General features: G+C 45.2%; 1 long non-coding RNA gene across 4 annotated transcripts; it reads left to right on the top strand.

Annotated features, from left to right (window-relative positions):
- The first annotated feature begins 14057 nt into the window (after positions 1-14057).
- On the top strand, positions 14058-36171 carry LOC146172191 (uncharacterized). Of its 4 annotated transcripts, none has more exons than XR_014702588.1 (4): positions 14058-14631; positions 16998-17138; positions 21259-21356; positions 36012-36171. It is a non-coding gene; the product is annotated as an uncharacterized LOC146172191 (long non-coding RNA). The 4 variants fall into 4 exon arrangements; XR_014702587.1 differs by having other exon boundaries at positions 14061-14631; positions 17018-17138; XR_014702589.1 differs by having other exon boundaries at positions 14061-14631; positions 17051-17138.
- The last annotated feature ends 35918 nt before the right edge of the window (positions 36172-72089 follow it).

Here is a 72089-nt window from a genome sequence, read left to right on the forward strand (position 1 = left end):
TTTGTCCAGTCTTGCCTTCCCCTGAGATTCAGTAGGTCGCTCCTCCTTGGAAGTTCCTTGAAATCAAGAACAAAACCCTTGAAATCTTGGCTCTGAGCTGCGTTTAGCAATTGATTGAGAGTCATTAGAGTGGGTTTATCGAAAGCAGCATTTTCTTTAGCACGAAATCGCTAGAATATATTAAGCCATTGTTACGAGGGAAGCTCATTTTCGCAACTAAGAACTCACATGGTCCTTGCTAAGAGCCAATTACAAATGTATAGCTAAAAAAACATGCCTAAAATGATAGTGAAATGTTATATACCAGTAATTTTCTGCTCAGGTAACTATTTGGCATTATTGCCTTTTTATACCTGCCAACCTGCAATTGCTGCAGGACCCGCCCTCAGATGCCTCAAAAATGCTATTTTTGAAAATAAGAGACAAGTTCAATGAAACACCAGCTCTTCGGTCGGAATTTGTAGCAGAACACTCTGAATTGTCCACGGTGGTACTGTCAGTTTAAGGTAAAATTTTTTTAAACTTTAGGCGCGAACATAAATTCGGCGAATAATACGATTTGTGCAGAGGCAGTGCAGTAGCATTTTTCGCCGCTCCCAATCTACTCCTCTTATGAGTCTATTCCAAATCCGGCTCCAACTTTTATTCCTGTTTAATTTAATTAAAATTCTAACTTTGATAACTTTCTCTTTCACTCACCAATTTATTGCAATGATGCTTCTCATTCGATTGAAATTCTATTCGAATCCAGTTTGAGATTCTAATCCAATCCAGGGCACGGGTTGCAAATCCCGCATGCAGCCCGAATGGCTGCCCGCATAGGCCCAGCACGGGCCAGCACTTCATAGCCCAATATGTGTTACTTGGTAGTGTACACTGCCATTGCACAGCACATGTGCGCCTTGCTTTTGTCTTCATTGAAAAGCCTCAGGGATTCGATCCCTCGCGCATGACAGTGGAGCGAAACTGCATCACAGCGGCGCGAAGTTTTTGGCAAAAGGCCTTGTACTTCCGGATGAACATCCCAGAATGACGGCCGCCTACACTTAATGATATCAAATTCACGTTTTCCTATTGTTCTCGTAAGTTGTAAACTGATTTAAATGAGAGGAAAAAATAGATATCTGTCAGACTTATTGAGGACACCTGACCTGCACCGTGACTGAAGGAAGGAAGATAAGACTGAAAGCAGACAAAATGAAAGAGGTCCTCTAATGAATGGCTACGGAGCATTTTTTGCCACCAGGGGGACTTTAAAGTGATGACATATCACATCATAGGTCTGCCACTACGTTTAATTTGTAGGTTCTGAGGAAAGGAACACGTAGTATACTTTTGGGTGGACATAGCGGAATGGTAGACACTTACACTTATTCAGGTCATGGTAAAGTTTTCATATTTTTCTTTAGATTACGTTTTTGAAAAGGAAGGCGCAATATAATTTTATGTGCAGAGCACGGAATCCTGGACACCTAAAGTTAACTAGCTCAAAGTAATTTGAAGGTCAAATTCCCGGCCACGGCGGACCCTGGCTCCACCGAGCTTAGTGAAGCTTTCGTTTCTGAAGAAGTGGTATCGATCGGTCAGACATCGAGCTAGGTCCAATCAAGAACATTGCGAAAATGAACCAAATACGCTAACATAAGAACGCCCCATTCAATCTGAAAGCAGGTGGGGTGAGATAACAGTGGGGAAGGGGCAACAGCCGCCAGTAAATTTTCATTGCACAAACTGGAGCGCTAAGCCGCATTCATTCACTTCTAAGGAAAACCGAAATGAGCGCTAGGCAAGCAAGCGGCGCGCTTTGTGGAGAGCAGTAAAAAACGTTCTCAGTGCTTTCATTGGATAGTGAATTTAAAGGATTGACAGATTTTTCCCTGACAACAGTTGAGTCTTAACAATTATAGGAGAAAAAGTTAAGGAGGCACTCCGCCATTTTAGATATGATGCGACGGTGTTAATCGCTCCTGTCTGTCAGATACGCTACGGATCCTTGTTTACGTGTACACTCGCTTTATCACTATCCTCAGTTGATGCCTCCGCTATTTCAACAGCACCTTATATGGACCACCAACCGTCAAAGAAAATAATTATCAGTCTTAACTAATTCACATGAGTGTGCCTAAGCGTAGATGCCTGACTCTCGGTCCAAACTATCCTGGAGCGTTTGACCCCCTCGCCCCCCCTCAGAGAGGCTGCTTCTGGCAGCTTCTGCTAATTCGGCCATGTGTCACACAGACGCTTCGCGCCACACAACCCGCTAAGAAATCAGTGCCCTGCGATGCAACCTGCCAACTGTCACATGCCAAAGGCATACATGGCCGTGAGTTTGAACACACAAAGCCGATGCCAACGCCAGACTTTCTGGAGGTGGACTTTCCTGCGTTCAGATATATTTCATAGTTAATGCCACTACATTAGTACGAGAAGGGGCATTGACATCGTGCTGACATTACTGAGCGAATGCACTAAGATGAATCGCCGCATTGAAAACAATTTTGGGCTATGACTCTACGGCATAGACAAGCGACGCTCAAGCGAAGCCGAATATATACAAAGAACCCCTAATATCACGGCTCATTGTTTCAACATGCACTGACGCTAATTGAAGTAAAGGATGTTTTGCTTCCAACAACAATGGCACGAATTCCATCTGCAAGCCTTATTTCAACATGTTTGATGGGCATTAAATGTACCGTTAGATGTTTTCAAAGAAATCTACCTTGCGAGATTAATACGTTCTATGGCTCGTGGAGATACGATTTATGTACTGATTATTTTAACGAGCAAGAGCAGACTTGTATAACTTCCCTATGACACACAATGGTTTCTTTCAAGCCAGGACTCCGACGCCCATTGTGCGCTTACCCGGCGCCCCGGTCTTATTCTGTGTCTCTTTTGCCCACGAAGGCGGTAGGCGTGGCTCTATGTGGCTTTCCGGTTGCTGCTGCGGGGCCGGCGGCAGAGGCTTCCAGGCGTCCTGTCTGGCGCCTGTGTTGATGTATTTCACATCTGAAGCACCAGCCATCTAAGAAGAGAATTTTGCATTTATATGCTCTCGACTCTATGTGTATGTCGCGCAGTCTTTCGCATAATGATTGGGAACGACGGAACAGTGTCCGTGTCTGCGTGGGCAAGTGGAATTGTTGACGGAACCAACTAGCGCCTCTCATCTACCCATTAAAATAGAAGCCCAAACGAGCCCAAATGTTCAGAGAATTTCCCTCTAGATACGCAGAGCATACGACTGTTTCTGGAAAGCAGGCACAGAAGTCTACCCCGCAGCCCTGGAGCTCGAACTTCCCACATGTGAATCGAATGGTTAAACTTTTAATGTAATTTCCTTAACTCCAAAAACATTACTTTGACCACACTGCATTAAGTCACTGCCAATGTATGCCTCATTCTGTTGCCTATTGATTCCTAAATTGATTTGTTTTCACTGTAGGCAGCCACTGTGGTACGGAATATGTTTTTACAATTAAAGAAGCTCTGCAAATAATACCCCGTAATTTTAGTTGGTCAAAACATTTAGAAATTCACAAGTCCGCATACACTCAGGCTCTCAGACGTGCCAAATTTGTCTATTTTCGATTCAATGTATACCAGCTAACTCAATGTTCTCATCACTGGAAGCTGTGTCCACAAACAAATTTAGTTACAGTAAGAATTTTCTGGGTCAGAGAAAGAAGCTTGCCGCACCAGCCACTACTATCTAGACTGCCGTGGCGATGTTCAGTTCCCCGGCGTAGAAAAGTGATTATTTTCTCCTAGCACAAAACTGCCTTGCTTCTCACAAGCAGATATTTCAAATGTGGTCGGCATCAATCACTTTGTTAAAGCAACGCTAGATGCCTCAAATAGGTTTTAGGCCGCGTACCCCAGTGTAGAGGCTGTGGCGCAAAATGACGTTCTGTCCGCGTGGTGTCCGCAGGCCATCAAGAGACGTTACCAGAAATGCTGCATTCGCTTGTAAAGTTGGTGTATGAGCCCTATGCAGGCGATAAGGCGAGCAGGATTTCTATGTAGTCGCCGAAGAAATTGCACGGAATCGTATATGCGGGAGCAAGAGCAGCATAATGAGCACAGTTTCGCTCTGTCTCTCGCTACCACATTCGTAAATCTGCAGGATTCCACTGTTTTGGTCTATAGGCCAGCTTTCTAAGCAGAATGCTCAGCCCGGTCATGCGATGAGGTTGCGAAAGCGAATGTGTTGTCCTCTTCCTCTAGCGGCTTAGTCCGCGAAAGCTTTGCTGAAGCATTCTGCGCTTGAAGCGGCGTTCGCAGCATTTTAGCTATAACACTAGTGAGCATGCAGCTCTTCATTATTACAGCGCAAAGACGGAACGAAACAAGAGGAGGACACAACAGCGCTGACTGTCAACTGGAGTTGACAGCATGTTGTGTACTCCTCTTGTTTCGTTCCGTCTTTGCGCTGTAATAATGAATGTATGTAACCAACTCGCCCAAAATGTTGTATTATGCAGTTCTTGTAACATACTATAGACGGGTGCACGTACCGACGCCTGGCGCGCTGTGCTGCAGAACTTCTAAAGGTTGCCAGCTTGGATGACATAGAGTTTATTAATCTGACCTAGAGGGAAAGCTGGGGGTGCTTTACGTAAGTCACCATAGGCACCCTAAGATTCATGGCCGGTAACCTACGCGGTGTGGAATAGTCGCAATTTAAGGCGAGAGCCTTTAATGCCTCATCGTTGTAAGCAGAAGTTGTGGACAGAAATGTCACGCTTTCAATTGGCTGAAGTGGTCTCGACGTCACATAGCGCTGATTTCAAACGGGGCCAATTGGGCAGTAATCATGCAACCATTCTCATCTTTGTCGACAGAAGGTTGTCAGCAGAGGTGTCACGCGTTCGAGAGCGAGAGTTAAAATGAATTAATAAACTTTGTCTCCACCCGAATTAGAACCTCAATACCTTGGATCCTCAGCGAGCTTGGAGCCCAGCGGTATTCCAAGTGCGCCACGCCCAGGACCGTGAAACGCTCTTCATAAATCCCCTTGCGTACCCTGAAGATGAAGACGGGACTCCGCGAGTGAGAGATGCTACGCCTTTCCTTTCTTGTATACGAATTATATAAGGCCGGTGAACTTTGATGCATTCAATGAAATGCTGCTTGTGTTCGCAAGAGGACCGCGATGTACCATCACGACAGCTCATGACGTCACCACGAGATTCATGCATATACGAAGCTGACCCAGCCTGGCGTCTGATCCAGGTGTCCGTGCGGCGCCTTTCATTTGCCACATAATGCCGCACCACACAACAAAAAAGTAAAAGCGATTGAGCAACCATATATATTTTCAATTTTCTTATTTTTTTATAACGTACCTATTTGGAGGGAAATAATGGTTTCCGTGCTGCTCAATAATTAGTCAATAGCAGATAGAGGGCCATCGCTTATTTTGTACAAATTTTACACTACATGCTACTACACTCGCTTTTTACAATTTATAGTTACAATACTAAATTTTGGGATGTTTTTCAATTTATAACAACGTTTATTTTTGCGTTATGTTTAGCTAAATGTTGTAGTTCTGCGCACGGTAGGTCTACGCCGCATGATGGTTTGGGCGCCCATGGTGGCTAAAGTGGTCGTCAGGAAGCTTCATGCAAACTCTTATACATGCGACACAGTTTTGCCTCCAGGTAAGAACAAGAAAATCTATGTAGGATGCAGATAGAGCAAAGCATACAGCCCATCTCAACGTCCCGAAAGCAGCGCCGCTTAATGCGCAGTGTTCACTTGTTCCGAAGCTCGACTTATTCCACAGAGACAGCCTTTCTCAGGGAAGCCCTCTCCTACTCGCTGAAATAGACATGCGACTTGGGTTGCCTCCTTTCTGGCGTTTTCTACATCGCTTTCTTTTCACTGAATACATTCGCCGCTTGACCCTAGGTACCGCACGCGACACGCCTACATTGTACCCACTGCATATCAACGATGCCGAAATTGAAGGCAACTTGTTCAGCTAACTTTGAACAGTAGGTGAAGGTCGCTTGATGGCACACAAACTGCAAAACGAAACAAACAGAAGCTGCTTGGGCCCTTCTACTAGAACCGAAGCTGACGCTCACCGGATGTCTTTGAGGCCGGACCCTCTTCCTCGTTGTTTCTGGAATGGGCACGGCTTCGTATGGTCAGGACATCCCATGGTCTTTCGTTATTTGGTCGAATTCCACCGCGGTCGTTCTTCTTCTGCTCTACCTTAAGTATCGTGTAGCATTTCTTCAGGACCATGTCGTCAGCCCACCTGCAGGCAGTCGCAAACGCTCGCGACACGCGGCCACCTAATTGCGCAACACACGAGCGCCACCACGCAGCGGTAGCTGCACACGACGACGAAAAGGATAATCGTAAATGGCTTCCCGAAAACCGTCTTATTTATTATTTGCAGAGGCTCCAAGGAAGTAATTTATTCGCCTTAAAAGGTGCAGGCTTGGCAGTGCATATTATTTAATCGCAGCTTTGGAGCAAGCCTTTTATATGTCACACAACTGTGTGATTTTTTAAGATAGAATTATGCACATGCCGATAGGAAGAATCTAAGTTCTCGATCCCTGGGAAAAATTTGAATCTGAAGTTTGCCCTGCGCTCGATCCTAGCAGTTAACGCTGCAAGAAACAGCTAATGGGCTGTGTTTCTGAAAATATTCATCTGGCATCTGCCGCTTGTTTTTATGTAATTTTCTAAAAATCATGATACTTTGTTGAAGGATTTGGAGACATTCAAAGCTGAGGTCTTTACTGCCTTTACAAGATGCGTCTAGAAACAAAGAGCACAGGCACTCCTCCAGTAAAAAATGCAGCTCTCAAACGAGCTGGTCCTGGCTTTTGTTGAGGAGCTGAAGCGTCTCTTCCACGCCGCCGATCCCGACATACAGAAGAAACAAAGGTGAACCTATTGATGCGCTGTGTGAAAGATCGGCTATTTTGAGTCTTCGCCAGTCGCCAAAGACTGTTGCGGAGATCTGCCAGGAAGAGCGAAAATCGAATAGGACTTAGAAAAACAAGGGCGTGACTCTACAACCGACCTATTGAAACACTCTCTGCAAGCCACTACGATCGAACACTCGAACCAGTCTCCGCATGCCACTCCAGGAATGCATCTGCGAGCAGATGGGGCTCGACGTCGCTGTCGACATGAACTTATCTCGTCTTTTTGGAACGGTTAGTTACCGAACCATTGCGTCTTGTTAACAGTGTTCCGATCGATGTGTGATTGCGGTGTCTTGCCCCGACAGTCTATTCGAGTACGTGAGAAAATGTATCGGTTTACAGCATTTTGCCTGCCGTGCTTTCTCTAGATTAATTTTACTTTTCCTTGGGAATGTCGAATTAAACCCTCGCCCTGATCCAGATACTGGTAATACTGAAGAAAGTGCTAGTATTGAAGACATTTATGTTGAACAGGGGCAGTCTCGTTTTTTCTCCGAGCTTGAAGATGTCAAGAGAGAGCAGACTGCTCTCGCTCTTTCGCTACAATAACTAGTTGCTAGTTTCATCGTGCTGTGCTACTGCCTGCTCTCTGGATCTCATCATCAGCACCGACTTTCTGCGAGAATTTCGCGCTAGTATTGACCTCCGGAGCAAAATCTTTAAATTTTCAACAGAACCAGATGCCGAATTCAATAACTCCAGCCACCGCAGTGCCGCTCTTCGCATTTCCGCAGACTGTGTCACGCTTTCGCCACGAAGCAGTGTTTTGGTTGCCGTCGCTTGTGCCGAATATCCCGACGGCGACGCAGTCGGCGAACCTAACCGGTGGCTCCTCCTCTCTCAACGCATTTACGTCGCTCGCAGCTTGCTTTCGATTTGTTGTGGCCGGTCTGTAATCCTCGTTACCAATTGTTCTCCGAAACAGCGGCACTTTTCCCTGGAACTGCCATCGCTTCCGCTGATGCTGTAGTGAATGTTCCCCTCTTTTTTGCGTCCGCGGCAGCTGCAACTGACGACCATCCACCGAGCATCTCTGACAACCAACCTCTCGCGGGTATAGACATCAACTGCAACCTGTCCGAAGGCAAGCGCCGGGCTCTAGAGCAACTGCTACTGGAGTTTAAACAGTGCTTTTCGTCTTCATCGAAAGTTCATCAAACGCCCCTAACGCGACTCCAGTCATTACTTATGACGACGTTCGCCCAATCCGTCAGCAGCCTTACCGTGTTTCTACCAAAGAACGGGAAATTATCCATTCGAATGTGCAGGAGATGCTTGAAGATGGTGTCTTTAACCTCCCCAAAGCCAGTGGTCTTCTCCTGTCCTTCTAGTCAAGAAGAAGGACGGCACACTTCGATTCTGTGTCAATTATTGCAAGCTGAACAATGTCAAAAAAAGGATGTCTACCCGTTACTAAGACCTGATTACTCCCTGGACTGACTGCAGCGCGCTAAGTGCTTTTCATCAATTGACTTGAAGAGCGGTTATTGGCAAACTGAAGTTGACTAACGAGACCGCTAAAAAGCCGCCTTCGCTACGCCCGACGGCGTATATGAATTATAAGTGCTTCCTTTGGGCTTTTACTCAGCGCCGGCAACGTTCCAACGAATGATGGACACTGTCCTCACTGGCCTCAAGTGGGAATGCTGCCTTGTGTACCTGGATGATGATGTCGTATTTACCGAAACGTCTGAACATCTCCTGCACCTGAGGGCTGTTCTCAGAGCGCTCCATTCGTCTTACCTTACGCTGAAGCCCCAGAAATGCCATTTCGATTATGAAGAGCTGAAATTTCAGGGTCACGTTGTAAGCGCGGACGGCATTCGTCCCGACCCCGACAAGACCGCAGCCGTGGCCAGTTTCCCTACTCCTACTGACAAGAAAGCTGTCCAGCGTTTTCTGTGTCTATGTGCATATTATCGGCGGTTTATTTTTGACTTTTCCCACTTTGCGAAACCATTTACGCGCCGCACGAGAAATGACACCTCCTTTGTATGGACTCAAGAACAAGAGGCGGCTTTCTCATTGCTCCACCAGCGCCTTCAGACTTCTGTTCTTGCGCACTTTGACGAATAGGTTGATACTGAGATCCGCACTGACGTCAACAATATCGGTTTTGGCGCTGTCTCTGTGTAACACCAAGAGGGCATTGAGAGAGTTATAGCCTATGCTAGCCGCACTCTTTCTCGTGCGGAACGCAATTATTCGACGACCGAAAAGGAATGCCTTGCTATTGTGTGGTTCGCCATGAAGTGTCGCCCTTACCTCTACGGCCACCTCTTCAATTTTAGTAAACGTAGCGCAAAGAAGACAAGGACAAAAAAGAAGGAAACACACACGAACTTTCCTTCTTTTTTTGTCCTTGTCTTCTTTGCGCTACGTTTCCTAAAATGCGAATGCACCAACGCGCCCAAATCAGCATTCTTGTGCACCCCTTCAAAGTTGTAAAGGATCATCACTGCCTTTGCTGGCTCGCTAATTTACTAGACCCGAATGGAATTTTGGCCTGTTGGAGCTTGCGACTCCAGGAATACGACATTACCGTCGTGTACAAGTCGGGCCGTCAACACGAAGACACCGAAACGCTATCGCACGCACCACTCCACACTATAGGGCCAGAACTTGATGATGACAGCGGCTGTCTCGGTACCCTACACACATCGAACATAGTGGCTGACATGAACATCCTACCTTTGATTGATCAACTTGTAGGTCGCGCCACACTTCTACCTCGACACCTCTCTTGATGTCTTGGCTCTTTCTGTTTGCGCGATGGTATCCTTTATAAAAAAAACTCGAGGGGCCAAGACAGAGCTCATCTGGTGATCCAAGACGATCTTCGCGCCGACCTTCTCCTAGCATGCCACGATGAGCCCACTTCTGGCCACTTGGGTTTTTCCCGGACGCTTGCCAAGGTACGAAACAAGTATTACTGGCCGGGGCTATCTGCCGATGTCGAACACTGCTTCTAAAGCTACCGTGAATGCCAGCGCCGGAAGACGCCATTGTGTAAGCCAGCAAGGTTTCTTCCGCCCGTTCCGGTACCCCGTGCTCCGTTCCACCAAATAGTGAAGAACCTCATCGGTCCTTTCCCTATGCCGCTGGCCGGCAACGAGTGGATAATAGTCACTACTGACTATCTGACCCACTACGCCGAGACCAAAGCGATTCCCCGTGGCACAACTTCAAATGTTGCTCAGTTCTTCATGGAGAACGTCGTCTTGCGACATGGTGCCCCTTCGTACGTCATTACTGACCGAGGGACGGCGTTTACAGCTCAGTTACTCGACCAGATATTTCAGCTGAGCTACACTGGCCACCGCAAGACCATAGCATACAATCCACAGGCCAACGGACTAACTGAACGACTAAACAAAACTATTGCGGATATGCTCTCAGTGTATGTGGATGTCCAGAAAACAACCTGGGAGGAGAAGCTACCGTACATAACATTTGCGTAGAACATGGTCCTCCAGGAAACTACGCGTTTCAGTCCGTTTCGCCTCGTGTGTGGACGTGAAGTCCAGACCATGCTTGATGCCATGCTGCCGTGCCCTGCTGAGGACGACCAGCTCTCACCAGACGCCGAAGAGATCGCCTAACGCGCTGAAGAAGCCCGTCAGATTAGGTTAGGGTTAAGTTTATGGGTTTTAACGTCCCAAAGCGACTCAGGCTATGAGAGACGCCGTAGTGGAGGACTACTGAAATTTGGACCGCCTGGGGTTCTTTAACGTGCACTGACATCACACAGCACACGGGCGCCTTGCTTTTCGCCTTCATCGAAAAGCGGCCGCCGAGGCCGGGATTCGATCCCGCGCCCTTGGGAACAGTAGTTGGCCCGCTTGCAATTGGCCCACAGCAGGGCACTGATGCCGCCTCTGCAACCTTCGCCACCGACAGGTTGACTACAATCCCGGGGATCAAGTCTGGGTGTGGACACCTGTCCGTCGCCAGGGCGTGTCCGAAAAGCTACTTTGCCATTATTTCGGCCTCTACTAAGTGCTGCGACGCGTCAGTCCTGACAACTATGAAGTGCTTCCTAGCGGTGTCACGCAATCACGATGCCCTCGGAAGCCAAGCTCTGATTTTGTGCACGTGTGCAGCTTAAGCCGTACTACACACGGTAACGGCTTCGCCGGCCACCGTTTTGAGTGGCCCGTTTTTCTCCCTTTGATTTTTTTAAATTGGAACCTAGTGTCCCTACCATGCTCGTGGCACCACTGTGATGTCTTTCTTCCGGAAGGGGAATAATGCCACCTAGCGTTGCCAGCTGGCGCACGGCTCTCATAAAAATACGATGACGTCGGACTCATGCTAGCGTTCTTCGGCGGCGTTTGCTGACTGTGCTTGCCTGGATCCAGGTATTGGACCGTTACTATCCGAGGACTGTGCGACTTTCTTTTAGAGCTACATGACAATATATCATTGTCAAGATTGTTTACCTTCCAATAATAAGAGTGATTACAGGTCGTAAAATGTATCTTTTCGTAGTAGTGTCGTTCTTCCACGTAATTTGTATGCTTGTTGTATTTGGCCATGTGACAGATAGAACGGTTCTGTTTCCATTTGTGCACTATGCACTCTATCTCAGTGTTGAGAAAACCACTTTTCTCAGACGCTGTCAGAACGTACATCCTGTCGCCGCACGTATGTATTGCCGCTGAAATGATCAGATTATACAAACTATGGTGGATTCGCTTGTACGAAAACACACGCGCAACAAAAGCACCTTGGGCGCCACTGAAGGTTTAGAAACGTGCACTCTTAAAACTGGATCGTCGGGCGTGCACTAACAGCCTCTACAGCCTCCAGCCGACGTTCCGGCTCCCCGCGGCGCTTAGCAGCCCAGATGACACGTGCATTGTGCACAAGTTCCTGCTGGGTCCCCTGGCCGCCTTTCCTGATCCGCGTCAGAAGGCCAAAGGGAACACTTCCGGAGCTACCCTACTGAAAAAATTGTATGTGAGCTGTACAAGAAAGTGTGAGAGGGAATGAGAATGTATAAGAATATGTGAGTTCTTGGTAGATTAAACGTGGATTTATGAGAGCACGTAGAGCCACTGTGCAGGAACGCATGAGATTGTACAAGTTCTTGTGAGTTTGAATGAGCCCACGAGCGAGCTCACAGAAGCACGCACAGCCACTGTGCAGGATTGAATGAGAATGAGCTGGTCACGTATTTGTGCGAGCTTGTAGAAGCACATGGAGCCAGTGCGTGAACAGATGCTCTAAGAGAGCATGCAAACTACGTGGCCATGTACATGCTTGCATGCTAAAAAATTAGTCGTTGAGACTGTGTAGGTCCTTCCAATATGAAAGAGGTCAAAGTTAGAGCTTTCATATAATGATTACTTCATGATTATTTGCGACAGGTACACTTTTTCATATTTCACAATTTTGGTCTTGGCTTGCAGCACATTTTCAACATTAGTAGAAAAGTGCTTGTTTCCATTCATTATGCAGAAATCTTTATATGACAACATGCACGCTGAGCAACAACTACTCGACATATCAAGCTTACTGTAAAGCAATGTCAAAAGCGAGATACTTCAACTAGATCTAATAGCATCATTTGCTTCTCTTTCAACCGCTCGTTTCTAAAAGTTGGACGCAGCCATAGATGCACGACAAAGGCTGTGTGCACAACATTGATGTGTTGCCTGCCAAGCAGATGACGGTCAAACTGGTGATCAAAATCTCCCTTACATTGTGTTTTGCATATGAATGGAGACAACTCACTATAACTGCACACTATTACCACCATTAGGCATCACAAGTTTGTATGAAGAACTGGCTTGTAGTTTCATCTGTAGAAGGAAAAGTAAATGTGATAGCAGAAATGTGAAAGCCAACTCCAGTACTAAACTTCACGAGCTCATATTCACTTGTAAAGACCACAGAAAGACAATTCTCAAACGACTGAACAGCACTAACAGATGGGATGGGAGAGAAGATGACAATTCTGCTTCTTTATCTCCCTTACTATCTTAGAGCACTGGTCACTCAATCGACTCATTATAACCAACCAGCCTGACTCTCTTTTTCAGCACAAGGATAGGCTGACCAAAACAGCTCCTACAGCCTTTTGAGTTTTGACTTGCACATCTACACCTATATACACCATTTTTAAGTTTCCTGAGACTATAGCAAAAATTTGCTGAACTGCACTACTCTGAATTGAAGCTTTCTGCTGCGTAATGACACTTGCAAATGTTGTCCGTCTCAATGTCAAATAAAAAGAAAAAAAAGAAAGGATTGAATCGGTGATCTTAGACTAATGAAGAGATACACAAATCCTAGTACTTTATGAGAGGCGATACCAACAGTATGTGTTGCATCTTGAAGCTATGCACACTATACACATATATGCTGAATCATCATATTGCAAGGAAATGTATTTTATTTGGCATATTTTTCAGTGTAACTGTAGGCTGCGTCACGCGAGATGCATTGAGGAAAGCTGCATGTGCAACTCCACGAATATATGTTGTGCAGTTTCCACCAGCAGTGCATAATCATTATGCTGCATGGAAAGAGCAGCTTGAATGCTTTAGCTTCTTTACTGTATGCTGTAGGCCACAGAGATAAGTTGAAATATTTGTATGGTCAGTTTCTTAATTGAAGTAAAGAGCGTGCAAACACCCCACACTGCCTTCACTTGAAGCTTGACCGGTAAGCTATTTTTGCATATCGCATATCTTTCCTGATTGAGAGTTCAGGCTTTCACCCAACTGTCCTTGCTTTTGCTATAAGCTACAGGCATTAAAAAATTTCGCCACCATTCAATAGTTAAACACTGAAGTAGTGAGGCACATATCACACAAAAAATGATCGCTCTCAGGTGACCAGTTTGAGCTGACAGCAATAGATGTTGCGCCCATAAAGGAACAGTGGGCGAGCCAAATTGGACTCGCCCACAGTTCTTTATCGGCGAGCACAATTCAACATCTCCTGTTTCCAAACAAATCACTTGATCTGTAAAACGCCGTATAGTCTTTCAATATTAACAAACAAACAATTGCCACTGTAACTGTTTATGAACAGGAGTTTTCGCAAGGAACTTGGCAACGAATTTGGGTCAAAGCTCCGATTCGCCGAACCACAGACCGCGGTCAACCTAACGTCCATGACAAGCAAAGCACGCAGTTTGTCCAGCATCGCGAGAAAAGAAGCGAAACTCACGGTGGTCTTTCGCTAGCACTGCTAATTTTTGAATGTACAAACTACAGGCGCGTATACACGACAAACATGCAGCGTTAGCGCGTAGACGCCCGACATCGTGCTTGCCACTGTTCGGCGAGCAGCAAAGTCGTTAGGTCAGCGACTTCCGAAACCGAAACAAGTCGAAACCAGACGAGGCAGCCGAAGCGGATCGAAGTGCTAGCCGTAGCCATTATGAGTTGGTGGCGTCGCGCCTTTTTCTCTTGTGTGTTGTTGGGGGCCTTGCTGCTGGCGGCTCTTTATTTCGAGATATACGAGGCACAGAGCGCAACAAAATAGCTCGTGCGATGTGCAGCAGCGTGGTAAGGTTGTGTGCATACCTGTGCAAAAAGTGTGCTCGCGTGCCCGACAGGTAGTGCGTTTCCTTTGTGCGCTCTCACTGCAAACACTACGCTGACGACGGGACTATTGGAGGGCGGCCACCACTCGGCATACATTTGACATCTCGGAGGTAAGTTAATTTCCATCTTCCCTGTACATTCTCCTAAAAACTTTGCGCAGAACTGATGATGCATGCCAACACAGCGCTAGTTCGTAAACATCAAGAGGCGCATGTCATTATAACATACGGTAGTTTGCTTTTGACGAGGGAAGGGTGAATGCGTTTGCAGTGTCTAGGAAAAGAGACAGTTAGTGCCAGGGGCTGCACGCTCAGAGTAGAATATGCCGTACATATCATCACTCGTAAGACCATTGCGGGGTGCACGATGCTGGCGCCTACTGCAATTCAGCCTTCGGCAAGAATTTAGAATGGGCCAGTTCCAAGTGCCTCGACCCGGGCCTTATGTTGCGCTGCAGTTGAAGATCCGGCGCTTGTGCAGTTGCAACTACACGGATTGAATAAGTGGTAAAACCTACCTGCGTTACAACAGGGCTAGATCATTATTCTTATGTTCCATAAATATTGCGGATGACGAGATATGGAGCCGGCGAACATGCGATGGCAGTATGATTCAGCAGCAACCGTACTTAAACTCTATTGTCGAGCCTTGGGTAGCAGAAGGGGAAAAAAAAGTTTTGAGCTATTTTGAATTTTTTCGCCTGTATTGGGCTTGATATTTTCTTTTTCATACTTTGGTCGTGAATGAAGTAATCCCCAAAAACTACTAAGCGCATATAAATGACAGACACCAAACTCAGACCTTCAGTCCAGAAATGTCAGTAAGGTGTAAAGGTAATTATGCATTCAACAGTACCAATAGTATTGATTTTCTTGTTTAATTATTTACAAATGAAGCGAAAAAAAATCTTAGTGCTGAGATGCCCCATTTTCATCTTCTCTAATATGAAATGTGAATCAAAATGTGCAGTTTTTCTGTACTCAGTATACCACTGATTCATCACAGATGTGAGAATATGAAATTCATGCAAGTTTCAAAATGAAGAGTGCATGCAGAATTCCAAGCAAAGCAAGCCTTTGCTTAAAGTATCATTCAGTTGTGGTGTTTTTGTTTAAATTTATGCATGTTTTGTGGAAGCAACGGTAGATGTTGATATGGAATTAGTGTTGTGTCTGGATCTAGATTATGAATGGCTACCACATTTATGAATTGCTTGGTTGCCACATGCACTTCCAGACATTGTTTGAACAGTCACATCACATTCTGCATTTGGCTTCTTTTTACTTTTTTGCATGGAACTGTTTCCACCTTAGAGTGTGTAGCCTTTCACAATTCATAATTGATCGGGTGAGCATGTTTTGGCATGATAAAAGGTTTGGAAGTTCGAGAGCATTGGCCCTTCATGATGCACAAGGGGCAGACTGCTTACTGCACTGGTACCACTATCTTCCTAGATTCCTAGATATCACTCATATTTCTATACAGAATACATGTTTTCAGAAATCTATATTTCTTGTCTGACTCTGCACATTCTTCAGTTGACATAATGGGAGCTAGGGACGAACTTTTGCCTTTCTTGGTGCACTGCTCCTATTTCATTTAAAGAGCCGCCACATTTTCTGTAACCCGATTTGGGGTGCAAACACTGCATGTTCATAGGGTGGTCAGGGAGCAAACTTGGTGGCCCTGTGAAGGCCATGAACAATATGCTGATGATAGGCTGCCTTTAGACTGACTGGCTTGCATTTCTCGGTGTGTTTTGTATGTGCGAGGGTTCCATAAGCTGCCACATATATTGCTTTGATTTGATGTTGAGGTGACTGGCATGATTAAAAAGTAAATGTGATGATCGAAGTCTTCAGAACATTCAGAACATGCTGGGATTGTACTCCTGGCTTAAGTTGCAGACATTGTTTGCTGGTTATACCTTTGAGAGGAAATCTAGTAGATAAAGCTATGGGCAGAGTGCTTGCTTGGTATTCCAACCTAACCACCCAAACGTCGCTGTTTACTGGAAACAGATTGTTCAAGCTTCCAGCCTTCCACTTGTTTACTCGTACATTGCAGTGAAGTGCATTTACGCCTTGGCACATGGCAGGCTCAGGGGCTCGTTCATCGCCACTGTACTAGGTTACACCTCCAGTTGACTCGAAATGCCTTTTGCCATTGCCATGAAATAGTGTTTAAAAGAAGGTTCGATGACAGAAATACTGTTTGCTCTCTTAGTAGGTAAAGAAGAGTTAGCATAACATTTCTTTCGAGTTACATTACCTGGCATCTCTAGATGCGCGTTGTGCCTGCTATGGGCACTGAATTCTTGGTGTGAGATCAGAGGTTCCTGCAGAATCGCAGACTTTTATAATGCTACTTAAATTATGAGCAGATCGAGGTGATAGATGACAAGACTTTACTAATAGTCAATTCCAATCACAGGGTTTAGTGACTTACAGAACATTATTTTCTGCTCTTTTTGGAGTAACTGTATTCCAAATGCAGATCCGGAACACAGGTCCCATCTTCCCAATGCAGATGGGGAGCGATTGCTGAGCCAAGATCGGTCCCTGGAGCAGTGGATTGCTCTTCCGAAATCAACAGAACCGGCTAGAAGTTTGCTTGAGTATTTGTTCAGCTGCACCTTCTATTTCCAGTAGCATGCTCTGCTGTGCTGACTGTGCCCTCTGTGCTCCATAATAGATGATTATTACTTGCCACTGCTATGAATGCAAATTGCTGTCATGAACTAGTGCTTACTCTTGAGGACAGCAAGTCTAAGAGTAGCAGTATTATGCAATAATCTTTTTTAAAGACCTCAGCTCGGAGTGTGACTAGAAGATTTTGTGCGGAAATCATCTTTATGTGCTATTCATGATCTTAAAGCCATTCCTGAACTCTGAAACAGTGAAAATGGTGAACTGCGACTTCCTTTTATTTGAGAATAGTGCCAAAGAAATTTTACCCTGCTTGCCCGCACTCGGCTATACGAAAGAATGGCATAAACTGTTGATGTCAATGCCATCCCAAGAAGCAGCGGGAGAAATGCAGACCTATTACAGGTTTAAAAACAGCTGGCACGTGTAGACGAAGCACGGGCTAGCACACAGAATAACAGGCAATTCTGTCAGTTCATGGGCACCACCTACTTGCGCTGGCATGAGTTCCAAACGCAATGGGGACACAATCTGTACTGGATGCAGGTGCTCTTTTGCGGAGCAGGCAGACCACTTCACTTCTGGGATTGTAATTCACTGTATGTGCAGAGGAAAAGCAGGTGAACGTGTCTCTGCTGGCATATGTCGCATTGCCTGCTGTCATCCTTTTTACTTTCAATATGTGCTAATGACAGGAATGCTCATAGCACAAGTAGAGTGAAGACACTGATCTGCGCCATTATGGAAATGCCGAGATGTTAGCATGGGCAAACATCTCTTTGCATCACCGTGAAGCTTGCTAAGGCTCAGTTCAATGTACGAGCAAGCTAATACAATGCGGGCATATGTCAGAGAGCTCTTTAGCTATGGGCCTACGCAACTGCTGCCATACCTTTAATGAGAACTTTTGACTAAAAAGGCAACATTTTACAAAGAGCAAAGTAAATGATAATGACTTTTTTTTTTCATTTAACAAAGCTGGTGGTCACAGTGAAGAACTCATGCCACGATTGTTAATATGCCTCTACTGCCCCATTTGTAAAGCAAGCATATTGAAATTCTCGAATGAGCATGGTTACAGTCGTGAGCAGCTCTGTTAGATGTATGTGCATAAGGGTGGCATATTGTTTCATTGTTCAAAAGAATTCTAAACAATAGGTGGTTTGGAACTTAAAGGAGAAAGAACAGAGAAGCTGGCTGTAGAGGCAGAAATACTGCAAATGGTGGGTTGTGGACAGGTGCCAAGCTGTCGGTATCTGCACTTTGCAAGGAGCCCCATGCTACTCATTAGCCGCAGCTTGGCCATACCCAGCTTATATAAGCTTGGCTTGTACAAAACATGCCTGCAAATGTAACCCTCTTCAAGGCTGCCTGCACCCTACTGTGGTGGTTTCAGTGTTTAGGGCATTTGACTAGTGAGCTGGGTGACGTGGGCTCGGTCTGAGCCGGGGTGGTTACATTTCGGTGGTAGCAAAACGCTAAGTCCCCATGTGCTGTACAGTGTCAGTGCACATTGAAGAAGTGCAGATAGTCAAAATTATCCAGAGCTACCTACTATTGCTGACCCTCATTGTCTAAGTTTCTTTGTCATGTTGAACCCTGTCATCAAATCAAGGTTGCCTACGGTTAGCGTTAGTAGATGACCTTCGTAATGCCACAAAGTCTGCTCCTCACCACTCTCCGAAATTTTGTTGTTTGCAACTCAACTCAGGTTACTTACAGTTTGATGACCCCTTTTTCTGAAACACTAGCAGTTGACGAACTCACTCCCATGCAGTGAACTCTGAGAAAAGTGCTGATTTAGTCATAAACATTTTTTTTTTCATGAGAATTTGGTCAGTCATATGACCATTGAAAAGTCATCTGTTGATATGTTTGAATGTTGTCATCTGTTGAACAAGCTAGGTAGCTTTATAGATGGCTTGGATATGATATCAGAAGTGCTATGATGGTGAGCTATGCTTAGTGTCTGCAATACCTTCATGATGAATGTGGTGAATGCAGATGACATTTTGCTCCACTTTTATTTCACCAGTGGGTGCCTGGTGAGTTGTCAGTGCAAGCTATTGAGTTTCACTTTCTTCATGCAGTTTACAGAGCTGTGGAATCTTGATAATAGCAGAAGTATTATATTTATGGTTCACTAACTACTGTTTTTTTTAAATATAAAATAAGTAAATGCGTAGTCAGCAACCCTGGAGTGCAGCGTGCGATTCACCTGGACACCATAGATATTTTAATCATGCCATACCCTTTTGTTACTTTCAGTTTTCAGTTCTACAAGTCTTGATCACGGTAGCTCATCACTATACTCGGGGATAACTGTGGCTATGCAGCTGAAGTTAGGCAGAAAGGAAGAGGCAACATACCTCTTTCCCCTTGCCATGTAGAGTGGGTTACTTCAGCCCTAGTGACCTTGCATTAACTCTCCAACTTCCTCCCTTCACTTCAGCCCAGTACACTCCTAGCCTAAATAGTGAGCAAACCACTCTTCACGGCAAGGGGACAGAAACTTTTCTCCTTTTCTTTCGTACCTAGACTCGGCTGCATAGCCCCAAAACATTGCCTTCATGTACAGCAAGATTCAATGCCACATTTCTTCTCAGTGTCAGAGCACCCTCTGCTTGCTCTGTACCGCCCTTGCAGCAGCCCAGTGTTTTGTTTACCACAGAAAATCATGTCTGTGCAAGCTGTGTTGGCATGGAGAGCTGCATATCTGAGCCAACTTTCATGCTTTATGATGAGGCTCTCATTGATTGGCTTTAAGTTCCATGAAATGTGGTCATGTGTGTTGATTAGTGTCACATGAAGTAAAATTTCACTGACTAAAATACAATCATAAGGATGTAATTTGGGTGAGTTGGTAAGGTGTCATCTTGAAAGTAGCAGCACGAAAAAACAAGGACGTGAAAAGAAGCAAGCAGATGCTAACTCGCAACTAATGTGTATTGATGCAGATAAGAAATATATAATGCCAAGCAACACTGCAAACCGCTCAGTCACCAATAAGCAGACAGCAAAACATGAATCACTAAAACTTCCGAACGGTTCCATTTGAGTAGATATAGGTAGAGGTCAACTTGGCTGTCCATTGTAAAAATGCACTGGTTGCTTTCAGTTTCTTTCTGCTGTGCACATTCTGGCTGTCATCCATTGCAAATCAGCTGAGAAATCATTGAAGCTAGACATATTTTACAACTAGGTAATGAATGTGTTAGTGAGCCATCCATCATGTTACCATGCAGTGAGTTGGGGTTATCTAGATAGGGAACTGTTCTTAAATTTTAGTGATTCATGTCTTGCTTTTTGCTTATCAGTGATTGAGTGGTTTGCGTTGTTGCTCGTCTTCTCTATATATTTCATGTGTGCTTCAATAAACATTAGTTGTAAGCTAGTGCCCGTATTGTCTCCTTTCATACCCTTGTTTTTTCTTGCTGCTTCTTTCAAGATAAAATACAATCTTTGCTACTTCGGTCATAAAATGAATTTTAATGAAGTTCCACATCTCTTAGAAAAGTAGTATTGTAGTTGCAGGCATGTATTAGGCCCTGCAGTACCAATTAAGGTGCTCGCTCGATGTAAAGCATAAAGAAAGGGAGGGCTTGTCTGATCTCGAACCTAGTGGGAATTGGTGGATTATGGATAGGCTGTTAAAATGCACTTGCAGTTAAGGTCAAGTAAATGCTTTTTTATTTGTAACTAGGGGCACTGTGATGCCTGACTTGCTCTTCTGCCAGGCTGGCGACGAGATGGAGTGAAAGGAGTTATTTTATTTCACTGTTGGTATGTCTCGGGTGATGTCAACATTGTTTCTTCTCTGGCATTGTAGGCAATCGCCCTTCAACTAATTGAATCCCAAAGTGAAATTTTGAATTAAAAAATAATAATTTAAGATTATTTAGCAGGCAGAGGCAAATTTCATGCAGTGACCTGCACCAGCATGTCGTGCATCATTTCAAGAAAAAAAACAGTATTGTGGTGTTCCTACTCTGTGCCTTTATTTCTTGCTCACAAAGCCTCTGCATGTACGTGTTGCACCATATTACGTTTTCACTAATTTCTTGGGTCATGGTACTTTTTACCTTGCAGCAAGTTCCATGTGGCTTCGTAAGCAATGGCTCCTTCAAGCTCTATACCCTTTGCCGGAATTGTGCTGTGCTGTGGTGGGCAAGAAGCAGGACATTGATGTAAGTACTGAAGACATCTTTCAGTATGTGTAGTTTTTTATTTGCCTAACCCACTACTGCATTTGTGACCCCTCATGTTTATTTTGACATTTAGGTTTCTTCAGTGTTTTCTTTGCTTGCTGCCGTTGCTTATTGGCTATGACATTTGGCTGTTGAGCTTGAGAATGCGGAGTGGAATGGTGCCTGTGGCCTGTTGATATAGGCAAAATGCAAATTTGCCTGCCCACATTTGGTGCCACTGCATAGCTTGAAGAACTTTTGTGGAAGAGGGCTCTGGAAATTAACCCAGAGCCCTCCTTCTTGATGTCTCTCATAGCTCATGTTCAGCTTTAGAGTAATAAAAGGACATTGAGGACAAGCTGAAGCTGTCTTTTATTATAAATTACTGCATTCTATCCACTAAAGTGCTACTTACTGAAAATGCGAGCTTACTTTAAGATAGGAAAAGCCAGAAGTTTTGAAACAGATGTCATTACCAGCAGATTTCATAAGTTCTACATGATGCATCCATACTTTATTGGGCACAGGCCCCAGAGGCTGGGCTGGTAAGCCATTCCCTTCAATATGATGATCATGGAGTGTGGTTTACACAGGCCTTTGATATCATTGAGTACGCTTGGTTTTCAGGAACTATTTCAAGGAGCTTTGGAACTCCTGAAATTATTTGCTGCTTAAAAGTCTCAAAAAAATTGCATGGTTTTTCTCTAAAAGCAAGCCTACATGAAAACTAAAAGTGCACTTTAGAGGGAACAATCGAAGAGAGCATGAGCCTATATAATATAAACCCAAAGTGACAGCCTGGCATGCGTCTAGACCGTGGTTACAGGTGGCTCTCTTTTTCGCAGTTGCCACCTCTCTTGTCCCTATTTAATTTTTCTTTTTTTCAGCATGTTTGTCTTTGTTTTCTTAAATTTCACACATTTATGCAAAACTACTGTGAATAAATTTTTCTCAAATTGGAACTCCTTGAAGACCTTTCTGGAGGGTTATTTTTCTGGTCTTCCTGTCTTCAACTAGACCCGTTGATGGCTGCTTTCTTATAAATCAGCTCTGACAAATTTCCTCTCTAAAAGGCCCCCCTGCACTTTTTTGGTAGCTAAACTGAGTGCGAATATAATTTGTATGTAAAGTGAAAAGAGAAAACAGGGGAGTGTTATTGATAATACTATGCCATATGTAATCATAGACCATGAATGAAGTATGGGGTTTTTCTGGCAGAATATTTCTGCAATGCTTCTCTGCTCAGCGCAAACCCCTTCACTGTGGCGGCCAAACCTGTTTTGGGGGCAGAAATAGGTGGCTGCCAGGAGACATTTCTTGTGACAATGACCACATCCATTACCTGCTCCACTCAGTAACAATATTCATAACCCCCCCCCCCCACTTCTGCCCTTCTGGTTTTCAATAGTGAAGGCATGCTTCTCGTCAGATTCGTGCATAACATGAGGTTTGATACAGAAATATTCAGCATTGCACCCAACTTCTACCCCAAAGGGAATTGGGAGGATATTTTTGCATGTCTTCAGTGCACAATCATGTGATACATCAGTGACATAGTCTATGTGTTACGTACACATATCTTGTGGAGTTTGTATTCTTTTTTTCCTTGAGAGAGAAGCGCTGCTCAGTCAAAAAGCATGATGCAAGGGAATTTAGAGTGAGCGCCGATTCTGTGCATTTGCTATCTTTTGCTTAGCTTTCATTCTTTTTCTTCCGGTGGTTTAGTGGCGTTGGTGGTATTCGAGCAATGCAAGGACACGGAGTCAAGAGTGTTCTTCTTCACAGTGCGCTGCAGGGATTGTGCATTTGTTTTCCTCATTGTAATGAAAACATGCAAGGCTAGTGCATGAGTTACTTGCACACACGCACGCCACACACATGCTGTTTTGCAGTGGCAGAAAAGAAATAACTGTCAAGACTGAGAGCATCTTCTAAGGGCACATAAACGTTGGTGTTTGAAGTTAAGTTGTAAATTCATAAAAGATATGGTTTAGCTTATGAACCAACAATTTTCCGGCACTATCGTTTCACACAACGGGTTTAACTTAAGGTACAAGGGTGGCCGATCGAGTCCTGTGCTCTAACGTGCTGCGCACAGAAGCAATCAAATCTTGAGCGCTCCCTATACTGCTGCTCAGGTCAAAGCAACCCAAACCTTATTGAAACAAAAGTGACGTGCCTATGTCACTCCTGCATGTCCTGCATGGGCTTTTTTTTTTTCATTCTACTGGGAGAGAGTGAGAAAAGGGTTGCCTGGTCTGTGCGGGAAGGACGCAAGGGTGCTGGGATGTTGGTCCTTTAAAATGAGTGGCGGGTGGGAAGGGGGAGTGGAGGTAATGGGAGGGGAGTCTAGCTGTCCTGCGAGCTAAACGCACAGCAGTATGCATGCTTTCTTTTTTTTTTATTTAGCAGTGCGGAAAAAATGAATGAATCGAGGGGGGGGGGAGGGCAGGCTGGCCAACGCAGGCAGCACGGTTTCAAGTGAGTGATGGCTTGGAGCTGCCTCGGCAAAGCACAGAGCAGTGTGCATGCTTGCTTTTTTTTTTGTAGCACCGAAGGTTTGACTGCTTCTGTGTCCGCACATGGGCTGGTTTTGTACCTTGAGTTAAGCCCCCCATGGGATACAAGCCTGAGTCGCTTTGGGGCGTTAAACCCCATAAAGCAAACCTTATGTGAAACATCTTGTATAATTCCATTGCTTAATCCAAACGTCAAAGTTTACGTGCCCTTTAGAAGATGCTCTGTCTTGACAGAATTACTTTTTTTTTGCGCCACTACAAAACTGCATGTGTATGGGCACGTATGGGCATGCGTGTGTGCAAATAACTCTCACTCTGGTACTCAATATATATGCAGCCCCGCACACGGCAAGTACTCTTGCACATTTTTTTTAGACTGCAGAAAGCAAACGCACCATCCCGGTGACATGCTGTGAAAAAACAGACTCACGAGTCCAGAATCCCGCATCGCATTGCATACCAGCCGTTCCACCAAACTATCGGAAGAAACAGAACGAAAACAAAAAATTGCAAACGCACAGAATCGGTGCGCACTACACTCCCGTGCATCGCGTCTTTTGACTAAGCAGCATGCCTCTGTAAAAAAAAAATCTAGGAGATATGTGTATGTGACATATAGGCTACATCACCCATGTATCACGTGACTGTGCACCCAAGATGTGCAAAAATATTCTCCCACAAGGATTTTGCTATATAATATAGGTGACGCATTGAGTTTTGCAAAGGGTCCAAGTAGGTCATTGTGCTCCTACTTTCTCCCTGGCCAATTCAAGGGGTGAGAGGCACCTAAGAGCACAATTACCTACTATAATCTATATGATCTCGAATGGGCCAGGTGCAGCAGACAGCTTGTGAGATTGAGTATAGTGACAGGAAATCTTGACTTCATAAGAATACATTGACTTCAACTCCACGTAGCCCTGAATGCCTGCTTTTCATTTATTGGCAGTTATGTGACCTTGAGGGCTCATAGACTGGCACTCAACTTGTAAACACTTGACATCTTATCATTTGTTCTCTCTGTGGGCTTTGTTCTGCGGGTTTACAAGCTTTTTACTAAAGTGGATACAGTGAGTATGCACAGATCTGTTCTCTGAAGCATCGGCTGAGTGACAGCCCAGGTCAAACCTGGTTAACTTAGAACTTCTAGCACATTATTTTTTCTGGGTATGGCTTTGGTATTCCTCCTGACATCCCAGCTTCTGACACCAAGTAGGCATAATCATGGTCTATCACTAACTCCAGTGCTGTAGTTGATCATCACATACTTCTGTGGTGCTGCACATTTTAAGTTGTCGCTGTATATGAGCAGTATTTCAGAACCTACTTAGTGCAGAGCTACGGTACAAATTTGAGGACTAATAGTAAGTTTGCTCTGCTTGGTGGCTTCCACAGACAAGGACACACTTGTGGGGAAGGCATGTTGCATACATACCTGCAGCCAACCCTTCCGACTTTTTAGAAGACTTCAGATGTTTGACCAAACTTTCTGATTGCACGATCACTGCCCTAAATCTTCCGATAAGGGGCTTCTGCCTGCAAAGAATGGCTTTTGCGGAACCAGCACCGAGGAATCAGCAGCCGCATTATAATTTCAAGCATCTCCATCAGAGACCACACTAGCACCATCGGCATCATTGGCTAAGCAGGAAATCAATCAAAACTGACTTTAGCCGAGCAAGAGTAGGTATCGCTGGCTGCGAAAACAGTTGGTGTACTGCGCTTCTTGTAGGCAGTGATGCACAGCTAATGCAGCCACAGTAGATATAGATGCTGTGCTGGCTTTGCTTTCGATCTCAGCTAAGGGCAGCCACTCAGTGTACTTGAGGTTAAAGGCTTTGCCCAAATGTCATGTTATCTGATCCTTCTTATTGAGCTCAGCCGCATGCCTTATGTTACTAAGCTGCTCTATGCTCAGCAATGGCGTGATAGCTCTTTTCTTTTTCGGAACCAACGCAGCCAACGACGGTCACGGATGAAATTACGTGTAAATGGGCTAGTTATGGTTTTGCATTAAAAAATTTAAACAGCGCTCCGATGGTACTCAGAGAAAACTGGTGGTGGGCATGCAGATCAGTTTTGCGCTGGCTATAGAGACGTAGTGAGAACATTTGGTGGCGGCCTGCAGATATCTCGAGGGACGCACACCTTTAGACATGCATTGCATGCTTGCTGCTGCATGTTTTTATGCTTAGGATGTTTAGATTAGGACGCATCAGACACTGCCTGAAAGTAGCAGCCGCCTCCCCCTTTTGTACACAAATGCTGCCTCCTCCCCCCCCCCCCCATTTTTGCAGTCTTCCCATTTTTGGTCTTAGCAAGTACGTGTTGAAAATCAGTATGCAGAAGACTAAGGTAATGTTCAACAGCCTCGGGAAGGAACAGCAGTTTACATTAGGTAGCGAAATACCGGAAGTAGTAGGCGAATATGTCTACTTAGGACAGGTAGTAACCGCAGATCCGGACCACGAAAAGGAAATAATAAGAAGAATAAGATTGGGATGGAGCGCATTTGACAAGCACTCTCAGATTATGACTAGCAGCTTACCGGTATCGCTCAAGAGGAAAGTATACAACAGTTGCATCTTGCCTGTACTCACCTATGGGGCTGAAATGTGGAGGCTAACCAAGAGAGTTCTACTTAAGTTGAGGACAACCCAGAGGGCTATGGAACGAAAAATGGTAGGGGTAACATTAAGAGATAGAAAGCGTGCAGAGTGGGTCAGAGAAATAACTCAAGTTACCGACATTCTAGCAGAAATTAAGAAGAAGAAATGGACATGGGCAGGACATGTAGTGCGAAGAGAGGATAACTGATGGTCGCTGAGGGTAACAAACTGGATTCCAAGGGAAGGAAAGCGTAGCAGGGGGCGGCAGAAAGTTAGGTGGGCGGATGAGATTAAGAAGTTCGCAGGGGTCAAGTGGACGCAGCTAGCACAGAACCGGGTTAAGTGGAGAAATATGGGAGAGGCCTTCGCCCTGCAGTGGATATAATCAGGCTGATGATGATGATGATGATGAAGTACGTGTAAAGGAAGCTGGGGCCACTAGTAGCGCGATTGAGCCTTGTGAACAATGTCAACATCTGTGCTACAGGCATCAATGGCTTGCTTGTCACATCAGGGTACTATGTACTCTACGGACACACGGTGCTGTCAAAGCGGTTGGTTCACTTGTTCTGTGGAGACATATTCACGGTAGGCAGAAGGCATGGCTTTTCAAGTGCAGTGACCATTGTGGCTCCAAGCTTTGTTTGGAAGCTGAAATCAGCGAGTTGAATTTGTTGGTTTGGGTGTATATGTAGCGAAGAAGCACGCATATTTTCTTCCCTCTCCCCTGAGCCCTGCAAGCTTAAAGATCAAGTGTAGCAGCAACTTCAAATCAAATCTTAATAAACAAATTTGGTCACTAAATTTCACAGCATTTCTCAATGCATATGTCATGTTCTACATGAACAATATCACAGCAGCAGCGACATTTTGCCTAACATTAAGCGTTTTCAGCTGTTTTTCACAGCTGCCTTTTCATGCAGCCTGGGAAACGTTCTGTTAGCCTGTGAATATCGAGTTTGCTTCTGAATGTTCAGAGGACTTGACATTAGGACATGAGTGTTTTGCATGTGGAATATTTAATTCAAATCCCCGCAGGGGGCACCTGTTAAAGCAGGTGTTTGTGTGTTTTGTGCGACACCACGGACCCCGAGCACCCACGCTTAGCCGTGCGTGGCATCGCCGTGTCTGGGGAAAAGGGGATCCTGGTGGTTGAGCCGATGCCGAGTGTTCGGACCGTTAAGGCCCCTCGGCGGAGGCAACACACCACTTTGGCCCACGCTTCCCATAGACGGCACCTCCGGGCTGACCCACCCGGGGGAAATCGGCAGTCGCCTTTTCCTGTCCTCCCCTCCATCTTTCACTTTCCTGTCATCTATCCTACAACTCTCCTGTCCTCTACTCTCTTCTTGGTTTTTTCCTTACTTCCCGGCGGCGAGGGTTAACCTTGTGTGGCTGACTACCCTGAGTTGAGCCATATTAGGTTATAGTTAAGGTATACAGCTGGCGTGGGCAGGGCTTTTTTTAGGCACCTGTCCCGTCCCCTTGTTGGACTCCATGGTGGGTGGCTGGTACCATAACCGAACAATAAAATAAATTTTATGGCTTCTTCCCTTTCCACAACTGATCGCCCTCCCGCCAAGAGAGGGCGCACCGATGTGACGAACAAGTTTTTCACTAAAAATGTAAACAGCTTCCCCCGCTTTCATGTCATTCACTCCGAACAAGCAGAAAAAACTGCCCGTCAAGTCTCACCGTTCCTTGTGACAAAGACTTTCACAGACACAATAGGTCCAGGCTACAAAGTCAAAAAGCTACCAAATGGTGACCTCCTCTTAGAAGTGCTGTACAACCACCAGTGCGAAAAGCTAGCAGCTATTACATCATTCGGTGACGTCCCTGTCACAATCTCACCACACCGCTCACTCAATACAGTTCGTGGGGTCATTTCAGATAATGACCTCAAGTTTCTGACCGAAGAAGAATTGCTCGAAGGACTCAAAGACCAAAATGTCATCAACGTTTATCGAATCAAGATCAGGCGAGACAACAAAGAGATCCAAACTAAGCACATCATCTTGACATTTGCGTTGAGCACCCTTCCAGAAGTAGGATACACAAAGCTGCAACTCAGACTGTACATACCTAACCCACGTCGCTGTTATAACTGCCAGAGATATGGCCACAGCTCCCAGAGCTGCCGAGGCCGACTCACCTGCGCAAAATGTGCCTCAAATGAACATGCCACTGACAACTGCCAAACTGAACCAAACCTTTGCGTAAACTGTGAGGGCAACCACCCAGCATACTCAAGATCCTGCCCAACATGGAAGAAAGAAAAAGAAATTGTAACCTTAAAAGTCACTGAGAACATTACATTCGGAGAGGCGAGAAAGCGGCTTTCATTGGTCCAAAACCCAACTTACTCCGTTGTGACGCAACAGGGCGCAGCGTCACAGCGTGCTTCGGCACCCGCCCAGGTCACGGGTAGTGACCCTGGTGTGGAGCCATCCGCGCCCACGGTGGCTGCAGCTGGCGCTGCTCCACCACCCCCAAAGCAGGCTTCGCGACCTTCCAGGTCTGCGGGGCCCAAGGCCTCTTCTCACACAGGGAGGCCTACTTCAAGCGTTCCGGTGTGTTGTCCGCGGTCATCCAGTGTGTCTGAGGACGCGATGGACACGACAACACAGGGTAGTCCTGTGCCGTCAAGACGGCGGGACTCCTTAGAGCGTGCAAAAAAGGACAAGCCCCGAATCACGGGGCCAAAAACAACGTAGTCTCTATTTTACTCGTATAGCTTAAGATGGCTTTTGTAATAAACTGGAATTGCAGGGGACTGCTTAATAACTTAAGCGACATAAAAGACATTTTAGCAACATATTCACCTGTGGCCTTATGTCTGCAGGAAACAAACCTGAGTCCTCTACATGTGAATATTCTTAAAAAATACAAAGTCTTCCGCCGTGATCGAGAGCAGGCATGCAGGCTCTCGGGCGGTGTTGCCATCATAGTTAAAAACAATATTGCAGCTCGTGAACATAGGCTCCAAACTCGGCTAGAAGCAGTAGCTGCCACACTTATCACGTATAAAACAATCACAATTTGCAATATTTATATAGAGCCACGCTTAAAAATAACACTCCATGATATCGAAGACCTTTTCAGCCAACTGCCAGATCCATGCGTAGTAGTTGGCGATTTTAACGCCCACTCTTCTTTCTGGGGCAGTGAAAAAACTGACACGAGGGGCCAAATTTTAGAAGACTTTATTCTGTGCAATAATATCTGCTTACTTAACACCGGAAAACCCACTTACTGCTCCCCGAGCTCCGGTAAAATGAGTTTTATTGATTTATCTTTCTGCTCATCATCGGTTTTTAGCGATCTTAAATGGGATGTCTTAGATAATCCGCATGGAAGTGATCACCTACCTACAACAATCAGTCTAACATCATCACCATCTATAATTCAAACCAAACCAAGATGTTGGAAGCTGCATTTAGCAGACTGGAAGCTTTTTAAAGAGAAAGCCAACTTAGGAAAGCTATTTGCCGAAGATTTTAATGTCGACGAGTTAAATGAAAGATTTACCTCTTGTATTTTAGCCGCCGCACGCCAAGCCATCCCTCAATCATCTGGAGTTGTGAGACAGAACTGTAAAGTGTGGTGGACAAAAGACTGCAGGGAGGCAAAGAAAAAACAAAATAAGGCGTGGAGTATATTTCGCAGGTACCCCACACAAGAAAATCTCCTAATTTTCAAAAAGGCTAGAGCTAAAGCGCGCTATGTACGTCGTACTGCTGAAAAAGCTTCATGGAAGCATTACATCTCTTCTATAAACAGTCATATAACATCCAAGGATATGTGGGCACAAGTAAATAAATTAAATAGCAAGTACTCCCCGTTTACAGTTCCTCTCCTTACAGACCCAAATACCCAGACAAGCATTCAAGAGCAAGCGGACATTTTAGGTGAACATTTTTTCATGGTATCTAGCTCATCACATTATTCAGAATCATTTTTAAAGTATAAAAGCCAAGCAGAAAGACAGAAATTACCTACTACTGGCAGCGTTCACGAATCATACAACAGTCCCCTTACACTACAAGAAATAAACACAGTTCTCTCTTCCGGCAAACGTACAGCACCAGGCCCAGATGAAATACACTATCAAATGCTAGCCCATCTTTCTGAATCCTCAGTTGAAGCACTCTTAAAATTTTTTAACAAGGTATGGATGTCAGGAGAAATACCGCAGGCCTGGAATTATTGTTCCGTTACTGAAACATGGAAAGCCACCAACATCCCCAAGCAGTTATAGGCCCATAGCACTAACGAGTTGTATCGCTAAATCGTTTGAAAGTGTTCTAAATATCAGGCTCATGTTTACACTTGAATCTCGCAAACTTCTCGACACCCGCCAATGTGGATTTAGAAAAGGATGTTCGACAACTGATCATCTTGTGCGCTTGGAAAATACGGTACGAGAAGCATTTATACGCAGACAACACTGCCTTGCCGTATTTTTTGATTTAGAAAAAGCTTATGACACGACGTGGAGGTATGGAATCCTACGGGACCTGGGAGACCTTGGCATCCGCGGCAGAATGTTAAAATGCTTGAAAGAGTTTTTGTCCGACCGTTCTTTCCAAGTTCGTCTCGGTGCTACTCTGTCAAAACGTTTCACTCAGGAGAATGGTGTCCCTCAGGGGTGCATCTTGAGTACCACGCTGTTTATAGTAAAAATGAACTCCATAGTAAAAATAATCCCAACGACCATCATGCATTCAGTCTATGTCGATGACCTACAAATAGCATGCACATCCTCTAATGTATCAACGTGTGAGAGACAAATTCAATTAACAGTGAATAAACTAGCGGCATGGGCAGATAGAAATGGTTTCAGGTTCTCTGCACAGAAATCAATAGCCGTTTTATTCTCACTTAGACGAGGTTTGCAAGTGGACCCTACAGTTTACCTCAATGACATTGCTCTCCCAGTAAAACACGAACATAATTTTCTAGGCATTACTTTCGACAGAAAGCTTACTTTCCTCCCCCACATAAACACCCTTAAAAAGAAAGCCTCCCAATCTTTAAATATACTTAAAGTGCTATCACGTAAACGCTGGGGATCCGACAGGACATGCCTTCTGCAGATTTATCGTTCAGTTGTACGTTCGAGCTTGGACTACGGTTGCATAGTATACGGTTCCGCAAGACCCTCATACCTAAAACGACTAGACCCAGTCCACAACCTAGGTCTGCGTCTTTCGACCGGGGCATACAGGACGTCGCCTGTGCGAAGTCTGTATGTAGAAACCAACGAACCATCTCTTGAGGACAGAAGAACCATGCTAACTTGTTCATACATTCTTAAGATCCGTTCGCTACCAACACACCTCTGCTACCCCATAGTAACAAAGTGCCCGTCCAGAACCCTGTTCAACAACAAACCGCAAGCAGTCAGACCCCTCCTCCTCCGCTTTGAACAGATGTGCGAAGAAATAAAAATACTCGATACACTCCCCGACATTGCACAATGCCCTGATCCATTACCCCCTTGGTATAAATTTTCCTGTGTATGCGACCTTGCTTTAACACAGTTTGACAAACAACAAACTCCACACGAACACATATTACAAGAATTCCTGACATTAGTGAAAAAATACAAAGACCACCATACATTTTATACCGATGGTTCTAAAACTACCTCATATGTTGGTAGTGGTGTCGTAGAAAACAATCGCCAGAAAACAGTTAGGTTGCCCAATTGTGCATCAGTGTTCACTGCAGAAAGTTATGCCATATCCATAGCTGTGGAAAAAATAATAAAATGCAATATTGAAAAGAGTATAATCTACACTGACTCCCTCAGCTTAATCACAGCATTACACTCTAAAAATGCAACAGAACCTTTAGTGGGAAAAATAATACATTGTATAACATCAGCCGAAACACGAGGTTACAAAATTAAATTCTGCTGGGTACCTAGCCATGTCGGAATCGTAGGTAACGAGACAGCTGACGAATGTGCAGCAGCTGCCCGAAAAGCAAAAATAGAAAAAGTAAATGTACCACGCAAAGATGTTTTGAAATTCATACAAAAAAAGCTCAGGGAAAAATGGCAAGCCTCATGGAAAAATGAAATAAACAACAAACTACACGTCGTGAAACCAGTTGTCGAAGAATGGAAGTCATGCAGTCACCAGAAACGCTTCATGGAGGTAATATTATGTCGCCTTCGAATAGGACACACGCATCTTACTCATAGTTTCATTCTCAAAAAAGAAGATGAACCCATATGTGAAGACTGTGGACATGGACTGACGATAAACCACATTTTAATTTCATGTAAAAAACTCGAAAAGCTACGGAAAAAACATTTCACTCAATTTTACACCAAACAGATACCATTCCATCCATCACTTCTCCTAGGAGAGAATGAAGAGACATTTGATGTGTTTTTAGTTTCTTAGAAGAAACATCTTTCCTGAACAAGCTATGATATCTTAACACCTCATTCCTTCTAAAAAAAGAAAAAAAAACATAATATACCTTGTGCTTGGCGCATGATAGCCTGAGTTGCTTATGCGCCATAAAACACAACACAACACATATTTAATTCAAATTTTACCCTTGTGGCCAAATTCAAAAACATGTCTCCACTCGACGCTACCTCAGCTCCATAAAGTGCAGAAAACAGTCTTCTCTACTTAAGGCTCAGTTCAGATTCTTGAATGCTTTTCAGCATTTCTTCCGACTTACCCTTCAGAAATATTTCTCCACTCCAGACAGCAAAAGCGGCATACGGGGCAAGACTAATGGCGAATTCGAGCGGGAGAGCAGGCGCCCTCGAGAGCACTTCGAAAGTGCTCTCAGACAAGTGGGTGCCCTCCAGTGGTAGAGCCGGAGTAGAATCACTGGCTTCCAATGGTAGAGGAGGAGGTCTTTTCCTTTGCTGAGAGCACCTGAATGCACTCCCGGCTGCTCCCTCATCTAAAGCGAGTGTAGAGGAAGTCACATGACATAAAGCGGTGTATCCGCACCATCTTTTTTCTTTTCTCAAGTCGGTGACGCTCTAAATGGTGGCTGCAAAGCATTGCTCAGGTTTGAGAGTCACTGCTGGCATCGAAAGGGCCAAAGGAGGCAGATCGCCGCGCTGTGAGAACAAAGGCATGCAAAGCAGTTCTACATGGAGTGTTTGCTTCTCCTCGGGTTGCAACTGCTGCTACTGCAGGTAGGCGGAGAATGCTGGGGAGGGAAGTGCGGTCACAATGGTCGTGGCGTACTGCTCTCGACACGCAGAGAGCGTTCCCGTGGGAGGAAAATTACACCCTCGCTCGGCGTGCTCCTGTACTTCTCTGTACTGCTCGGCACCTCTGCTCTCGTCCCCCCAACCGAATGGGCCATAAGGCCAAAATTTGGCCCGGAAAGTGCATGCCACTGCGTGTAACATGCTCATTTTCTAATGCCAAGTCCTTGTGAACAGCATCCACAAGCTGCCTCAAGAGTCACAGGCTAGTAGGCTGTGGCGGCCGCTTTTCGATGGAGACTAAAAGCAAGGCGCCCATGTGCGGTGCGACATCAGTGCACGTTAAAGAACTCCAGGTGGTTGAAATTTCTGCAGTCCTCCACTACAGCATTTCTCATAGCCTGAGTCGCTTTTGGACGTTAAAAAAAAAAGTCACAGCCTAGTAAAATATGTTTTGCAGACTGCATGAACAAGTCAGCTGTGAAAAATGGCTGAAAACAATTCACATCTATCAACATTCACTGCCAGTGACATATGGCTGATGTAGAACAGGATTTAGGCATTGAGGACTGCTCGAACTGCTGTGAACTCTAGTGACCTAGTTGCATATTTGCCCTCTGAGTGCTCAGCGGCGAGCGTTGAGCTCATGTGAGGTTCAAAGAAGCATGTTATAGCGCATGCACCCAAGCCAACAAATTTGTCTTTCCAGAAGCAAATGCTGCTTCTGTTTCCAAGCAAGCTAGGAGCTTTAATTTTAAGCGCACTTGAAAAGCCATGCCTTCCACCAACTGCAAATATCTCTCCACAGCTAAAAAGACAGAATTGACCCCCCCCCCCCTTCAGCACTGCATCTAGACATACAAGTATATTTGAGGCAATCAGAAAGCCATTGATGTGTGCAGCACAGGTGTTCCATGGCACAACTGCACCTCCGGTACCTCGCTGTCTTCCTATTTACAATATGACATTCCCCACGATTGCACCACTGTCCACAGTGGTTCACAGAAACCACTGCACATGTTTCATTTGCTGTTAGCCATCAAATGCTTTCTGCAACTTGGCACTCGGCGTGCTCTGAAATGTTGCTAAGGTATCTGGTGATGACTTGAAATGTGTTTACACCACAGTAGCATAATGCGATGATCAACTACAGCATTGAAATCTGCAACTGACGATAGTTATCCATGCTCAACGTCAGCCGCAGAAACTTAGGAGGCTTTTCTTGGTCGTACTTGAAACGATGTTTCAGTATTTTCGCGTCAGATTGAGGTTCTCGGAGCCAATGCTTCAGAGAGTGGGTCTGTGAATCCTTATTGTATCCACTTTCGTGAAAGGCTTGGTACGCAGTAGAACGAAGTCTGCACAGTGTGTGAAAGCTGCGATGCCCCATGTTTGCAAGTGGAAGTCTAGGTGTCCCCATAGTAGTGTCATTGCCACTTATAGATGCTCTGTTTTCTCATGCACTCGAGGAGCAATTCAAGTGGAGCTTCATTTAAAAAAAAAGGGCCTCGAGGACCGCTCGGAGTAAAGGTGTTAGTCAAGGCATGTTTGTGAATATCAGTTAACCTGATCCCTATGCACTGTTTCCACTGCCTCGGGTGGTTAGGGTATTTCTCGACCTTATTGGAAGGAAGGCTGAGGGGCCGTCATGAATCCTAACCAAGCTTTTAGTAAACTTGGGGAGAGTTGTGCCACTTCTACATGGCATTCTCGATCACCATTGAAAGATTCCATCATCTCACTAAGCTCTTGTACCCCGCTATTGCCATTGATAATTCGCTGCTGGGCTCAAGTAATGCTCGTGCACTTTTGAAGATGTGTTATCAACTGTTTTTGTACAAGTTGCAATGATGATATACTTTCCGTACTGTTCTGTGTGCAATTTTGTTTTTCTTCTATGACCTTATATGTAGAATTGCATAATCTTTCATTTCAGGTTTGGTTTTATTCCTAGCTCTGTGTGCTAAGCCATATCTAGAATGCACACTTCTATTTCTCAAAGTCCAGTCTCCAGTTTTGGACTGCTCTGTTCACTCTAGTTATTGTAGCTTTCCATGAAGCAGTGCTCAGATGTCTTTGATTGATAGGATATGGTTCAAAGACCCTTGAAATATCTGTTCGACTAAGGTATTAGATTTTGTGATGGACTGATGCTGAACGCCTGTATTCTTGTGTCAGTTCGTCATATTTCTGTAGTTCAGAATCGAAACTTTTTGAATTGTTATCCATTAAAAATAGAGCACCTAATTACCCCTTTCTCAGAATGTTTTGTAAAGACAGCTGAATTTTCGGATTTTGGAATATAGTCCTGCTTTTTTTTTGCATTTTGCAGATGTCGCACAGCGAAAACCTGTATCCAAGCTCGAATCCAACAGGCCAAGAGCAGCTGAAGAAGGAAACCTGCATCCAAGCTCGAACCTGGTGGACCGAAAGCAGATGTTTTGTGACCACACTGTATCAGCCAATAAAGCCAATCCAGGTGACCACATGTATCTTTTGGAAGCTTGCATTCTTTGCACTTGAGACTCATCTCATGGAGAGCGTCATTTCTGCAAAACATTTTGTGTCATAACTGTAGCAGAAACTGATTGAGGCCTTGCACAAGGCCTAAAGCTGGCATATTAGTATTATGCACAACACAAACATGAGGTGTGATGTAGGAGCCTTGCAACCATGCAGAGTATCACCATAGCATGGTAGCATTCCCATGCCGAATGTCTCATCGTTTGAGATCAGACTAATGTCTTGCACCTTCAGAGTGCACTCATTCCTTGCACTAAAGGCCCTAATATAGTCCGACGTTTTCGACGCAACTGGCTAAGTCTGCGATGTCAGCCACGGCACGTCGGCCATGACGGGCGCGTCAAAAAACTGCCGCTTCTACAGGATGGCGCGGCTGGCGTGCCTGATGCCGCGGCGCGCATGCGCACAAGACGCCCTCGAGGGCTGGTACATTTTTGGGGTGCATTTTCGAGCAGACGATAGGGCACCTACAGGGACCTGGCTGCAGCCTATCAAGGCACTAATTACTATTGTGATGAAACGCAATGACGCGATGTGTTTACTGCGAATGTTCAAATGGCACGAAGCATTTACAGGCAGCCGTGGAGACGTCCAGCCCAGCAACGGCCTGAGCCCGCGTCGACGACGGCTACAGACGGAACGATGATTGTGTACGTGCGTGTTTTACTGAAAACTAATCAAAATTTAAGTGTATGTACGATTACAGAGGAGTTAGAGATTACACAGTAATGAGGATCACATTCTCGGCTGGCTGCAGCTCCTGTAGAATTCCATAAATTTCGCGAATTCCCTGGTTGTTGAGCCGCTGACGTTCCGTGAGGCCAAATCGAGTACGGCCTTCGATTCCGGCGTGTACCGGTCACAACTCTATGCGAAGCCGCTTCCGCAGTTTTTGGTATTCTTCCAATGAATGTACTGCAGATAAGTGAAACAACACCATCGTTACACCTTCTAGAGCAATGCATTAAAACGAGCATGGTACACACACCGCAGCGAAGAACTCACAGCTGTGCCCAGCCGCACTACTGACAGTTTGCATCCCAGGCATTTTTCTTTCCTTTGAACGTCTGTGTATAGTCAATCCGCTTGGTATCATTAACGCAGGGCTGCCCTCGAATTCCTTCTAGCAGCTTTTCCGCAACAGTGTCTGAAATGCGCGCGTGGTTATAGCGCAGTCTCTGTCTACATGCAAGCCGCCATCTTCACTGCGCGTGAGGAATGCTGGGATGGATGGCCGACGCGGCTGAGGCGGTCGGCGAGAAATAGGCGAGATTCTGTTTGCGCGTCAGCGACGTTGGGCCGCGTCGGCTCGCGCACGCTACGTTCCTCACGCCGTGACGTTGGACTATAGACCTCGGTTTTTCGCCGACGTAACGTCGCGGAGGGCGACGTGCGCGCGCGCGTTACGTCGGACTATATTGGGGCCTTAAGTGAGTGCCCACATCCATGCACTCTGAATGTTGATAGCTATGCACAAATTTTGCCACACACACACGGGTACAAAAATCTTCACAGTGGGCACGCCTTCGCGCCGTGAACACGTTGCACGTTCTCCCACCGTGCACACATCGCACATCCTCGCTCGCACATTCTCGCTCGCACATTCTCGCTCGCACATTCTCGCTCGCACATTCTCGCTCGCACATTCTCGCTCGCACATTCTCGCTCGCACATCCTCGAATCGCACATTCTCGAATCGCACATCCTCGCACGCACAAACTCGCGCTGTGCGGGTCGATAACCACGCACAGATAATCACGCAGAGCCTCGCACAATATTTTCAGTAGGGTAGTGGAGGAAGCAATAAGCAACAGCTTGTTCGATGCGCTGCGCGTACAACACGTGTGCGCTATAGTGAGTACCTGTCTCTTATTCTTGCGATAAATGAAGACACATCACTGCTGCCAAAAATTTAGCTGGAAAATTGAAAACGCTCGTGAGCAAAGTTTCACCTCATTCGCCACTGCAACGCAAAAAGGTTAACGCTACCTTTGTTAGCACTGAAGGTTTAGTGACCACAAATATTGCACCTGCTCTCCCCCCTAAATGCAGCCCACGCCGGAGCGAGAGAAATATAAAAGTAAACAAGTCGCAACGGCGCCCAATCCCTGACAATAAACCTAGTGAAACTTACACACAGTTTGAAGAAGCTGTAACCTGCCTTTGTTCTGATATTTAGATATCACGGTCGATACAAAACATATTTAGCGCGCGCATCGCCTGAAATGTCACGCACCTGGAAAATCCAGACCGATCATCGTAAAATACTTTTCCCACAAAATGAAGCTGAACATTATTTCCAAAAGAAAAAATTCAAAGATACTAAATAAAGCTCCGCTGATGATTTTTAGCATATGGTTAGGAAGGCACGAAAGCCACCTAGTTATCGCATTTACAAAAAGCAAATCTGCAGCTGATCAGCTGAGTTATAAAACTTTTCTTATCGGCCGTACACCATACGTTTATGACGAATCCTTGGAAACTGTTAAGGAAATCATATAGCAGCTGCCTAGAAATAGCATGCCACAAAATCACTCCAGGCCCGCAACTGCACGTACACCTCAGTCTACTGTTTGTTTTTCATTGCTTTTCCCTAACATCCGCTGTTTTATTTCCAAGCGAGACGAAATCTTCAGTCTTGTACGCTCCTCCAGCAGTAACCTCCTGCCTCGTATTAACCGAAACATGGCTAACTAGCAAAATTTATACAGTGAGGTTCTGACAGACTTACCGAACTTAGGGTTTTTCATAAGGATCGTCAAGGATCCCGCGGCGGAGGAGGTCTCTGCCTTTTCTGACTATTTATCATTCTCAATATTTTCGTTGATACTGATCTTGAAATGATGTGGCTTTTCTGCCGTTGTGCTCCTAAGTTTTCTCTTGGTGTTTGTTACAGACCCCCGCACAACTCGAACGTCTCAGAGAAGCCTAACTTGCAGTGTGAACTTACCACTAAATATAGAAAGTTACATATACTTCTCTCTTGCGATTTTAATTTTCCGGACATTGGCTCGACTACTCACACTATTATAGCATCAGGCACATTGGAAGCGAAGAATTTCATAGAAGTATGTCTGGACATTGGCCTTACACAAGGTTTTTCGACCCCACCAGAATAACACAAACGAGCGCAAACATCCTAGACCTACTAGTTGTCAGTCATCCCGAAAGTGTTAAATCAGTTACGATCCTTCCTGAAATAAGTTATCACGAAGTACTTCATACCAATATAACCCTAAAACCAAGTTTAAAATGAAAACATCCGTTTTTACTATAATAATAGCTATTCACAAATTAGTCGTGAACTAAACGCCTTCTTTCAATCTTTCCCATGTGATTTTCATAGCCGGTCTTTTGAAGAAAATTGGAAGAAATTTCCGAACTAACTAATCACTTTATCACTACGTTTACCTTCCGAGAGAATTCACTGAAATTATGGTTTATTGAATCATTAAAACGTTTGGAAAATTGAAAGAAACGTCTTTTTCGTGCAGCCAAAGCACAAACTAACCAAATCGCCTCGTATAAATACTACGCTGCCGAAAAGGCACATAAGTCAACCGCTCGGAAGACCAAGAATTCTTTTTTAGCAAGGACTTAACCAAAATACTTAATACTAATCCTCAAATTTCTGGCACATCATCAATCCTAAATACAAAAATTACCTGGAGTTTAGATTTAGTTAAATCCGGTAGGTTGCATATGCAAATACGACGTAGCTTCTCTTTCTGTTCTTCTTTCTCTTTTTCTTCTACTTTCCCTCTTCTTCTCTAAAGGTCTTCTTCTTTTCCTTTCCTTCATTTTTCTTATTTCCCTCTTTTTCCTTGCTCCTTCCTCTCCTCCTTCTTCTTCTCCTCCTTTATCCCCTTTCTTCTTCTTTTGATCCTTCTCCTCCTCCTCCATCTACTTCATCTCCTGCGTCCTTCTCCTCCTTTTCCTTCTGATCCTTCTTCTCCTCCTTCTCATCCGTCTACTTTTTCTCCTTCTCCTCCTCCTCCATCTACTTCATCTCCTGCGTCCTTCTCCTCCTTTTCCTTCTGATCCTTCTTCTCCTCCTTCTCATCCGTCTACTTTTTCTCCTTCTCCTTTGTCTCTTCCTTCCCCTCCTTCTTGTCCTTCCTCCCCTTCTTTTCCTTCTTAAGTAGAGTGCATATTTTGTCAGCGTAAAATTAAAGACAGGACTGAAAGAGAAGGACAAGGGACAAACACTGAAAGGGACAAACGCTGCCCTTGTCTTTCTCTTTTAGTCCTGTCATTTATTTTACGCTGAAAAAATATGCACTCTACTTATCAAGACCAACTAGCGCGTCTTTCTATGTTAATTATCCTTCTTCTTCTCGATCTTCGTCTCCTTCTCCTCCTCCTTCTTAGTATTCTCTTCCTCCTTTTTCATTTCCTTCTTCTGCTTCAACTTTTTCTTCTCTAAAGGTCAAAGGTCAAACATGGCTACCGGCCGGGTTTACGCGACGGGCTGAAACCTCGCGTAGTATTGCTTACGCAATCAAAATGATGTCACTATCACGAAGGAAATGGCAGAAGTTCTTAGTCATGCAGATTGTGCTCACATGCATAATATTGCATTTAAATCAGTGTTCACTAATAATCCGATGTGCTATTTCCTGTGCTAGACAACGTTTTTGATAGTATTGTCACGGACAATAGGACTAGACGTGGCTAAAAGGTAGGGCGAAGCTGCACCAGCAGCCTGAGTTTCGCACAGAGGGCGCGAGCCGACTTCAGCGCCTTTTCTTTCAGGCGCTACTTAAGAATATCGGGAGCGCAAGGTGGCATTACTCCCCCTCCTAACGAAACGAAAGCAAAGGCTCAGCGTGAGCGATGGGCGATGCAAGCTTAAACAAAAGGATCAGCACAGAAACTAAATAGAAGACGGAAGCGGAGTAAGGTGCGGTGCACGACAACGAAACAAGCGCATAGTACACTGCACATTATCGTGTGAAACACGGCTACTTGCGGACAACGGGCACCATTTTGGAGCGCGGATGCCGACGCGAGGGCTGCACAGTACCCGCTGGAAGAAATTCCTATGTCACTTCCGTGACACGGCGAAGAACTTCGTAAGATCCAAAATAACGCGACATACGTTTTTCAGACAAGCGTTTTTCAGAATGGCGTCGTAGTAGGCGCAGGGCATCGCAATATATCTGCATAAGTTTGATGATGGTATTCCACTGGAAAAGGTGGCGGATCAGCAGAATGTACCGAAGGCCTCAATGCTTGAAGCTCTTCGCGGACAATGCCAGCTACAGAGCCGACTATTGGCTGGGGAGCACCGAAAAGCGTCTGGAGTGTTTCGCGTAAAACAGAGCGGATGATATCGCGAAGATTCTGGGTGGCCCGAATGCCGAAAGCGGCTCCGCAACCGGATTCGCGGTGATTACCGGCCTGCCGTAGGTGGTACAGCGCTGCTGGAGCACCCGCTCTATCGTGACAGCTTCCGCAAGAAACCCGGCAACCGTGCTTGATAAATTACGCACGAGACCTGCAAAGAACTGCTCTTTAACACCGCGCATGAGGTGGCGCACATTTTTGTCTTCGGGCATGGCCGGGTCAGATCGTTGGAAGAGCCGGATCACGTCCTCCACATACGTGCTTACAGCCTCATTCGGCATCTGCATACGAGACTGTGAGGACCTTTCTGCTCGTTCTCGCCAATCCGCCTTGGTATAGGTCTCCATAATGCGTCGGCAGAACTCACTCCGTGATGTTAGGGTGGCTTCTCGGTTCTCGTACTACGTACGAGTGCCATCTTCCAGGCTGAAGAAGACGTTTCTAATTTTGGCGGCGTCGTCCTACTTATTGAATGAGGCGACCCGTTCAAACTGGATGAGCCAGTCTTCAACGTCTTCGGTCTGACTGAAATGGAAGGGCTTAGTCATGCTCTGGTTCGGCAAAGTACAGGGAACTAGAGCTTGCATGCAGGTCGAGATCGGGTGCGGTGCTGAACAGCAATGGCCCGTGCTCAGGGGGCAGGTACTAATTCCTCCGGGTCGAACTTTGCACAGGGGTGTCGACTGGCACAGGAGCTGAGTCCTGGGTGTGCGGGACATGTACTGGGATCGATACTCAGCAGCGACACTAAAATATGTCACGGAAAATAGGGCTAAACGTGCCTAAAAGACAGAGCGAAGCTGTACTAGCAGCCTGGTTTCCGCAGAGAGCGTGCGAGTCGACTTCAGCATCTTTACTTCCAGGCGCCACCAATGAATGTCAAGAACACAAGGTGGCAATATTGTCACTTGTTGAATTTAACACGTCTGGGATTCAATTACTGATTGATAAAATGAAACGTTCATCTTCAGCTGGCTTTAATAATATCAATGATAAATTCCTTAAGAGTACTAAACCCATCAGTGGCACATAATTATGCTTGCTATTACATCAATCACACTCTGCAGGCCAACTTTCACGAGACTGGAATGTTGGGAATGTCATTTCAATCTTCAAATCCGGTAGCACCAATTGTCCTTTAAATTATCGGCCCATTTGTTTAACAAGTGTGCCTTATAAGATCATGGAGCAGGTCATATTCTCCTATCTCATTGCTTTTCTGGATTCAAACAATGTTTTCCATCCTGCGCAGCACTAGTTCCAGAAAGGCTTTTCTTGTGGTACTCCACTAGCGCGTTTTATACATGACCTGCATGCCAGTCTAGATCTTAACCTACAAACTGACGTTATCTTTCTTGATTTTAAAAAGCTTTCGATAAAGTTCCTCACAAACGCCGGTTACACAAGTAACCTCATATTAACCTCGCTCCAGATGTGGTTATATGGTTTACCAAATTTCTAACTAACCGAACTCAATCCGTCTTCATAAATGAATATAATTGCATCGTCCTTTCTGTAATACCCGTGTTACACGGGCAGTTTCAACTGCCGTTCAGTTAAATCACAGTTCAGCGTTTTAACTGACGTTGAACTGAACGGCAGTCGACTGTAGTTACACGGAACATATCGCGAACCTCAGTTGACCCCCAGAGTCACGTGATCCTCCCCATGCAAGCAATCCTTACTAAAAGAGTGCTTTATTTTTCATATATAAATTACTTCATACAACATTTGCACACTTTATATTATTAAATTGCGCATTTAGCACGCGTTTTCTTTTTTGAGTATGGAGCAAATGAACTCGACACAAAGCCAAGTCAATCCATTTAAGGCACGTCTGGCTTTGCTGCTTAATCGTCGTTTTTTTGGTGCCGCTTCGCGCGCTTGTGTTTTGACACTCGTTTGAGTATTTAAAGTTGCAGGCTGGGACTTGCGCTAGCTAGGGCAGCAACCTTTCATGTGATATTAGAACGCACAGCGGTTGGAAATGTCGCCGACTCGGTCAATGCGGCGCGTCCGCTGACAGCCACCTTGTCAGTTGACTGGTTCAACTGGGACCGCCGACCTCAGTTTAACTGAACTGCAGTTGAGATTTCAACTGCAGTTGGCGCTGCCGTGTAACATCGCTAACTGTCGTTCAGTTCAACTGACCGCCAACTGAACTGCCGTTGAAAACGCCCGTGTAACAAGGGTATAACATCTTGAGTCCCTCAAGGTTTCGTACTAGGTCCCCTTCTCTATTTAATATACTTCAATGATTTACCCTTTCAAGTGTCATGTAAAATTCGCTTGTTTGCTGATGAATGTTCTTTATCAAACAGTTAGCAACACCCCTGATCAATTATACTTAAACAAAAAAACACAAGCTTCAGGATTGGCGCGAAATATGCAAATAGAACTATACCCTCACAAATGCAATGTACTCTGTTTTCATCGCCGCCGTAACACGCTCGAATCCCTTTATCAGATTGCCTCCATTCCCGTGCTACTAATGCAATCATACAAATAATTAGGCGTAACTCTCTGCCCTGCGTTGTCCTAGAAAACTCATATAACTAACACAATTTATTCAGCTAACAAATCCCATGGTTTTCTAAGACGTGATCTTCGCGATGCTGCCATGTACGTCAAGTTACTAGCTTACGAATCAGTTGTGAAATCAAAACTACCATATGCATCACCCATTTGGCGCCCACACCAAGCTTATACCCCAAGTGACACACATTACGTGGCCCACCTGGGGCCCGTACACGGGGAAGTTGGGCTTGGGCAACCATGATAATATCCATGAGGTACGGGGTTGGATTCCCAGTGCCGCCGGGCACCCACCGGTTTCCAATGGGTACAAGATTTCCCCCGGCCTGGTGCTCGGGTCTTCTGGGGTGAAATGCCTGGGAAAAGGGGCCATGAACCAAAAATGTTGGTTCAAGAAAAAAAAAAGGCCGCATAATGGGCGTTTGCCGCGCGAGGCGGACTTGGTGTTATCCGATGGCGGAACGAATCACTGCCACATCGGAGCAACTATTTGGGACCTATGACCCCTTTCACAAACATTTTACCCCAAAGAGCCGAGCACCAGGCCGGGGGACGCTTGTACCCATTAAAAAGCCAGTGGGTACCCGGCGGCACCGGGGTTTGAACTTGGTACAGTCGAGCGCGATTTGAAGGTTATCGCGCGAGCGTTGACCGGGAACATGAACAGCGCCATGGCCCAGAATTCTCTGTTGAGGCGAGGGAGGTATCAGGCCAGCTTCCCTCACTCTTTTTGCTGTTCCTTCAGCAGCCGTCACTCCCTGCTGGGACATCACGCTCTTCTTTTTTTCTTTTGGTTCTGTGAACAGGCAGTGACCGTTGTGCGCACGACGTATTCTTTGGTATTATCTGAAATTGGACTGTTTAGCGCAACAGATGGAAAGCTTAGAATAGAGAGAAAGGGCAGTGAGTTTGTCGCGGGGGTGATGGTTGTTGTATGAAACAGCGAACGAGGGAGAGAAGAGTGCGAAATGATAATTTTTACTGTTGCAAACCCGGCCGCCGGGTGCCTGTAGTGCTAGGCGGGTCGGCGCTCGCGCGATAATCTTCAAATCGCGCTCGACTGTACTTTCCGACCACGAGGCGGATGCTCTACCACCAGGCCACACTCCTTTTTTTTTCTTTATTGCATGAATTGGTACAAATACATCAGTAAAAGATCGTGGTTGCCATGCCCCTTGGCTGACAGCCGTGTTACTACCGAAGCGTGGCCTTGTGGTGAGCATCCGCCTTGTGAGCGGGAGGTACCAGGTTCGATTCCTGGTGCCGCCGGACAACCACCTACTTTTAAATGGAACTAAGCTTTTCCCCAGCCTGGTGCTCGGCTCTGTGGGGTGTATGTTTGGGAAAGGGGTCATAGGTCTGAAGTAATTGCTCCGATGTGGCAGTGATCAGTTCCGTCGTCGGACAACAATAGGTCCGCCTTTTGCGGCAAAAGCCAATTATGTGGCCATTTTTTTCAGCCCGGCCTTTGCAGGCCATTGTTCGAAACATTAAGCCCTCGAAGGAGCACAGCAGGGTTAGCAGAGCCTCTTCCAAACGCACACCCCTGAAAGAGCCGGGCGTCGGGCCGGGGGACGCTTGTACGCAATTTTTTCCGGTGGGTGTCCGGCGGCGGGTTTCGAACTGACCACCTCCCGCAGCCGAGACGGGCGCCCCCTTTAGGGACCAAGCGGGCAAGCCCAAATTAGGCTTGCCCCTGCTTTTTTATTCTGGACATCGTATAGGCGTGGGAAGGGCTAACTGAGTATATAATCCCACAAATGTCCTTCAAGGATCCCGCTTGAGGAATTTTAGGGCCGATGCAAAGAAAATTTGGGCTTTGTGTAGAAAACGCCTGGCTAATCTAATTGAGGCTTCCTACTCAAAACCGCAATAGGTCCCGCATAGGCCTCGGCGGTGTTAAATACGGGTATGCCTGCTCATTGCCTACATGGGACCCTTAAGGGGTTCTAGAGGGAAGGTCAAAGGGAAATGTAGGTTTCATTCAGACATTTCCTGGGCTGCCCCAGATGGGGCAGCCCACCAAAAACCTGGATATTTCCACATGGCCTGTAATGGGACAGGAAAGTGCTCCTTCCCGCTGTGCTCCTTTCTGCTGGGCCCTAAAGCGCGGGACATTTTAGGGCATATCCGATGCAAATGTGGGCATAAAGCGAATAGTAGATGGGCTAGCCCAAATGGGGCTGCCCACTCAGAAACTGAATAGATCCCGCCTGAATTTCATTCGGGCTGAAACACGGACATGCCTCCACGCCGCCCACATGGGTATTTCTTGGGTTGATTGCGGGCAAATGCAACATATATTCGTACTCCATGCAGTAAAAATAAGATAAGCAAAACTGGGGCTGCCCATGAGAGGCCGCAGTGGGCCCCAAAATTGGCCGAAGGCGGTCTTACCGCTCTGACATGCCTTCCCCCTATCCTTCGGACAACATTCAGTTATGTAATTTATCTTATACCGGCCACTAATTGCATCTTCTGGATTTTTCACATAACTATTTTATGCATATTCATGCCACGAATAAAGACTATTTATTTTACTCTAAAAGCTACGTTAATTATGCAGCATTTGCAGAAAATATGTAGCAATAACTATTCCGCTTTACGAGTATGTACTGAATCTACCTCAACATTTTTTCTTTAGAGGTAGTGAAGGTTGGGGGAGGAGGTAGCATAGAGTGGATGTTCCTGGCCCTACATGGTTGGTATGGTAGGTCAAAGCCACTTGCGGCGGGGGTTAACCAAGCATCGAATTTTATTTGTTTTAGGCCGTCATTGCGCCCGTCACTGCTTAGGTGGTGGACGACGGCTGTTGCGGCTCGCGTCTTTCTCTACCCTCTTCTTTTTCTTTCTTCTATACACTCTTCTGTCGCACGAGGCAGCGGAGGTGGCTCAGCTACAGAGCCAGAAGCAGGCCCGTGCATTTCTTTTTCCTTCATCCTACAGCCACAACAACAACATTATTAGACAGTTTTAGTTTCACGTGCGTACAGAGTTACGTACACAAACGTGAGAAGTCTACGTGCGCTGCGCGAATTTCGCCAGGACTACTTTTAGTTTCACGTACGTGGTGTACGTGAAGCAAAATGTATGGACCTTTCATACAAGCCTCGAAAAACTGTGCGTACGTGTTATGCCGCGCCATCTAGTACAGATGAACCAAACTAATTTTGTTCAGTCGAGCTGCCTTGAGCCGAGCCATGCTGCGGCCGTAGCCAAGAGTCGGTCGAATTGGAAATTGCTGTTCTCAACGTCGTTGCTCTACAGTGAACAATTAGCAAGACGCATACCTATATGCGTCCATCGAACAGCGTGTCGCATGCAGTCTTCGAATGAATTGCATTCTCTCACATCGCTAAGCATATCCAGATCGTCGCTTTTGGAAAAGCGAATTCGCTGGGCAACAGAACTCATGCTTACAACTTCACGACCTTCCCCCTACAACGGATTGGCTCTGGTTGGCTGCCGGCTTGCATCTGGCACTCTAGCCACTTCTCGCTCAACTCTGGTCTGGCGTGACCTCGCGAGATCGTTGCTACGACGACAAACGCTTCTGCGTCAGGCTTAACAGCTGAAAAATCGTCCTTCTATCTAAAAACAAAAGGCTATTTGTCACTTGAAACTTTACGCGAGGGTAAGATTGGGTAAGCTTAAAGCGAATACAACAGTTTAGAACACGATATCGCGCCGAGGAATTAGCGGCGAAGCTGTTATTGCTCTGAAGCGGGCGGGCAGGGCGTCGCCATGTTGTCAACTCTACGTACGCCAGCAACGTGAAGACGCCAACGTGAAAATCCGAATCTCACGTACGTCCGTAAAACTCCCGCAGACTCTTCACGTTCTGCGCATGCGCACTGGTCACACGTAGGCGCTTCACGTACGTAAAGCTCCCACGTACGTGAAACTAAAACTGTCTATTATTCAACACACGCCACCGCAATAAACATTCAGACCAACGTTTGGCGGGTGATGTGGGCCAGCCCACAATATTGTAGTGTTGGGAATAAATTTCTCTTGTGTTACTGAGTACCGAATACATGGTAAAGAAATGGTGCTCAATGATTCACACTTCATGAATAATGGAACTTGGGCAGTCCCGAAAATGCCAGATTAACCCATGAGCGCAGCAAATGCGCCAGCTCGAAACGTACTGGTATCCGCAAACTCCGCGATGGTACAATTCAGGTATTGGAGGGATTAATCGACCTAAAAAATAAAACCTTGATTGATGAGGCGGCACTAGCTGCCTTCAAACACATAGGACCCATTTGATTCTGGTATGCTGCGCATTTTCGGCTATCTGGGCTGTATTTGGGCAACCCTATTTGGGCTGCCCACACGGATACAGATTAGGGCTAATCGCGGCAAAATTGGGCAGCCCACGCAGGGCTCCTCTGGGTACGTATTGCAAATCCCGCATGGGGCCGGTATGGGGTACCCTCACGGGCCCAACACGGGCCCCCCTGTCATTGCCCCCTATTTGCTACCTGGGACCTCATCAATGCACTAGAATATTTGCACAACCGCGCCGCTAGATTTATTCATTCGCTATACCATTACAGCACCAGTGTATATCATATCTGAAATTGCTTTCATGCTCACAACCATTCGAACTACGCCATCGCATAGCCAGTCTTCCACTCTTTCGCAAGTTTTTTTACAGCAATCTACAAACTCCCCCCTCTATGGTCCCACCGGCACGCATATCTCACCGCACTCTCCACCATCTCCAGATCAGCTGCCCACGTGCACGAACCGTCACCTTCGCAAACTCCTTTTCTCACGCGCCGATGTGGACTGGAATGGCCTTCCCGAAGAGATTGCAACAACCTATCCAATAACCTTCGCACGAAAAGCCTACAGCTATTAGTCATCATAACACATGACTTTGTACTATCACATCAACAATTTGTACGCACCCCTTATGTCATCATCATCATCAGCCTGACTATACCCACTGCAGGGCGAAGGCCTCTCCCATATTTCTCCAATTAACCCCTTATGTAATGCCCCTCAAAAGGGGTCTTTAAGGAAATAAAAATGAAATGACATGAAATCACGCCCCGTCCCCCGAGTGTAGTTTCCAAAGGAGCGCCAAATGAGGGGCCGGGTGTGTCCTGCAGTCCCATGTGATGCCGTTAAAGGGGAAATTTGCTCGCGCTGTGAACGAAACTGTCTCTCCAATCGGTCGCGATCGGTCGCCGGGAGCCAATTTGAAAATTTCTCTAAAATTATTCGCTCCACGCAGAGCTTTCAAATTTGACTCCAGTAGTCATAAGGACAACATCAGGTTTTTATGCCCTTATATGCTTCACTAAGTTCACAAGCCTATCTTGTTTTGTTATGTAGTGAGAGTACTACCTTAAACGGGCATTGAGGCAACGCCGTATCCACCAGATATAGCATTTTCCTCATCACAGAGGGATTATGTCTACCAATGCTATGGTACATCTAGCAAATACTTCGTGTTTTAACGCGATAGCGTTAAGGAGCTCGTGTCGCAGAAAAGCCGGTGTCGTCGGCGTCGGCGGCGTTGGCCGTGAGCGATAAATCACGGCATTCACTTCATAAATAAAAAGCAACTTCCAAGATGGGCTGGGTGGGAATCGAACCAGGGTCTCCGGAGTGTGAGACGGAGACGCAACCACTCAGCCACGAGTTTTTCTTTATTGTCGACTTGGACATTTAAAACAAGATGATGAACAATAAAACGTGCCAGCACACTTTCGCGTGACATAGCGGGTTAAAACTTTTTCAGTTTTACCAAACTGTCAAGCACATGAATCCATTGTGGCTGCTCGGGGAGTGTCATATGCACTTCACTGAACCGCACAACACTGTGTATGAAATGTTCTCGTACAGGACTGACTTGTATATCTGCATTGTTAAACTTCATTCTGGTTTTCCACAAGCTGTGGAGGCCCAGGAGCATTATTGTATCAAAGGGAAACTCCTCTGTATTAGGAAAAGGTAAAAATCGTATGCCATATGCATCTAGAGGTAGCTCTTTTTTTAAAGTTCTCTGAAGCACATCCCAGAAAAAAATGGCATCCCAACAGTCCAAAAACACGTGTTCTATCGTCTCTGGTCTTTTACACAAGAAACAGTTTGTTGACCAAGGGACGAACAGGCCTTTAACGTGCATCCATGTTTTGACTGATAATTTGCTAGTGTGGAGTTTAAAGAAAAATGATTTGACTGGTGGTGATATTGGCATCTTCTTAACTCTCTTGAGTACATCATCTCCTGGGCCTGGACAGTGCGACAAACGTATATCGGTACAGGAAGCATTGTGTCCACTAGGTCCGCATACAATTTTTTCCGATTAATATTGCACAAATACTCCATGGAAAAGCGCACATGCAGCAATCTGTGCGCGAGCACCACTTCTCGCAAGTACCCTCTTACTGTACCACTTACATTGAGACACGAACTGACAAGAAAATTAGGAAGGAGTCGACCAAGTCGAACTTGGATTACTGTTCTTAGGAAGACATCATTTTGGTCACGGAGGTACATGAAACGCGAGACAACTTGTCGCAAAAATAAATGCGCCAGACCAAGCCCTCCTTTTTTTACGGAAAGAAACAAATTTGTTCGCCTCGTCCTTTCCCAGGTCGACGCCCAAATGAAAACGGCAAAAACAAGGTGAAGTTTTTGTATGTTTGTCCTCGAAGCACTGAGCACATTCATCACGCCCCACACTTTAGCAGTAAGGAACAGATTACATATAGTGGCACGCGAGAACATGGACAACTGTCTTCCTTGCCACGCATCACTTTTTTCCTTGGCCTTCGATGCTTGATCATGCCAGTACGGATCTGGGTCCCGGTAAGAATCAAGGGGCACTCCTAGATACAATGCTGGAGTGGTTGACCAGCGCATCCGAGAATAGTGTTCAAGTGTGACCTCCCAGCTACCATACCAGAAACCGCAGCTTTTTTCCCAGTTTATCTGGGCACCTGTACAGCTGCAAAATTTCTGTACTACATTCGTCACCTCACAAATACTTTCTCTATTTGCACAAAAGACAGCGATGTCGTCGGCATAAGCCAGGATTTTCACATGCACTGATTGTAGCGTGAATCCCGTTATGCATTCATTATTCCGGATGGCCAAGCAAAGCGGTTCAAGGTAGGCTGCGAATAACAATGGCGACAGTGGACAACCCTGCCTCATAGAAGATCGCACTTGGAGGCTTTCAGTGAGTTCACCATTCACAACAATCCGTGTGGTACAGTTTTTGTATGCCTTTCTAACGCCCTCTAATATTATTCGTCCGACATTTGCATGATCTAATGCGCCAAACAGAACATCGTGAGAAACGCTGTCAAAGGCTTTTGCCAGGTCTAGTTACCACGAGTTCGATGCTTGAAAGCGGTACAAAAGCGCTTCTAGTGAATGCGGTGTTGCCTTAGAAACGTGCCGTAGAATGTTATACTGCGGTGTATATCGGTAATTATGAGCATGTTACTTACAGAAGTCGCAGTTACACGAGTAGCGAAGTACGTTACCGCTACATTTCTGCTGCGCTCTGCGCACTGGCAGAGCCATCTTGCGGCAAACACAGAAGAACCCCTCCTCACAATGTGCGGCGCTGCCCCAACACGTGGCGCGCCACTCACCCCTGATGTTTCGCTGTGCACCCTCACGGGTTGTAGAATCAAGCGTCTTTCCTTTCTTTAGATCACTGTCTTCGCTCCGCTTCTCCCCTTCGGGCCGCGCGGGTACCGGTGCGAGGATGCCCCAATACCCTTGCGTTTAATAAGTTTTCTCGCTCTCCTTCCATCATCCAGCGTGCATCACTCGAACAGTGGTGTTTAGGCGATGCGGCTCCTCTTTCCGCTCACAGCGCGATTGCTAGGTGCAGCGTCTGATGCCGGACGCCTCTGACGTGATCGCTGCGCCGTAGCGCTTCTGCCGGGAAAGCGTCCCCTGCGATGTGCGCCGAGCTGCTTCCGAGGAATCATGCTTCTGCGTGGTGCTCCCAAGCGAGATAGAGGACGTGAGTGAAAATGCCAGTTTGGGGTGTGTGTATGTGTGTGCTGACTGACCGACATACTCAGTGCGTGTGAACGCTGAAGGAACATGGGAGCAAGAAACGTTGCAGTGTGTACAACAGTGCGATAATGTAGATTGTGAGAAGCACTTGTTTGAACAAATAATTAGAAAAAAGTTGTACAGTGCACTTAGAAGTGTTGAGTATGAAAACTATGTCTTTGTGTGACTCAAGAGCATACCGAGCGAATGAGTGGGCGGTGCGAACGAGGTGCAATAACGCTATCGTGTTCCACTCTTGAAGGAGAAGCTTAAGCGTCCTCCAAATTTTCTTTTTTTGCAACTGCGTTCGCCTTAACCGCAGATTCGGGGCCTCCGCTCAGCCAACTTATTGGGCGCACAGAAAACAAGCGGAACGTTACGCCTGCTGGTCACTTTTTTGAGGTTATGCGACATCTTATGAACATAAGGCATCACCTCTGGTTTGGATTTCACGTGTTCAGAGGCAGCCGCCTTATGACGGGATCCACAATTCTTTACGATAGTTTCTATGATGATAGAGCAAGGCAAGCAAACAGCCAAAACCTGCCTACCTGATACTGAAAGCTATCGCCCATTTCGTGCGGAGACGACTTTCGACATGGCTTGGCTTTTGCGTCATTTGAAAACTGATTAAACATGATTTGCTATCAAATCCTCGTTGTCTGCGTTCTGTAAATCTTGTAACCATACAATATTCAAGACCTTCAATGAACAAATGAAATTTAATAAAGCTGGACATTCGGACGATGTTGAGGTATTTGGCTGCAATGCTGTGGGAATTAAATTTAAGATGTCGGTGTTGCGGCCTGGTTTATAATTCAGAAGATGAGAAGTACTCTGTGAAGTTCGCATTCCCTTTGTATGTACACCGCCTCAATAATCGGCGAGAAAGAACGACACGGGGTTTTGTTTCTTACCTCTAAGAAACTTAAAGGGATTTGTTTATTTGGAAAAAAAGTTGAAGAACTAAATTTATTTAAAACGAATTATTGGGGTCAGCATGAAATGAGTTATTTGGGATGCTCTGGAGAGGCATTGTATGAAATCACTCTTTCGTGAGGACAAGTGTACATCACACACAAGGGGCTGTGCATTAATGGACGTTTGAAATAACATCCAAAACGTTACATGCGAACATATTTTCCAACCTGATTGATCACGTCCGTTAGTGCAAATCTTGTTTTCCTTAATTACACAATCTTTATTATGTGATGTCATGAAAGCGTACCCCATCAAGCACAAAAAAATCATTTGTGCTTCAGTAAGCCATCTATATCCCTACATTACAGTGAGGCTGCTCGCCTTGTTTTTATATGCTAACACGTGCATTTGACTTTTGTCTGCTTATTTATCTTTTCGGCACGCTTTCTACATACTGTCTTGTTTTTAGGGAGTTTCAGTTGTCTAGGGAGTTCAGTGCGAGCTACAAAAAGTGGAAAGCAAGTATTATATCAACGTATCCCTTCGTTACAAGGCGCAAGTGTCTTCAGAGGATTCTTATCTCTTTTTGTCTCTATAAGGGTACCATCTAATATTATCTTATTGATTTATCTCTATATTCGTTCAGCAGTATAGGTACACCAACCACACATAATTTAGCCTTATGTTGCAAAAGGAAAACAGTGGGTTTGTTTCTGAGCACTTTACACTTGATTTGACTAACCTTACTGCATGAGATGTATCTTTATTAACACACTATAAAATATAATCAGTATCAAATACAACTTCAAGCAGGTCTGCATCTGCGAATACCTACGTCCTTGGCCAGCCTTGTTACCATGAACACGCAAGGACGGGGAACAATAGTTGCATGTGTGCGAAGATGTCAACACAAGCTGTGCTCGCGTCTACGACGTATCCCCAGGAATGCGATCGAGCCAAAATTTGCCAACTTTCGCATGGTGCTTGATAACCTAAGGTTGAGTCATTGTTAGCAGAGCAAAACATTTCATGAATGAATAAGAGACGCATTTGTTCAGTGCGCCTTTTGTGTATTTTGTGGTGGAAATGCTAAGGATCATGACTGTTGGACCGTGTGCTTGCCGGAAGTATAGGCGATGTACAGCATTTGATAAATTTTTCAGGCTGCATTTTTGCTCCTGAATGGTATCGTGATACATTTATGCCTCGCTTTCGGCTATTAATATGCCTGGCGTAAAAGGAGAAGCATTATCTGCACCTTTCAAGCCACTCCAATATTTGGGTAACTCTTGACAGATCCGATACACGAGGGAGAAACAAACCATGTACCTGATCGCTCTTTTGTAAAGATGGCTCAAAGGGTCTCCTAATGGCAGCGGTTTTCGCTCGTTTCTAGCACTCGGTGAAAGGTGGCGGTGGTCGTTTTAAAACTTATTCGACAGCCATCTCGTCGAAAGCAGCGCAAATAAAAAAATCGAGAAGCACAGGTGGCCACCCAATCAGCCCACATGGGCGCGACCCTGGCACTCCTGTCTTGTCCTTGAAAAAGACGCATGAGCTCACCATACGCTCAAGAAAATTCGAAGACACCCCAGCAGGGTGGGGCGAGAAAGGAACAGAGCTTCGCGCACGCCGCGGCGTTTGAGCTCTTTCCGATCTGCACTCTCGTGTAGAAGTTCGGGCACGGATATCAGAGAGCGCCAGGCGCCACGATAAATGTTAGCTTAGGCTTCAGGGATAGAAAGCAGGCAAGCCACGGCTCCACAAAAGTCGGTAAAGGTGCGCTTCATGATCACGTGTTGTTAAGTGCACCATTTCGTCGAGCTGTAAGCTGATATTGTAGCATGCACTGACGAACGCGCGCAGTGGTGTGGAAAAATGAAATGAGCAAGCTCCGATTTTGACCATCAGCCGTTTTACCATGATGAGAAAACGGTATTTGGAGAAGCCGGTGCAACAGCTGGGATTTAATTTGAGCAGCCAGATCTTATTATCGTTCGGTGTCACCATGTTTGGATACAGCCACTGCTCTGTTTTTAACGGCGTTTAAAACGTTTTTATAGAATGAAAACGTCGGCTTTGAATTTTTTATTCTGTAAATACAAATCTCCGTGTTCTCCTACTGCCTGCGTCCTTTTTATTTTGGTTTTTCATATTTTACTTTCCTTCTTTATTCTCTAGCGATCATTCTTTTGCCATATGTTTATACATTTCGGAAACAAATATCTCTGCACACCAATTCTTGGCCGATCTCCCTCTGTGAGTATGTGCCAATTAATTAGAGGCGAACAACAACAAAGTTTTGTCGAGAGCCTGAGCCCTGTCTCGGACGCAGCTACAAGGGTCCTCGTTTACGCTACAATATGAGCCGCTCTTTGTTGTAGGAGTCGCCTATATTTTGTAAAAATGTTTTTCTACTGTCTGTTCTTACCTTCTATAAAGTAAAGTTTCCTCTCTTGGTGTGTGTGCATCGTTCTTCGTTTCCCTCTCCACTACACATGACCCACCAAACCGGCGGGCCTCTCGCGAAGAACCGAGGTGCAGTAGATGAAAATAGAACATATCGAATGTGATCTCACTCTCCGGAGTTGCACAGCAGGAGCTGGCTTTTGCGCGACGAGTGCTTTGAGCAGTCTCTCCAGTTACGGCACCCTGGGTGAAACTACACTTATCACTCAGTAATTACCTGTTATCAAAAACGCAACGTTACAAAACGTGTAGTACAAATAGTAACTGTACACCACTTAGGAACTCCTGCCCTGAGATCTGAAGCCTCTGGTTCGGTAAAGTGCATCAAGGAAATATACAACAGTGTCTGCCTGTTCTTGCAGCCGCATACTATGTCCTGTGTAAGCCACATTCTTCTGCAAGTTATCGTATTGTGACCCCTTGTTAAGTGGAAGTCAGGCCCCTTTTTTATACTTTTGCCTTTGGACCTTCACACAAGAGAGGCTGTCTCGATGCGAGCTTCTGTCTTTAGTGTCTACATTTGATTTCAATTCTTTTTCGCGTGTACAATTTGTCACCTTTTCGGTCTCTTCCTCGTTGCAGGAACCGCTACTCGTTCTTCCGCTTCATGAAGAAGAAATGACATCGCGGAAAGTGAGTGAAGCTTTGATACTTATACGAAGATATCTATATTGTAACTGGAGCTCTTGCTTTATTTTTTCCATGTGCAGTGGCGCAACTGTGCCCCTCTTTAACAGATCAGGATTGGCCCAGTAAAAACAGGATTGGAGTTACAATGAAATCGTCAAATTCTCTGTCAAAACATTGTTTATTAAACTTTAGTTTCATTGTGAAACGTAAACATATCTGGCGTAATATTATTATTGGATTTCATTGTCTCGCGTAGATTAATGAATAATAAAGAACATAAGCATGAGCAACATTAGAACCAGTCGGGATCTGCTAAAATAACAGTCAACAAAATTAGTTGGCGCGAGGGAAAAACATCAGGTCTCCCAGGCAGCACAAGACAATGGCTCAATATTGGAGGAGGCACTGGCAATCAGTGGTCCAACAAAGGCCCTGCATTCGCGGCGCCCTCCCAACATAGGCTAGGCCTATTGGTAACACATCCAACAATGGATCAAGCTGTCCAATGGTTTCCCAATGTAGGTGGTGCCATTCTCTAACGATGGCGACATTAGGCCCAGATATCCGGCTGCTCGCCCATATTACCTAAACCATTACTGACGGCCTCCTACATTGGACCAATCTGTCATAGCAGTGCACCAGTATTGGGCACGCCAGTTGTTAACGTGTCATATATTGGCCCACTATAGCTCGTTATGTCCCAATATTGGGCACACCAGTCCTGGGAACTGGCTATGTTGGACCAATTCAACCTAATGGTTCTCCAATATTGGATGCGATATGCGTGAAACTGGCCTACATACGACTAATCTCTCTTACATTCCCAATATCGGGGATGCCATTCTAGAAGACACACTACATGGGACCAGTCTAACCTATTGGTTTTCCAATATTACATGTGCCAGTGCTCACAATTGGCTAGATTGGTCCAATATAACCTAGTGGCCCCCAATATTGGGCGCGCCATTCCTGAAAACTACCTGGATTGGACCACTCTAACCTAGTGGCCCTCCAATATTGGGGGCGCCGTTTTTGAAAACTGTCAATATTGGTATAATTTTCTTCTGTTCTCCCAATACTGTTTAACCTATCTAACCTAATGGACTTCCAATATCGGATGCACCATTTCTGAAATCTGGCTATGTTGGACCAATTTGTAGTGTGTTCTTCCACTATTGGAACTGCCATTGTTAAAGCTGCCCATGTTGGACCAAGTTGTCTTGCTTTTCCCAGTATCGGTGATGCCATTTTTTACAACTGGATGCATTGGACTAATTTTCTTGTTTTTTTTCTAATATTCTTCCCGCCATATTTGAAAATTGAGTGCAGTGGAACTACTCATGGGGGATCAGTTGCTCCATTCCAAAGAGGGGGCTCTTTCGATATTAACGACACTGCATTTAAAGAATGACTACAATTCTTTGGAAAAATTACAATCTTGCATTGATTACGCAGATATACAGACAGCTTTTCCACATATAATGCATGATTGCCTTTTGATGTTTCTGACAATGAGATTTGAGTGAAACGCGCATCCACAGAGCACTTCAGTGATGTTTGTCTGTCCGCTCGATGTAATGCAAACCGCGCTATGATTAAAGTACGCTTTTTGTATAGTGGTGGCCAGTTAAGTTGCAATTGCATGTATAGATAATTTTTGGATCTACAAGCCTATTCCCTCGGGAACAATTATGCAATAATGGGCTTATGACGCACTGAGCTGCAGAGGGCCGGAGCTGCCAAAGTTCCAATAATCAAGTGTGGAACATCAAGCACTCTTGTTTTTTTGCTTGTATGCTACACTCAGTAACATGAGAGAAATTTATCCGCAACACTACAATAATGTGGGCTGGCCCACATCATCCCAACATGTTGGTCTGAATATTTGTTTCGGTGCTGCGTGCAGAATAGTAATGCCGTAGGAAACATTTGGAGGTCGTTCAGTACATACTCGTAAAGCAGAACAGTTACTGTTGCATATTGTCGGTCGATCCTGCATAATTAACGTAGTTTGTAGAGTAAACATGGATAGTTTTTGTTCATTGCATAGATATGCTCAGGACAGTTATGTGAAACCTCCAGAAGAGGCAATTAGTGGCCGGTATAACATGATTTACATAAATAAAATGGTGCCTTAAAGATAGGGTGGATTCGTTTCAGAGCGGTATGCCCGCTTATGACCAATTTGGGGCCCACTGCGGCCTTTCATGGGCCGCCCCAACTGGGCTGACCCTATTTTTACTGCATGGACGATGAATATATGTTGCATTTTCCCGCAAGAACTCCAAGAAATACTTGTGTGGGCAGCATGGTGGTGTACTCGCTTTTCAGCCCGGCCGTAAACCATGTACCCAGGCAGCACACCAACATCGCACCAACCCCGGCCCAACGTCGACAAAAATTGGTACCAACATTGGCGTAACACCGATATTTTGAGAAATTACTACATTTTTACATATTGGTCCGACTTATAGGCCAACATTGCATCTGTCTTGGCACTACCAACATAGGCTATCAGCTGGCCGGGCCCCTAATGTCACGCACTGGCATGCCACTAGTATTCATTGACACATGTGACATTGGCAATAAACCGGCCGTGCCGCTAGTATCACATATTGGTATTTATTGGCATGCAACAAGTATTCATCGGCACACGTGGCATTGGCACTGCCACTGTTAAGCCACCTACAGCTATGCAGTTATTTCATCCTTGCCCTTACGGCTGCCATTTGCTTAACTGTCACTCTGACAATTGTGGTTTCCTTATGCAGTCATTTACCAATACCACCTTGCAGGTCATCTCCCTAAGGAGCCAGGAAAACCATGCAATTAAATGAGGCAAGCAAAACATTTTCCGAAAACATTTTATTGAGAGCTCATATACATGTACATGCCACAAGGACATCAGAGGGTGAAAATGCAGTGCAGGAGGCATTGGGTACAGGGTTAATGAGAGGCTAGTCGGTGTGATTGGAAACAGAGCACTAAGCAGCACATGATCAGGTAGTGCAGGTAGATGTGTTGGGGTGCAGTGTGCATTGGTCATGATGGAAGGGTCTAGACATGTTGAGCAGGGTTGATGCACTATAGCCTTGTAGTGCGAGAGGTGTTGCAGGAGTAGGAGACTGAGCATGGGTGCATTCCAGGGCAGTGTCCACCATGGATGGAATATGGCAGTGGACTGTGTTGAGCATGATAGTTGGCATTGAAGGGTCAATGGATCAAGTGATGAGGTTGAGGGGGCGGGGGAAGTGCATGGTCCAGGTAGTAAGCTGGGCGCCCCGCAGCAAACAACCATTCAGGAACAGTTTGTTGAGGAGATTGGCCTGTGGGTCTTACAAATGACATATGCACAGAAGACAAGCATATATCACCATAAGATCTAAACTCACCCTCTCAACACTTATCCAAACACATATTTGAAGTCTGGGTGCTCTATACGATTGGGTACAAAATACAGAACCCCGCTATAGTAAAACCTCTGATATAGTAAAGTGAAACTGAAGTCCCAGTTCATCTTCCATAGGCAACTGTACCTTTTCCCCCTTTGCAGTAAAGATGTTTTGGTATGAATCGGTTAAAGTGCTTCTGGCCATGGCGACGACTCCCGCGCACTACCTAGAGTCACGAGGCCAAGAATTTTTGTATTTGAAAACAGAGCAATAACCCCGAGTGTTCGTTTAGGTGGCTTTACTACTAGCCGTAGCAGCAGTCAGAGGAAGCCTACTTTACAGAAGCCTTGGAGCCATGACGGAAAGCGCGCAGCACGAAGAAGAAAAAAGTAAAGCTGTCTACAAACATAGCAAGGAGGCGGCGTGTTCCAGTCAGAAATTAAAGGAGTAAAAGTGCAGCAAGAAATAGGGAATGGAAAGAAATGGGTCCACATTCACTGCAATGTGCAGTACAAATCATGAGGCAGTGGTGGCAGAAAGTTGAGGTGCAGCGAGTAAGGTCTTACAGCACTTGAGTGCCATGCGAATTTATCATTTATTGCCTTTTAAAAAACAGAAAGAGCAAAAAGAGACACAATGTTCATGCAAAGCTTTAGTTTTTACATGTAATCGAACTTGGTTGCAATCGTAATCACATCTTCATGCTTCAGAGGTACTTCCACAAGATGTAGAGAAATTTTATAATGAAAAAATCACACAGAGATGATAAAAGCGAGATGGAAGATATTAAGAGTTTTTTTTTCATTAAGCAACAAGACGTGTTCAGTAAGTGCCTATTTAACTACTAGACATCACTTTCAGGACCATGTCATCAAAGACCACTGATACAATAAAGACCATGATATAGTAAATATTTTCGCTGGCCTTAAAGGGACACTAAAGAGAGAAAGGAAGTGGGTTTGCATCGATCGAATGCCAGTTCCTGATTACAAAAAGACCACTCTTACTGAAAACAGAGCTGTTATAAGGTAGTAAAGAAGAATAACAAAAATACAGGTATCGCCACCACAGCCAAACGGCCGAGGCTCGCAACTACAAATCACGTAACGCGCTACGGATCCCGGAGGCTGACAAATGCGAATGACGTTGTATGTTTGAATGCGGTAGTACGTTTTTTCTCAAACATGATAACAGGCTTTTATCATACGTAAACGATGGCGAAAAGACAACGTAAACGTTGCAAGGCAAATACAAAATATACTTGGAGGCGCCACAGGCGCCCACTTCAGTTTTGGTTATGTTTCGGCTGAGGCATTTCGTGCGCACTCGGATAGTTTGTTTGAACCTGCAGCGCCTGAATTACGAGCTTGGAGCAGCAGATGCGCCTTGATGGTTCCAATTTGAGCATTCGGAGGCACGAGCGAGCGAAATCCGCTACCGCCGACACACTCCTTCGTTCACACTTCTGCGCCAACATATCGCCGCCGTTGCCGCTTCGACCGCTTCGACTGCGACCTGACCGACGTACGCCACGAAAAGCATACATATGCTAAGTACCGAAGGGAAAACCCATTATCATTCAATTGTTCCCTAAATCATGGCACATCTGACCAACATATACTGCGTCAACAAGACCTTCAACGTGCTATTTGCAGGCGTCGTAAACAAAAGCGGCATACTTGCCGCTCATACCAAGGAGAGCGTCGATATATTGCGCTCGTCGCCCGGCGAAAAAAAGGGTCTCGGGTAAAAAGTAAAAACTAAAAATAACGAAGCACCAGAAGTACATTACAAAAGGTTAAAAAAAATCGATTTGTAAAAAAAAAAAAAAAAAAAAATTCCGGAAGCGGTAAGACTCGAACTCGCTACTGCTTGCTCCGTAACGTTCGGCGCTAACCACTCGGTGGCGCCGCGCCACAAGAACCTTGGAAATATTTCTGGTTTTTATGTCATGGCCCCATTTACAATAAAGTGTTTCTGCTGCCGGTCTAAAAATTACAACTTCTTGATCATCGGCGCATGCTGCCTGCTCTCACGTCTTGCAACTAATGTTCTGGATGCCTATGCGCACTATATTGTGCACTGGATACATTTTAACATGTGGAATTTCACAGCGCTGGCAAATGTAGTGGCGCCGGCACTTCGGTCATGTTCCACTACCGTGGACGTAATTTTCGCTGAACACGGACCTGTAGCACAAACCTTGAAGGAAAAAAGTGCGACGAAGCTTCAAAACTAACAAGCGCAGCAGCGAGGACACTATTTTGCTGGTAACTAAATCTTATTTGTATGTAAAGATGTCAGGAAGCGTTGCGATGACCGAGGGCTCGGTTTGTTTATACACAGTGCAAGAAGGAGCGCGAAAGCTTGAGAAACATGTAAAGTATTTTGCATTACAAGCGCTCTATGTCTTTTTTTTTCCTTTATGGGCCCATCGCTCGGTAAATTACTCTCTTCATCGTTTTATTTATTTCGGCTGAGGCCGTCATTGCGAGTACGCTGTTGCCAAGTTGACCCATGAGGGATGCGACGCCGCGGGCCGCGCCGGCTCGCTAGCTATCACGGAGCCTCCGCTTACGTCATAGTGCGCGTCACTCAACTGCAACTACGTAGTTGGAGGCCACAGTTTGAATTCGACCGGCGGGAACAAGAAAAAACCTCAACTTCTTATCGCAATATCTCAGCAATTATTCGATTTTTTGCTGCCTGATATGCGGCGACAGTGTCACCAAATGTAGTTTATTAGATTTTCATACCATCTTTGGCTGTCTTTAGTGTCCCTTTAATGGCTTTACTATAAAGAGGTTCTACTGTATATATTGAAGGCCTATTGCCACGCATTCTTCTTTTAGAGCACTTTGCGACAGGTTTCTGGGCCTGCAAGGGCATGCAGCATCTTATGACGTAGGGATAATAAACATATATGCAAAATAATATCCATTCCAGATACAAAAGAGAGATATTTGGAAGGAAAAACCTGCTCCGGCAAACCGATAACTTCAGGTGAATGCTTAGTGTTCATATAGAAATACAGTTCCTGAAAATATGACGGTTCAGGCTCCAGAACTTTCAAATTTTTAAAAGTTCTTAAACATTCCTGCAATAGACAATATAGATTACTAAGCATGCAAAACTGGATATTACAGAAAACATTAAAGAATGTTTTTCTGCAGTACACCAGTTACAGGCACGCATACATTACTGCGGCCAGAATAAAGAAATAATTGCCCTGACAGAATCAATCAAGCTATCTTCAATCAGCTAACAGAGGGAGATGTGGACATCGCAGGTATTCTCAAGGCTGTGTACGCATATAATATTCTCAAGATAACCGTACCATTTCAAGTTTCAGCTTTTTAGTTTTCACAGCTTTATTGCTTGCTGCATTCTACTATAAACAATTGCCTTACTTGTAATGTACCAAGGAATAGTTTTCATACAGTGCTCATTATAAATTAAAGACACCAGAACAACATGCACACAAACAAGAAAAGAAGAACGGGACAGAGCGCCATTCACAACTGATTTATTGTGCAGAATAAAGTACATATATATCTCACTGCCGGCATATGCGCAAGGAACCCATTCAGCATCATGTAGTTTAATATATGTTCAACAAGCCCATGCCTCATACGACAGCCTCTTTCTCTGAGAAAGCATTTCTTGAAGATAACTTATCCTAAACTACATTATGCTGAATGTGATGTAGCTGAATGTGTTCCTTGCACATGTGCCGGCAGTGAGATATATATATATATACTTTGTTCTGCACAATAAATCAGTTGTGAGTGGAACTCTGTCCCGTCCCTTCTTGTGTGCGTGCATTGTTTTGACGCCTCCAGTTTATAATAAATAAACACGAACAAGCCCAACAAGAAGTTCTATTAATCATACAGTGCAGGCTTGTTCAGCTAAAATTATTACAGTCAGCCTGCAATGAGCAATTGAGCAAGTACTAGAAATTTACTTTGCATAGGCAGGAAAATGGTATGCTAGATCTGAGTACAATGATATCGTACTTTCTTATCAGCTAGCAACCTACCAGGTATGCATTTTCCCTCATCACAGCTAATCATATGGCCATACCATCGGCAACCTTCCACGTGCAAGATTATATTCAGTTAGGCATATATGGGTGATTTTATGTCCAGGTACCAGGTGTGGTGCTCGGGCATCTGATTTCTTCAAACCAATTCATAGTAGTTGTTGGTATAGAGAATAGTAATCTGCCTGAATATCTGAGGCCAAATATTATTTTCATTGCTTAAGCACACCTTAAAATACAATGCTTGATGTGACTATGGGATCATAAAAAAACAATACATCTAGCATGACAGTGATTTTTCACTTTCACCCTATCACAAGTTCCTTGAAAATCAGTTTAATCCTGAGCTGAAAAGTTGTTTCGCACACATTTTATATTTCAGTATCTATAAAATGTTGATATTTTGTGAATTTATTTAAAAATAACAATTTCTTAACAGCCCCACAAATTATTTTTTTCAAAAATGGACAATATTTTGTACTCAAATTAAAAATAAGATTGTGTGCGGAGAAATAGTACTGTTTGCAGAACAAAACAGCGCATACGCAAAAAGCACAAATATCGCTTAAATTTAATGTGCAATACACGAACTGAGAGTTCACCCAAAATTACAAGTACAATAGCCCTGTCTACATGGACTCGACAGCACCGGGTTGAATCAGCGTTGAGTGAGCAAGGTCATCACTCTCGTCCCGGCTGATGTCTACATGAAGTCGCTTTCTAGTGAGTAAGTATCGTAGCAGAGCGTAGCATCGAGATTCGAAGTTATTGTGCAAGTTCTTACTCGTATTTGATTCCACTGCCTTTTACTATCGAGAGCTTCGATAATTTTTTATCACTGATGAGCGCTAAAAAGCATTCATTTCGAGTGACGCTCGTCGCCGCTCCAGAGGCTTTTTCATATCCCACAGTTCCCAATAACTATACTCCCTGACTGGACAGCGTCTACATGCCTTTAGATAAGCGGGTCAAGCGAATTAACCTACCCCCTGCAAGCGAGTTAACGCGACCCGCTCCGCCGCCTATATTACTCGACCCGACTGAGTATTCATGAACCCCACAACTGATTTTTCACTCGACAGACGTACTCGACCCAATTCTGCCGAGTTCAGGTATACAGGGGTGGAATGCACGTGTAACAAGTAACAATGTTGCTAAGAATCCAATCTGCTGTCTTCTGGCTCATCCAGTTTTCTAAAAAAATATCTTGTCTGACAAAGGAGGATATTTGGAGTTAAGCAGCTAAGCAACACAAGATCCATATGCTTGCTCTAACGCATGACTCCTCATTGCACTTACAGTTACAATTTGCTTGGTCATGTGGAAGTTCACTAAACCATTTGACTAGACATGACAATAGAAAAAAAACGGGGGATCATTTCTACTTTATTAAGACATTCAAAAGCTTTTTTTGTTGTTGACATAGCATTCAGAGACTGCGGGAGTTTGGCAGTTTTATACGTCTTATTTCGTTTGGCAGTTGCAAGGGGATGTAGAAAAAGAAATATGAGTAAGGAATATAAGAGGTGACAACATCCCGAAATGAAACTAATAGACCAATGATGCACACTGCATATCTTAAATGGCGTCACTGGTAACATCGAACACCGAAAATAGGCCTTGAGTATGACAAATTTGAAGCCCAGGTGGTGAGTTGGTTGTGGGCAGGTAGTTGGAAAAGGGCAGTCCCCCTGAGAGGTAGGCAACAAGATCACTGCCACCCATTATAGGGAAAGCCCTGGCAAGCATGCAGGCAAAGGTGCACATATATAAGAGCAATAAATGCACAAGGAATGCACGCCTGAATGAGCAGCTGCACTAATAATTTACTTTTGCCTTGCAGCCCACCCCTCCTGCACTGCAAGAAAGTCTGCTCTGTTTTCCGAACACAGAAGCATATGCAGAAACAGACAGAATGTTCTCTAAAATTTAGAAATTTTGAACGAGTATTCCATGATGATCTCCTTTCTGCAAAAGTCTTGCTCTAGGGTTACAGAATAAATTCATTGCAGCTGCGAATAAAGCGCGTTGGGAGCTAATTGCGAATCTAAATGGCTCGGGGAGAGAATTATTTATAATTGTCACTTTGAGCAAAGTAAATAGTCTGGTTTAGATCAAAGTAATATTACATATTCATGGCTGAATCCAGTGTAGGCAACCAGAAATGTACAATCAGTCAGTAACTGCATGTCTGTATGAAAAAATACATACCGTGCAGGCAGCAGTAATGAAGGGAGGGTGGAAGGCAAATAACCTGAGCAATACTGAATGGCTTTCTTTTCTGCAACCTCAATAGAGGCTTCCTGCGAATTCTTCTAATGCAAGCATAATCAAGTATGCTAAATATTGCATCACTTAAAGCACCTGCACTCCCGTGTTACGCAAATGACAACTACTTCGTCAGTTCAACAAGCTATGTCTGTTATTGTGCTATTACACTACAGGTTCACTCAATCATGCCTCAACTTGAAATAGTCACATACTGTTGAAATAAAGCAACGAAACATAGCCCCAGCTATTAAAGCACTGCCAGGGACATAAAGGATATTATTTTCTGCATACTGTGGGCAGGACTTCTGAACAAGTAAGTCTTGAGCTAAAAAGCCAGAAAAAGTCATATAACATGCAATCATACAGCAAAAAGCCAGCAGAGCATTTAAAGCCTTTATATAATGCAAAACAAAGGCAATGTGTCGTACGTGCCGAGGCAATGTTTCCTTACACACAGCATGTTTCATGGCAAGGCTCCTACAGTTGTTGACAGGTTTTGCAGCACCAAAATGTTGACGATGTTGTCTGCCTCACATTCAGCCAGCACCCCTTTTATGGCACATGATTGCTTGTGCAAAAGCAGTGCGATGATACAAGTGGAACAGCTGGACTTCGGGCGTTATAGAGCAAAAAGCCCTAAATGCAAGGAAAGAAAGTCGCCATTAAATCGATGCCTCTAAATCATGATAACAGCATACAACGGCTCTTCTCTGTTTAGTTAATCTATAATTTCAATTGAAAGCTGTCTCAAAAAATGGACTAATTGCAACTGTATGTTACACATGGTATAACATAGCTGTGCCAGTGCGGTGGGGCGACCAGTTAGCATAACGACCGGAAAATGCATACTGATGTTTCATGCAGTCTTGATGCCTGAGCAAAGTGTCATGGTGCGAAGAACAAAATTAAAAGCATGCACGGTCGCCAAACGTGTGCTACACAACCGACGCGACTAGAGGTGTGCACGGGCATAAATTTTGAGCCCGCCCCGGGCCTTATGCTACAAATCCGAACCCGGCCTGGAACTGAAATTGCCTGAGCCCACCCAGCGCTCACACTTAAGGCTCCGGCCCTGCTGGACATGCTATAACAGACCAGTTGCAAAACCTACAAGTCGGCTTCCCTGTGAGGCAGGAATTCGTGCACAGTGGCGACAGAACCCGATTCAGGGATAATAGGTGCAGTACATGCATCTACCACAGTCCATGCTGCTTGGGATGCAGTTCCCCACGCACAGGCCATTGTCAGAGAAATGTTTGCATGCATTCTTAACACTAGAATAAAGGGGGGAGCGCTGTCACCCTAGGGATGAAGAAAGAAAATTTAGAAAAGGGACACTAACCAGAGAGGGAAATAGTGGGGCGACAATGCGCACGCGAATAATACTGTGACGAATGGGCAAGAGGTGCGGGAATTACCCTACCCGTCAGGCGATGTGCTAGCACTGTACCCAAATATTACCGCAAAGTCTATGCCGCCATTGTGCAGGAATGTCTGCCGGATCGGGAAGCTGACGTGTAGGTTTTGCAACTGATCTATTGCAGCTGAAGCAACGATACAGAAAGAAAAAAATAGGCGACAATCCCTGGCGATGCATCGCCCGACGACGACGCCAACGCCTGTCGCTGCCGCTGGTGCACATCGCACTGAGCGAAGGACCTCAGCGACAGAGACGCGTTTTCAGCCTTGCTTTGTTAGCGCCGCCTCTTCGTTTGGTAAATGAGTACAGTTACGCTATATCCAGTTTCTTGCACTAAACAGCAACACTGATGAAATTTCTTGAAAGGCGTCGAGCCCCCCCCCCCCCAAAAAAAAAAATGGTCCCAGCGCAGCGGCGTGCTACTATACTGCGATGCAGACATGATCGAAAGCAGTGGCGTTTTTCTGCAACTTTCGAAAATTAGCAATATCTAGCCACACTAGCCTTTTTTGTTTTGCAATACTACCCTACCAAGCTATTACTAAACCGTCTCGATGCGCTCATATATGCACGGATCAGACAAAATGAGCGTCTGCAGGATTTTCGCTCATACCGGACTAGGGAAACAAACTTTGCATGCAAAAAAAAACAAACAAGAAAAACAACGAAGGTGAGTACCCCAAAGCCTTTTGCGATTGGCTGCCTCGCGAGCTGGTTCCAGCATCATGAGCGATTTTCTGAAAACCCAGAACCTGGGCGACAGCGCCTAGCGGCAATGCTTTAGCGGTCCTGAGCGCACTGCGCATCGTGCTGTCGCGCGACTGATGCGGTTAGCGTTTTATCGCACCAGACACGAGAAAATATGCTTTTGCCCGGACTCCGCCGAACCGGCCGAATTCACCTGAGGGAACCCGAGCGGCCGAGCCAAGCGACGCCTATACGCCGTTCCAGCCACTGTAACGCCGTGAATATCCGGTTGGCTTTTAGGGCTACGATGCCATGCAGTTGTTTACTTTAGAAAATCAGTACTCTGCAAAACAGTAACGGTTTAACTTTAAATAAGCTGCAAAATGATCGGCATCAAGTCGCGCACACTTGAGAAGCACTTTTGAAAAGTTAACAACATAAGAAATATGCTAAAAGAAGACAAATCTCCCTAGCACATGGCTTACGCAGCCTGCAGCAACAATAAAATGTAAGACAACGCTTGTAATTTAAAAAATGCTCAATCTAAGAGGCTAATATTTTGCACCAATATACATAAACGCTTTATGAAATCTGAATGAAAAAAATTTGAAAACTTACATGGAATATTTCATGAAGAAAGAAGCATTTTCCGTGCGCAGTGCCACCGAACGTCGAGCCGAGCGAACGAGTGGCCGTTGGATGGACGAAAGAACGGAGCGCCCTCTTTGAAATAAAAAATAACCCTCGCCGTCATGCCGGTTAAGCGATTGTCGCGTCATCTTTCGAGCATTTTAGTAATCGCTTTTTCAGGAGCAGCAGCATAGATGCGCTGCTGCTGCTGCTCATCTTGTAGGTGCCAGCAGCAAAGCGCGTCGCTCGCCCTGGAGAGTCGCCTAGCTGTTTTGTTTACAACACCCAAACCTGTTCAAGCTTTATTTTGTGAATGCGGTGTTCTACTACGAATAGTTTGCTCACTTTTAGCATACCAACGAAAATGCTTTCATACAATAGTGCTCAATCGAGTGGAATATTTCAATCACCCTGAAATGAGGATTTGAAGCAAGTTTGTTGAATATTATTGAGCTAAGCTTCTCAGTACCACTACTCGCCACCTCTTTATAAGCTAGTTGCATACGATGCTTACATTTTTTCTCATATATCCGCACCGTCAGCATTATTCTATCTGCTAGATTAGTCGTTTGTTGGCCCGATTCATTAGGCGCTTGTTTCTTTCTCACGGTTTAGTTTCTTGCGTATATTTTATTCGCCAAGAAAATGCGGTAAAAGCACATTTCTCTATGCAACCTGTTATGAGAGCCCGGAAATGTTTGAAAGAAGTCTCCAGTCTGTTAGCGTTCATCTTTTTATTACTGCGCAATTCCTTCCCTGGGCGGCGGCCGTCCGTCCCTTGGACCTTGAGTGGTGCGTCGACCCGTCCACCGCTTTGGCGCACCTGCGTGGATTTCGACGCGCGCATGCAACCTCGAACCTTGCTCGCATCGCATGCGGTCAGAGAGTGCGATCCGGGGAACGACAGGAGTGCGAAGTGCGCGAGGACGGGATTGAGCGGTGCGTCAGCACGGAGAGCAGGCGCTGGAAAACTGTGCGAACGAGTGTGTGTGGAACAAAGTTGTGTCATTGTAATCCAGTTGTTAATATACCCACTGTACCTTTTCCTATTTTATTTGTGTTTCCAGTCTTTTCTTTCACATTTTTTTTCGTTCTAATGCGAACAAGTCAGTTTACATGTGGGTATCTTCTCTCCATACACAATATTTGTAAAAAAAAACATACCTTCCGCGCACGCCTGTAACTGTTCCAGTACGGAGGTAGTTAGAGAATAAATAAGCTTTGATACCCAATTAAGCTTAATTGTAAAACAACGCCTGCTTTATTTAGTTCTTGAACTCTACAGTTATTCGTTTTTGCCATATGCAGCGCAAGCATTGTATTGCAGTGAGCGACGACGGAATCGCGAGTTTGGAGGTGTGAATAAAAGCGGAGAAACGTTACAGACTTCTTTTTTTCGCACTTGTGCAAAAAGAAATAATCCAGAAATTCAAAAATTATGCTATCAATGCACTTGCATGGCGTCAAATCTAATGTTGTTCTGCTGAGGTGCCGTTCTTGTATACTGGATGCTACACGAAGCTATTTTGATTTCCTATGAAATTCAGTGTGACAAAGCCCCACGCGGATATATTTCGCGTTTCAAGTTCTTTTGAAATGTGGAAGCCGGCCAGTCGCCGTGCCGCGGGCGACTCTAGCTGGCTCTGCGATCATTTTTGCCACTACAGTGATTTGAATATTCGCGGCTTGTTTAGCAAATAGCTGGCGTACTCGTTTGCCGAATGAGTGTTTCAAGATAATCATGGAGCATTTACCAGTACCGTATGTGTGCGATATTCCATCAGTGATTAATGCACCATGGTCATTGCAGTCGTACTTTTGATTATACACGTATGAAATGGTCTACTCTTGCAAAGTCTAAGACGTAAGTTACGCTAGCTCTACGTATGTCAAATAGGTATATGAAACAAGTAGAGAAACGGCTGACGCATTGCGTCGTAAATTCCCGCCCGGGCGGCGGCCGTGTGCACCTTGAACCACACGTGGAGCGTCAAGGCCTGCGTCTTGGATTGCATCGCGCAATGTGTAACCCGACAACCCCACCTGCAGAGCGCATCCACTCGGGCAAGTCGGCGCCGCTGTTGCTGGCGGCGTGCCTCCAAGTTTTTATTCCTTTGTTTGTGATGTTTTCAATGCACCTAGCAAGCAGCGAACAGAGCGTCCATATTTCGGCGCGAGTGAGAGCCATCAGTGGACTGGAACAGAAGTGCGCGGTGTGTCGTCAACAAGGGCGGACGCTTGAGAAAAAACAAATGTGCGAATGAGTGCGATGAAGAAAAGTGAAACTGTAACCCATTTATTTGTTTCAGCATAACTTTAATATTATTCATACTGAGATTGTACGTGCAATGTTTTCTCTCCATTTTATTCTAATACTTCACTTCTTAGAGCGACAACGAAGCAGGAAGCGTCGAGACGATTTGCCATATGTGGGAACGTCTATGCATGTGCGGACCGACGTTTAATTTACCGCTCAATAACCCAGCTTTAATTTAGATCACCATTGTTAAATCGTTTAAGCGAAAGTATGTGCTGCGATGCTTCGTATTCGTATAGCTTGAACGGCATAGTGTATTTTTAAAGTGTATTTCGATGGAAGCGCGCTCGCCATAGTCGATCTGAGTCACGTACGAGCCTTAATAGGCCGACGCTTATCGCTCATTTTTTGCATCGCACTGCACGCGTGTCCTGCGGTAATCGTCTGTTTGAAGCCACTGTTGTTAAAACTAATACACTCGGGGGCAAGGAAATTTGCTAAAACGTTTGGAATTCTCTTCACCCAGAGCAGCAGGAATCACCACGGGAGCAGCCATGGAAGAACCTAGACCATTGCCGAATAGAATACAAAAAATAGCAACCATTGCCTATGCACGATATATGACATGTCGTTTTGATTCTTTCTAATTTCCCGGTCGGCGTGGAGCTATTTATCGCCGCCGCCGCCCTGACGGACCAGCAAACGGTGGTGAACTTAGATATTTGATGCCGTTGACCGATCGTCGGTCTCATCCAAATTCGTCACAGCATACATGTGGATTGATTTCAGTGCCAGCTTAAGTCAATGAAGATCTAGTGTAAAAGAACATGGTGTAACCCCAAGCAACAGGTGGGATTAAAGCAAACACGACGGAAACCAGCACCGCGGAACTATAACTATTTAGACCAAGATTTCCGAGGTATTTAAAATTGCGAAGGTAACTTGAAAACATCGATTATAACAGCACAGTTAACGATTCCGAGTATTAAATGAGCCTGCCAACCGCAAAAGCACGCTAATGCGGTTTCCCACGGAATATTTCCAGCCACATGCTAATTTGCATCTAATATTGACCAGTAGGTGAAATAGACAAGACAATGTTGACAAAAGTGTATGCCAATGCATCTGGCGGGACATGGCAACAGAATTGACAGTATTGTCCAGCGTATGCCATATATTAGCCAACGTCAGTGGAGTAATGGCTAACGCTGTTCGATATAGCCATCATTATGAAAGGGCAA

The sequence above is a fragment of the Amblyomma maculatum genome, unplaced genomic scaffold, assembly GCF_055883805.1.
Source record: "Amblyomma maculatum isolate TAMU_Amacu unplaced genomic scaffold, ASM5588380v1 scaffold_13, whole genome shotgun sequence".
NCBI classification, from domain to species: domain Eukaryota; kingdom Metazoa; phylum Arthropoda; class Arachnida; order Ixodida; family Ixodidae; genus Amblyomma; species Amblyomma maculatum.